This window comes from Pseudoliparis swirei, chromosome 1, assembly GCF_029220125.1.
Source record: "Pseudoliparis swirei isolate HS2019 ecotype Mariana Trench chromosome 1, NWPU_hadal_v1, whole genome shotgun sequence".
Classification (NCBI taxonomy): domain Eukaryota; kingdom Metazoa; phylum Chordata; class Actinopteri; order Perciformes; family Liparidae; genus Pseudoliparis; species Pseudoliparis swirei.
Window position 1 is genome coordinate 17,033,522 of NC_079388.1, and position 71,750 is coordinate 17,105,271.

Here is a 71,750-nt window from a genome sequence, read left to right on the forward strand (position 1 = left end):
ATGTCAGACTCCTTGATTCTGTTTACTGAGGAAAGACATGGCTATTGGGCTTTGGGACTTCCTGTATCCCGTGCACATTGCATCAATCACAGCGTACATTACACACACACTGCGTGGGTTTTGAAGCGTGTGATTTATTATATATTTTTGGAAACAAAATCCGCCCCCTAGGAAATATTCAATTACTTTAGGAATGACCAGTGCTTTACTTCAACAACAAGGCTTTTGTAGTGCGTCGAGTTCAGTTTAAAGCGCATTAAGACCTACAATAATGTCTCTTCTTTGGGTATAAACAATGTTGTTATTGGAGAGGGCAGTCCGGATCCAGTTTTCACCGCCTACTCCGCTCCGGGTTTTCATTTTCTCCCGACATGTCGGTAAGATGGCTGTGTCTCGCGGAGCCTCGTGCTGGTTTGGTTGATTTCTAGCTCGCGCACTCGTTCTGTAACAGAAGCCCCCCCCTCCAACACACACACACACTCACTTGTGTCGGCGAAATTCATTTCCCTGGCTCTGTATTTATATATTTTTTCTTTCACGAAACTTTCCCCTCTCTGTTTTGAGTTTAAACGGAGTCGCGGTGGATTACCGGATACCGGTCCGGGCGGAGGGCAAAGGGGGGAATGAACCGGGACAGCGGGTACGTTGTTATAAGTATAATTGTATTTATATTCAATGGTTATTCGGAGTTTGCTTGTGAGTGAGTCGCCGTGCTGAGAGCGAGGTAGCGAACGAGTGGGGGGAGAGACAGAGAGCGATATCATGGCCGCTCAGGTCGCTAGCGTCGCCACTCGCAACACTAGCCCGCCATCCGAACTCAAAAAGCCGGATCGGGACCCACAGGAGGAGTCGGTACCGGGAGAGAAACAGCATGAAAATAAGGAACCGGGACCTGACGGCGGATCTCCCGGCCAGAAGGAGCTGCAGGACGGGACCGATGCTGGAAACGCTGGGGGAGGAGGGGATCCTGACATGAAGAACGGCAACGGGAATTCGCCGAGGGTAAATAATAATAGCAGTAATCAGAATGATTCAGGCGGGCCCGAGGGGAATAACCATCCCGGAATGGGACACCACCACCCGGGCCCCTTTCCTCCACCTCCTTACGGTTACAACCAGCACTACAGCCGGGCCCCTTTTCATCAACATGGCGGACAACAAAGCCCTGGCATGGCAGCTGCATCGGGGCCGGGCATGATGGACCCGTACCCCCCTAATTCACACGAACACGGCTACCCCAACCATTATAACAACTACAGCCCTTTCCAGAACAGGACTTCTTATCAGGGCCAAGGATACGGGGCCATGAATTCCCCGCGTAACAACCAGCCTCCGGCAGCTGGGGGGCAGCCAGGCAAGCAGCAGCCAGCAGGAGGAACCACCGCTATGGCTGCCTCCTACAATAATCAGAGGTATAACGTGGGAAACCAACAACCTACGTCGTCCACGCCAACTTTAAATCAGCTTTTGACATCCCCCAGCTCCGCCAGGAGCTACCCGAATTACCCCCAAGGAGACTATAACAATCAGGAAGGGGCCAGCAAGGGGCCAGGAGACATGGGCAGCAGTCAGTATGGTGGGGTCCATCCGGGTTGGCAACAAAGGGCCCAACATCAGCCTCCCATGAGCCCGGGAAGCACTGGACAACCTCCCAACAGAAACCAGGTAAACTCCACGTACTGCACGGTCACAGCGCGACTGAGTTAAAGTCACCAAATAGCTCAGAAAAAGCACAGCAGAGTTGCATATTGCATTGGACCAGCCATTGTCTATGTAGCAAGAGCTCTAAAATGGCTGCCTCTCTCTTTCTCCCAATACCACCCCCCTGCAACAGTGTTTAGGCAGAGAAAGAAGCCACATATTCTGCTAGAAACAACTTCCCCGAGTTGTTGGTGTGTGTGTCCCCGCTGGGTACAGGGCAAGAGTTTGACTAAGTAGAGCAGGAGTTTGTCAGGAGAAAGTCTGTCTGTGTGTGTGTGTGCGCGTGCAGAGGGAGATAAGGCGACACGTCTTCGCAGTGCTTCTTCAGCCTCATTGTAGCTTTTTAAGTGCTGTGTAACCTGTTTTATTTCTGCGCGAATCGGCGGTGAAACGGCGCCTTTTTTTTGTTGGTGTTGTGCTCCGATTCGGTGCTATCAAAGTTGTGTCGATAGCTGTCAAGGTGCAAAGAAAAAAGAAGAAGATGCAAATGACTCGCGATAGCAGTTAAGTAGCATTTGCATAATCATTAGGGGAAAAGATCCCTCTCGTCGGTTAAAAAAGAGCCGTGTCTCTCAGTCCGGCCAGTGGCAACAATCGCATCCGCTGTAAAGTGTTTACTCGGATCAAAGTGTGATTGTGGCCGCGATTGATTCGTCTCGACGGAGGTGTGTTTTTTTTGTTTTTTTCCCTTCATTCATTTGGGGCTCGGTTCGGCTCCGTTCGGCTCCGTTTCCTCGCGGCTCTGCTCCATGTGCCGGCTTGTAAACACGGCCCCGCCGGTTTGCAGTTGGCAAAGTGCAGATTGCCTTTGCTTTGGGATTTGAATTATGGAGGTAGAAATCCTGCTGTCAGAGCCAGGAGACAGTTGGTCTTAGGTTGACATGCGAGCCGAGATCTGATTGGCTCTCCCATCCCTCTGCTCTCGGCCATTTATAATTGCATTTAATGGAGGGCTGCAGGAAAAATACAGCCCCCCCTTTCTGCCCGGTTATGTGTTCCTCCACCGTGTTAAGGCAACGTCGCCTCCGTGGATTTTCATCATTAAAAAAATAAAATAGAATTGATGTATTATTATATATTTTTAGCATTTATTTTTGCTGTGTGCATAAATGCATCTGCATGTGCAGTGTTTATTTCAAAATATTAACTGGCTGGTTGTATCTATTTAAAGCATTTTGAGAACACATTTTGTTCAGTTCCACCCACTGCAGTAATTTGCATGATGACTGTACTCACGAAGAGCCACCATTGTTTTTGTATGTTTAAGTGAACCTTCACCTCACTTATATACTGAATCACATCTTTACTGTCATTTTTAGCTGCTGACCTCAGACATACTCGCGTCCCCCCCTTCTCTTTGCTGTTGGGTACACCGTGTGCACTGCTCATTGAAGTTGGCTGACTCTGGTACAGCAGATAGAGTAGGTGTGGCCATGGAGCTTGTTGTACAACTGTGTTCTCCACTGTTTCCAGATCAGGAGTTGAGGAGTCTTGCTCGCTCCAAAGTCTCGTGGCCATGTGAGAGGGTTGGACTGGCTACCGTTGTGTTTACAAGCAACCAAGGTGTCAGCAGAGTGTCACAGCTATTTTTCCCCCCTGCAGGTTACAGTAGCTTAATTTGCTTCCACATGCCGAGAGCGTTACCATGTCAACAGTGCTCTCTCTCTCTCTCTCTCTCTTAGTGTTTTTCCTCTATTTTTAAGTCATTGTCTACGTCACAGGCAACATTTGTTAAGTGTGCAGAGCTACCTTTTCCAGGAAAAGGACTATTTTAATCATCTAGATATATGCAACGTTAAGAGTGACACCATGTTGCACAGCATTGTGCCAAATCCGGAATGCAATCTATTTTGGGTGAAGAAACGTGTAAAATGTTTACTTTGGCCCTTAGACGCTATTTTATTTGCTTCTCTTTATGACACATTTTTCATGCATTCTCTGACTATATGCAAATAATGTTCCCACAATTGTCAAATGTTGCTCAAGGCATCTACAAGTCAAAGATGACAAAACTATCGTGACGCAGGTTGTGCTTAGGCATGGGACGATCTCAAAACTTCGTCACAATTATGGCCAAAAATAATTCTGATTCAGGATATGATTCCAATAAATCCTCAAAATAGGCGTACAACTATCACATGTCATTACAACATACTGTCATCACTCTACTATGTTTAGGAAACACATATTTTCTATTGCATTACATGACACATTTTTCATTAGCGAACAGCCGTTTCAGCGAACAATCATAAAGCCTACCTGCATAAATATATGACGCATACATTCATAAATAGCAGCAGTGTGTCCGTCAGCTCTTTTGGGACATGCAAACTTCTGTATTTTTTTATTTTATTTCTTCACCATGCTGTGTGTGTATTGATTATATTATTTCTTCCTGCACAATGGTAGACATCCAACGCTTTGCTACGTTACTTCCAGCACAAGAGTCGAGGGCAGACTGTTCATCTCCATGTGACACCAGCACGTGTTGCATTTAAACTTGGAGGTGCAAGCGAGTCACACATGTTGATTGCTGCTTCACAACACGGTAAACTGTGAAGCTGCACAACGAGTTCTTTATGCCAGAAAAGGATTGGGTTCTACATGTTTTCACCCAAATGTTCAGATATACTGCGACTTGACAGCAGAATCATATTTAAAAAGGATGAACGATAAAAATAAAAAAAAAGGATAAGAAATGTTATGTCTGGTTCTGTAGCGCTGTTTTGATTGCTTTTTTTATATTAGTCACCTGTCTGCAGAGAAGTGACCGTACTCCGCTTTAATTGAGGTAAACCGGGTAAATTGACAGCATCTCAGTTGGTGACGCTTTTTGTTTAGCTGAAGCTGCTTTTAGGTCATCATCACAGGCACATTTTCTTTTTAAGCCAAGCTTCAAAAATCTATTTTCATGCTGTGAAGTAGATTTCATTCTTTTCTTCTCGCATCATGACCTCAGTCAATATTACCTATGATGCACTTCTTTGAGACCGCAGTTCAAGGCATGCTTTTTGTGACACTACCGAGATGACCACGCGTAGCTCTGTGCATTATATTTGTATTATATTAATATTGTGTTACGAGACTAGATATTGTCTTGGAGTATACATTGTATAATGTGGCACACGTGTTGTCGTTTCCTCGTTTTAAAGATCGCATTACAATGATGTCATTCTCAGACTCTTCTAGCTGTTATATTATTTACCTTTACCCACTTAGTCATTATATCCACTCTACTGATGATTATCAAATGTATCATAGTGTAAATATCTATTGAAAGCACCAATGGTCAACCTACAATACTGTAACAATATCGACTGAGGTATTTGTTAAAAATGATTGTGATATCTATCGCACAGTCCTGATCACAGGCGTTATCGTGTTATTTATTATCACTAATTTACATTTTTAATCATATTTCATTGAATTAATGCGTTTGAGTTAATAAATGCTCATTTGTTATTGCTTATTATATACATTATTTCTAAGTTGCACATATATTATTATTTTGTTTCATTTCTTAACTTTGAACTCTGGCTGTGGACCGCCATTCATCTCATTGGAACAATAGCAAAAGCACTGCAGCCCTTACTTCTGGTTAAATGGGAGACATATTTATTTTCTTTTATATCTTTGCTGGAACATCTAAACGTTGTAGAGAGTAGCATGCAAACAACTCTGCTGTCCCGCTCCCTGAATTTAGGGGTATAAAGCTCGCTGCATGTGAGAGATTGTTAGCGGCAGCCCGGTATTCCCATTAAAGCCCACGTGCGTAAGATGAGGCAAAACAGTGTTGGCGTAGTTTGTCGTAGGCTTTGTCTCCTTGAAGCCATTTACTCCCGCATAGTCTCACCACTAACACTTTTCCACAACTAGATTACCATGCAGTCGTCTTGTTGTGCAAGTAGAAGAGGAGTGCATGGGAAGCTCTTTGAACATCTTGCTTGTTAAGCACACTTAAAGGTGGGAATAAGTGTATTTTTGCAGAAGGCAAAATGTGAATGGGGATGAATTTGAATCCCGTATAAACCAGGGCTTGTGTCTGGTGCAGGTCCAGAAAACACATTACTTTAAATGGACGTGGTCCCGGACGTGGGAGCTGGAGGACGGGACCATCCATGGACAGATGGATGAAGCGAAAACGTTTCCACACCGTTTGTCTCGTGTGTTTGATGTTTGACTGAAGACGTCGGTGAGATTTTCACAGACTACCCTCTGCCCGCCTACGCTTAAGGGCTGCTGGCGATATCTGAGCAGAGTTTATTAAATGCTTCCACTCGACAGTCATTAACAGCAGCGCGATTGGCGTTTTTAATCGGTGGAAATATCGCCAGTAACGATTCGATGGATGTTTTTTATGGAGCCGTTCACCTGCCTGGGGCCACCTGCTGAAGATGAATTAACGGGGTAATTGAGTGACGGGCGATATCGCGGGGTTTTTATTATGCCTCACACACAAACAAATACTCTGACGTAGATTTGTCGTGGGTGTTGTTTTGGATGGTGTACCGCCAGGTGTTTCCTCCGCCGAACACATGGGAGCGAGCCGGTAGGGATGCCCCCCCCCCCCCCCCCCAGCTCTGCAAGGCTGACTTCCCAAATTGAGTTTGAGTTAAATCATACTCTGAGGCACATATTTATTTGAGAAAGTCCCACAGTTGAAAACATAATAGGAAAACACCAAACCCGGGGTGTTAAAGTGGCGTCTGCTGATCGACGCGCAGCTGATGTACAAGGGGAGCCCCGCCGCAAATTAGAAAGTAGCATGTAAATAACCGGCTTCATGAGGGCTTCGCTGTGTCAAAACAAACTGAAGTAATGAAGATGGAATATGTTTAACCGAGCAAACACCTTGCCTGTCTCCGCATTGTTATTCAAAAGTAAAATTAATTACGGCATTAAACAGACCATTATGCTCCCATTTCACACTAAGTTTGTCATTTGATGATGTACTGGAATTTTTATTTGAGATCACACTGGGGATTTGTCCACGGGAAGCAAAGTCCTTCACAAAGTCATCACAAAGACAAAAGTTGATCAAAGATTAACAGAAAATAATAAGTCAACCAGGGCAGCCGTCAATTATTATTTTCAGTATTGATTTATCTAGCAATTATTTTCACAATTATTTGGTCCAAACGCTTTCTCACAATCCCAATTTCTTAAAGCCCAACTATGTAGTTTGCTATCGCACAGGTAAAAAAAAAATCAGAGGCATTATCATGTTCAAGAAACTGGAATTGAAGGTTTCTATAATAAAAAAAATTCTCAAATAATTGGTTATTTAAAAAAAAAAAAAAATTCAGCCTATTGCACATTTTCTGCTTTAAGCTTCTCAAATATGTTGATTTTATAGTTTCCCATGTCATATGTGATGATAATTCACTGATACATTCAACTGTTTATAGTTTGGTTATGGATTCACTCTTTAACTAATTGTTGAGTTCATGTGAAAGCATGTACCGTATTTTCCGCACTATAGGGCGCACTGGATTATAAGGCGCACTGTCAATGAATGGTCTATTTTCGATCTTTTTTCATATATAAAGCGCACCGGACTATAAGGCGCATTACGCGGAAAAAAAAAGTCAGATAAGTCAGTCGATCAAACTTTATTAAACGCGTTCACAATAATTCTCAACATTATTCAAACGTTAATGAGCGTATTCACAATAACTACCAACCTTATTCAGTTGTATTTTGGGATCCTTATACACACACTGTAATATTATGGTGAAGCACAGTATTGTAACGGACTGAGGGAAATGTTATGTCCGGATGTAAGTGAACGTCTCACGAGCTGGTAGCTGTGAGGCGTGTCTGTGATTAGACAGCGAGTGATGTTGTTGTGTGTGTGTTGTTGTGTTCCGCGGGTTCAGAGCGGAGCTATGACCCGGAGCAGACGTGAAGCTGGTTTTGAGGTTTCACGGCCAACAGTAGCTTGTTCTATGTTCCTTGAATAAACACCCTATAAGCCATCTACGTCTCGTAGCGTTCCTGACCCAGGGTCGCTACAGTATGTATTACTCATGACGCTCCTGGCTACGGTAGCCGTAATGCTGCAAGCGGTGCGGCTTTGTAGTTTACCAAAGTCGTACTAAAACATTTTGACTTAGCGCCGTGAGCGCCTTGTACCACACAAAATCGCTTAGAGGTCAGTAAACAAAACCAGAATTAATCCATATATACGGCGCTTCGGATTATAAAGCGCACTGTCGTTTTTTGAGAAAATTAAAGGCGTTTAAGTGCGCCCTATAGTGCAAAAAATACGGTATGCTAAATATGTCTTAGTTTCACATCATCCAATGTGAGCATTTTTTCAGTTTTATATCAAGTTGTGGCGATAACTCCTTTTCTTTCAACATTGTCATTTCATAGATTAAACAATAATTAAATAACAAAAACATTCTGTAGAGCAGGCCTAGTCAATACAATCTTAAATTGCAGCCCTAGTTGTTATTAGTAAAGTTAGCCATCATGAAAAAATGACAAACATCCACCAAATTCAGTTTAAAAAAAAAGACTAATAAATAAAATCTTATTTTGAACAATCATTTAAAGATGGATACAACTTGCGTCACGGGACGAAACGGTATCAATCTTTAACGAGAGTGAAATACTCTTCTTTGATAGCGGGCGCTGCTACTTTCTGCATTGCGCCCACTCAGTAAAAACACAACACGCGTTTCCAAGAGAACAAACTCAACAACTTCCAGCTACTGTTTCTCTGTCTTGTGGGGGTGGGGGGCAAAGGAGGAAGCCCGACCGTTCAAAAAGGAAGTTCACTCGCAGCTCTTTAGTCTGCACTGCTGAGTAATGATTCTCCACAGGCCACATGGACAGCATGCTGCCTGCCGGCAAGTGTGTGTGTGTGTGTGTCTGTGCGTGTGTGTGTATGTGTGTGTGTATGAGGGAGAAACGGTGTCAGTGATACCCAGGGGAGGGAGGAGGAGGAGGGAGGAGGGGGTTGGGTGTTTTTGTGAATGATCTTCGTCTGCCCCTGACAGCTGTGTGTGTATTTGTGTATAAAGTGCAGCAGTTACTTGGTAGTCATTGCGCGCGTGTGTGTGTGTGTGTGTGTGTGCCTCAAAAGTCCCTCTGACCTGCTCTTCCTCCACGTGTCACCAGCAATCCGTCCTTCTTTTGTGACATGGGCCCTTTTCATCCCGCTGATAGCAACAGACAGCGGCTACGTTTCCGCGCACACTAATATTCCACTATTGTTCCACTACATTACATTACATGACATGTCATTTAGCAGACGCTTTTATCCAAAGCGACTTCCAATAAGTGCATTTCAACCTAGAGTACAAACTAAGAACAACAACAATACAGGAAGTAACATTTCCTCAACATAGTCGAACTACAAAAGTACCATAAGTAAGTGCTATTTAAGTGCCACTGAAGTGCAAATCTGTGTTTTAATCCAGATATAGTCGCCTCTATTGTTCCGGATTTGATAACGAGGGTCGCGCACATCGCACTGGGCATTACGGAGTGTCGCATTTTGTAAAACTAAAACGTGAAATATGCCGATGTCATTACATGCATTCTTTGGAGACGTATACAGTATCACAAATATGCGTCTGTTTTTCCCCACAGTTTGGAAAAAAGGAGGGAAATTTGAGTTCAGGATGTGCGGCGCATGGATGTTTCACGTGAATCCGAGTATGCATTTCTGCATGTAAACGGGAATATTGGTGGAATATCCATTTTCATTAGCCATGTTAACGGCTTAGTAGGACCGTTCTCTTTTTTGGAATATGTCGAATACAATTTTTCCAACCCAAGAGTGAACCGTTTCCCCTCCTCTGTCATCATTCATGAGATCCCTTAATTACCCGTGTGGATTTTTGTTACACCGCACAGCAGAAGAAAATGACTGAGCGAGAAGCTGGCCGCCATGCAAATGCTGATAAATTTGATCTAATGCCAAATTGATTGACTTCCATAAACTATAGCAATAGCCTATATTAAGCCAATATTTGGTTTAATGACTGAGAAAGTTGATTTACATCCCTGTCAGCGACAGTTGTTTATCGGAATAATTGTTGCACATTGAAAGAAAATACACGGAGAAAAACAAGTCCCTAGTGGACAAATGTCAAACTTTGGCTATTGCATCAGGGCACGCTGGTATGTAAAGGTAATTCATTTCTTTTGACATTTACCTTCTAAAATGCTCCAGATTAGCATAGTAATATCCTTCTCCCAGCCTGTGTGGGACTACAGACTTAATTCACGTGTGTGTGCGCGTGCATGTGTGTGTGTGTGTGTAATAAAGTACTTAACCTTTAAATTGGTGCAGTTGTTGCTAGTACAGTGTAGAGAATGATGCTCCCTCCCAGCTCCCATACAGCTCTCACCTTTGCTCTCTGGGGGGGGGCTAAAGACATGCACACACATACATATATCATCAGTAAATAAATACAAATGATGATTGTTTGTTTAAGTTGTTTTAGAACACATTAATCCAAATCCCTGTCCAGCGTGACTGTATATTAAAGTAAACTGAATCACAGCTTGAGGAATGCGTTGATCAGGCGACTGACAGGAAATTAATTGCCAACTATTTTGGTAATTTCAACAACAAAATTTTGTTTCTTTAAAAAAAAAAAAAATGCAAACATTCACTGGTTCCTGCGTCTCATATTGGAATATTTTCTGTTTGTATTGGTCTTCAATGATAAACGAAATATCATTCGGTTTTTGACTGTAACGCAACAATGTGTGGTTTTGGTTTTTGGAGAATATTTTAAGACACATCGACTGATCTATGAATTGACAAACTGATGGAATAATGATGAAACGATGAAAATAATCAGTTGCGTCTCGGGACTTCAGAAAATCAATATGCCAGGATGTTTTTAACTTAAGCAAAAATGTCCCCCAAGACGCTGGTCAAACAAGAGAGTTGAACTTGTCACTATACTAATAGGTTATTGACCAAATGACCAATCAAGAAGGTAAAAGGTTCGCTAATCAATAATGAATATAATCCTTAACTGTGGCCCAAATTTAATTTGGGTTTTGGTTAGGGCTGCAACAACGAATCGATAAAAATCGATTATTAAAATAGTTGGCAACGAATTTCATTATCGATTTGTTGTGTCGTGCGATTATTACGGCGCTCAATAAGTCACGGAGTATAAACAAAGTTGAGTTGAGCGCAGAGCGGCGCTGGAGAAACAAGAGCGAGAGGGAGAGGAGAGACGGAACGCTGCGTTGTGAGAGCCAATCAGCGCTGAGCTGCTCCTCTGTTGATGAATCTAATTGGCTGCTGCTGCTCACGTGGCGCTGGATGCGGAAGTCATTCACGTCGTCGGAGACATTCACGGAGCTCAGTGCGCCTCCGGGTGACGTCATGAACCCAGACACCAGGGCGCTACATGTCACGACGTGTGTGGCATTTCCACAAGAGTATAACGTAGAAAACATGGTTATTTATTCCGTGGCGGATAGCGGAAAATATTTTTCCACGGAGAAAGGCAACGGAGATAAGCCACGACGCTGTGAGCGCTGCGCTGCGCGTGCAGACAGCATTTAACAGCGCGTGCTCTGATCGCTCTTTTAATGAAGTATCGATATTAAAAATATGCTAAATCACATCGTTTTTAACGTACGGATACTTTGTTAGTATCGCTACACCGTTCAGCGTGACAGCAGCAGATGTAGCGGGCTAACATTCAAGCTAACCTAACTTCCCAAACGCTGTGGACATCTGAACGCTGATTGGCCGAGACGCGACACGTCCCATCAAAGATGTTCTATTGCGAAGAAGAGCACCACTTCACATTTTTTCCGCGTCTCACTGCAATCTCAAGGGCAGCGGGCCACGTGAAAAAAATAATAACTCGGAACGCGTCTCTGATATTGTTCAGGGGGCCACATGGGGACCACTGCTCAGGAGAGGAGAGCTGTCAGTCTGTTTGTGACGGGTTCATCACCATGGTGACCAGTGGACAGGGTTCATCACCATGCTGACCAGTGAACAGGTTCATCACCATGCTGACCAGTGAACAGGTTCATCACCATGGTGACCAGTGAACAGGTTCATCACCATGGTGACCAGTGGGTCTCCAGGACCTTTCCATGACTTTAAACCAAATGTCCATGATTCAACATTTTGTGAAAACTCTGTCTATACGTGACAAAGTGAGAAGATGTAGTATTTAAACTAACAATGAGAATTCCAAAGCATACCGTATATATACCGTGTAAATTAAACTGTGAATAAAACAAATTTTCATTACTTTTCCAAATATTTTGGGATTTTATTTTTTTCAATTACTTTTCTAGGCCTGCTAATAGCCATTTAAAAATTCCATGACTTTTCCAGGTTTTCCATGACCGTACGGACCCTGTTTTGTATAAAGGGTTGAAAACCGATTAATCGATAAAATAATCAACCGATTAATCGATTATCAAAATAATCGTTAGTTGCAGCCCTAGTTTTGGTATCAAACTGGTTAGGGATATTAAACAAAATAAAGGTTGACAAAGATTAATTGACTTAACTTATAAAAACTACAAAACTATTTGACTAGTTGGAGTGTGACTTGAAACTCGTACAGTCCAAAATGAACTTTTCAGCTCATCAGCTAAAAGTTTACATGCCAGTGCTTATTTTTAACTGACCTAAATAATTAATGCTCATTTTTCATAGAATTAGGCCAATGTTTACACAAGTATAAATGCCACCTCTCTCTGTGGTGCAGTCTACCAGGTTATTAGCCTGATTGATACCATTGTGTTGTTTGGATTTGGTCGGCTCGTGGTTAGAAGAAAAAAAAAAGAGAAAAAGAACAACCAGTGGTTAGCAGAGACAAAGTTACACGGACGGAAGCTACAGCAACACGTCTGTTTAGTGCCATTATTATGCTGTGGCTAGTGTGGCCGGTGACAGTATTTTATGCACCAAAGACGCATTTGAACAGCGTTCGCCGACTGTCTCCTTGGACTCTCGTCGCGGTACTTGAACGTGTGGCATCGTGGTCGTCTTCTCACCCTGACGAAAGAGTGCAAATGGACAAGCCCAGCGAGCTCTCCGGCTCGGTTCAGTCCACCGCTCATTTGTTTTTGAGCAAAGCCTGAATCATGTTGGAGATTAAAAGAGCGCTGAACCGCCGTGATGCGCACGTTCATTATGCCATCTAAAAAGCTAGTCTGTGACTCAGATTATGACCAAGCATGTTTTCCTGTGTGTGTGTGTGTGTGTGTGGAGAGCAGCGTGTCTGACATCAGTGTTAGAGTTTTGACTCAAACCATGAGGCAGGCGGCGACCCAGCCAGGTCCTTAAGTGGCTTCGCCTCATTCAGTAGCCAGGGTGCTTTTGGCATAGCAGTGAGTGACACACTTATTGTAATCGGTCGTCTAGGGTGCCAATGGTCAGCCTGAATAAGCATCCTTCCCCGCCAGCGTGAGCTGATCCTCGGCAACGCGATGTAGCCCCCCCTTATCGCCGAGCGGAGGCCTCTTTTTTTTTTTTTTCTCCCGTGACCGGCGCCCCCCCCCCCCCCCCCGGTGAAGAAGCGCTCGTGTAACCTTAGCGCCGCTGTTGTTCCTGCACCGTACCAACATTGCGGCCGTTAATAAGCCACAGTGCTGTTTATTATGGGATGGCAGCCGACCGTAACTGTAAACACTCTTTGCGAAGGTAAATGCGTTCCAGCAATTAGCTGTGGAGCGATCCAGTGGAAATGGATATTCGGAGTAACTGGAGTTGAAGGATTGGCGGATTACAGAGACATGTCCTTCATTCATGTTTCATTCAACTCATTTTGTTGTTAATACTGAATCAATACTTTTTTTATACATTAATTAACCCTCCTGTTACCTTTCGGGTCAATTTGACCCCATTCAATGTTTAATGTCAGTGTTCCTTGGGGTCAATTTGACCCCAGGCTGTTTTTCACTGTCAAACATATAAGAAATATCAACTTTCTAATTTATTTAAAGGGCTATTTAGGCAGTCAACAAACAAACATAAAGTACCTCACACTTAAACTTGGGAAACAATATTAATTCTAATAATTTTCTGGAGGTTTTAATTGCTGGGGTCAAATTGACCCGAGGGTAAAATATGTTAGTAAATGTGAAGGTAACAGGAGGGTTAAGACAAACCCCTTTTCTTCCTTCTACCAAATAGTCTAAAATGGGCAACATTTTCATACTATTTTTTTGTACCGTGAAGGATCCACACAAGGCCCGAGTTCTTCTAGAAAATGTTTTTCCACCCTCTAAAATTGTGATTATTTCTCACTCCATTGTGAACATTTCTCGCCTTCTTGACAAACGGTGCAGAAGACCCCCTCCAGTCTGCAGGTGACGATACGTCACTGAGTTTACTGCTGAACGAGGAACATCTGGTTCGTCTTCTCCTGCTTCCCAACACAACGTGTGCCCATGGCCACCGGCCCCCGCTCTCGGCCCCTCTCGGAGCTCCCAGTCCAAACGCGCCTTAGCCTCGTCTCACTCCCGGGAATCAGCCACTGTCGCCTGGAAATATAAGTCAGGCCTGACGGGTTGACGGCCGGCAGCCAGGGCGGATGCTCCCTCTCTTGTACCGCCGGCCTGAACATCGCACTGACGGGTCAGGCAGCAGCAGACGGCACTCTTTTACATTTATTTTTATATCGGGCTTATAACTTGACTGTCTCCAGGGTTTTTCCTGCACAGAGAAAATTTGGGCGCGCGCCTAAGCCGTTTTCCCGAATGCCTGACAAATCCCGAGCGCCTAAGGCAAAAGAAAGTCCGCGATGGAAAAAAACAAAAACTGTGTTCATCACGTGCATGTCAGCGAATATGTTCTCAATAGGGATGCACCGATCTGATCACTGCGGTCAAGCCAGCCGCCACTTCGGAAAACACAGTCAAGCCAGCCCGCAGGGTTATGCTTAAAATAAAATTCAAATATTGGCATAATATTTATTTTTCGCTAACTTTAAATTTAATTTATTCAAGATCCACACAGTAATATCTCATGAAAATAATCATGGGCCTAGCTGAGGTCACCACTAACAAGACTGCAGTGTAATTTTTTTCAAGAAAGTTACGGATTTGCTTAAAATAAAATTCAAATATTGCCATAATATTAATAATATTTATTTTTCGCTAACTTTAAATTGAATTTATTCAAAATCCACATAGTAATATCTCATGAAAATAATCATGGGCCTAGCAGAGGTCACCACTAACAAGACTGCAGTGTAATTTTTTTCAAGAAAGTTACAGATTTGCTTAAAATAAAATTCAAATATTGGAAATATATTACTATTTTCTTTATGAAGTGCTTTCATTTAGAAATCAAACGTCAGAATGTCTTGATTATCTCTGGATGACACCTTGAGGTACTCTACCATGAATCAGAAGTGAAACTATTTTATAACTACGCACCATTTTGTTCTAAATCTATTCTGAAATTAGACACATTTGCGCATGAATGTGATTTTCTTTATCTTATATTTTGAAATTCTAAATCAGAATATCCCAATATTGGAATAATTACTTTCTTTCATTTAATGTATTCATCATTAATACCATTCATGATTTTTCATCTTCATTTAGTTTAATCTTTCACTATATCTGTATTTAAAGGCGTGTTTCATCATATCACGTTCACCGGAAGTTCGCTCTTATTTTGAAAACAGTTTTCACACACTCGCACCGTAATGCCTGGTATATACGTGTACTGAAAAAAATTGTGCGGACTGGCTTGACTGTTTTTCGAAGTGGCGGCTGGCTTGACCGCAGTATCTGATCGGCGCCGATCCATATCGGCCGATATTCCCATTATCGGTTTTGATCGGCGTTCTCAAAACGGCCGATCAAACTTGGCCGATCAGATGACGTAACATCTGCGAGAACTATCAGAGACGTTTCAATCGCAGCGAAACCATAGCGGGAGCGCGGCGCCGGGGCCAGCCAAGTGAGAGGTCCACGAGGATCCTCACGCGCGGCGGCGTCCCCCGAGTTGAATCTCTGGGCCAACTCAGCCGACTCTCACATGTCTGCCCTATAGACTGATGCTGACGGTAACGATTCGATCGAGGCAGCGACGGTTTTGATAAAGTTAGCGGAAGGATTTACGTGACACAACATCCGGTTTAGCAAAGTTAGCGGAAAGAACCACGTGAAACAACATCCGTTTTTCAAAATAAGATGTCGACAAATCATGCACTAACATATAAAAGTAAACAATGAACTGATTTTGTATCTTTATAGATCGTTTCTGAGATTTAGCTCAAATTATGCTAACATTAAAACATTTTTACTGTACCAAGGAAGAGTTTATAAAAATAAGTCAGACTTTTGTATGTTAAAAAAAGTCCTGTAAATGGATTTCCCCAAGAGTTCCAGGAAATGAATAATGCAGATGTGTTCCATACATATCTGAAATCCCCTACACTGGCAATCAATCAATTTTAATGTATCAATTAGGACATTTTTCAAAGTAAAAGTCCTAAATGTTTAAAGAAATCGGTAATTTCTTTAATGTTTGAGGTGCTTTATATATGTATTTCCTCATAGTCCTCATAGTAAATAATGCTACACAATAAATAGAATGCTTCAATCGACACCGTGATCGGTGATCGGTATTATCGGATCGGCAGGTACTGATTTCGGTGATCGGTGATCGGCACCAAAAAACCTGATCGGTGCATCTCTAGTTCTCAATACTATGTTTCAAGTAGGCTACAGCCGAACCCTCGTTCTGTTTTGATCAATAGTAATCGAGTTGATAAGCGTGTCTTCTTGTCTGATCAATACGCAACTGTGAGGTGTGAGGTGCGCGAATGGATAGAGAGACACAGACCGTGCGCGCCAAACATTTTTTTTGGGAGCACCGAAGACCCATTTTGACCCAGGAAAAACCCTGGTCTCAGGCAAGTTGCTCTGATTTACCCAACGGGAGATTATGTGTGCGTGTGCTACGTCAGGCTGCATGTAGCTGAGGGAGCTAATGACAAACAGAGAAAGAGAGAGAGAGGGCGGTCAAAATAAAAAACAGTCAAGGTCAAGATATTCTGACATTTGGCCCCCTGGCTCGGGTCAAATCTGTACATGGTGTGAGTATGAAAGTTCATTCCTCACCTTGGAAACGGTAGTTGGGCAAAGAGGTCGTTTTTAAGGGGGAACTTTCACTGTAGCTCTCAATATTCCTCAGAGCATTGAGTTTGCTCCAGTTTATTTCTGCTTTCCAACTGAATCAAAAGTTGTTTCGTAGACGTTGGTATCCGTTTCTGCTCAGATGATTGCTGGAATGTCGGTGACAAAGGAAAGCTATAAACAGAATCCACTTTCCTACGATTCCTCTGCCATCTCACGTACGTGTGACAACCACCTTTTGGGCTGCTTGTCGTCGGGAACAAGGGGCTCAGAAAATGCAAAGCACCATTTCGGCAGCGTTGTTTTCCATCTTTAAATCCTGCAGATGCAGAGGAGTGGTTGTCTTGTTTTTTTTACTCGTCTTTTTGGACGTTGTTGCTTCTGTTCTCATTAACCTCGGCGAGCCTCTGTTTTTTCCCCTCGTCTCTCAAGAGATGTGGAAGACGATTTTGTCATCCGAGTGTGTGTGTGTGTGTGTGAGTTCCCTTCTCCCGCTCCTCCCTGAACATCTTTTGAATTATTTGGAACAGCTGGGCGAACATCTGGGTGAGTAGGGTGCTGCTTCCTCTGCTCAGTGTGGATGATGGCACCAGCAGGCGCAGGATGCCGCTCCACCCCCAACCAAGGCCCTCCTTTCTTTTATCCAGAGTCATGCAGCGGTTGGCTAAAAGTTGTAACTTCTCAGATTGATGCCGTGGGAATGCAGATTAATTGCTTAATTGAGAATATTTTGTCCCCCCCCCCTCATAGCCGTCTTGTTGGCTTCTTGTTGACGTGAGCTCAGATCTCTTGTGCGGTAGTCTCGTACAGATCTTTCCCAAGATGCACCAGTTTGGCCACTTAAAGCTGGATACTTGAGCTTTCTTTAAAAGCACATTTTTATCAAGTCGTCTGTGGATCGTTTTATGGCTGTGAACAGGAGTGCCTACTGGGACTCCACCGTGTGATTTGCTCTGTGCATTATTATGTGGTGGTTATTCATGAAAAAGGGAAATGCTCACTCAATGAGCAATAGGAACAATATGAATGGCTAAAGTAATTGGAATTGGTCATTGGTTGTGACAAAGTTGGTGAAGACCAACTTTATCATAACTAATGAGCTTGTCAGAGCTGAAGTGTAAAATTCACGGGTGGCAGTCAATACCTTTTGCACACAGTTCCCTTAAGTGCTGGTAACAAATCAATACTAGTGCTGCTATAATACCGGAGTTCTGGTATCAAAACAATTCTGTTTTAATGTTGTCTAAACACAAATTAAATTCTGTTCCCACGTAACAGCCATGGAAGAACCCTGGCTTACTCGAATGCAATCTAAACAATATTGTTCAATATTTTTCAATTGAAGTCCGAAGCCATCCGATCAAATAATAAGTAAAGAAGAGCACCAGGACAGTCGACCAACATTCATTTTTCATTTTGATGAAAAAGTAATCGATAGGGTTGTTTTTAAAGCAAAAATATAACGCGTTTGAGAGAATTGCGTCGGCCATCTCCTCTCTGAAAGTTTTGAACTGTCGCGAGACAAAGAAAGTGAATACTCGGCCCGAGTGCTTGTTTTCATCATCGGGTTTACGGTTACTCTACTTTTGAAGTCTCGGAGACGTTCGTACGTGTCGGCGGGACTCTTCGCACAGCTGTGAGACCGTCGGTGGAGAAAGCGGCCGAGGAACAGCGCCGCCCGTCCCATCCCACCCCTTGAGTTGACACCGGCGGTTAATTCAATTCAGTTTTTCAATTCAGTTTATTTGTATAGCCCAATTTCACAAATTACAAATTTGTCTCGGAGTGCTTTACAATCTGTACACATAGACATCCCTGCCCCAAAACCTCACATCGGACCAGGAAAAACTCCCAAATAACCCTTCAGGGGAAAAGGGAAGAAACCTTCAGGAGAGCAACAGAGGAGGATCCCTCTCCAGGATGGACAGGTGCAATAGATGTAATGTGACCAGAAGGACAGATTTAGAGTTAAAATACATTCAATGAATGTGACAGTGTATGAATAGTTCATAGTAGGCATATTCCACGATGGAGACCTCCACGATCCATCAGGCAAATGGCGGTGGGCGGAGTCTCAACAGTGGGCGGAGTCTCAACAGGACAGTGGCGTAGTCAGGAGCAGGAATTCCACGACCCAGACCTCGATGATCCATCAGGCAGATAGGATCTATGCCGTCTCATAGGGTCCGATGACCCCATGAGACGTGAAGTCAAAAGGACTCCGGGGAGAAAGCAGAGTTAGTAACGTGTGATTGAGAGATGAAAATTCATCCTTAAGGAGAGAAAAAAGAGGAGATAGGTACTCAGTGCATCCTAAACGTCCCCCGGCAGCTATAAGCCTATAGCAGCATCTCAAGGGGCTGGACCAGGTGAACCTGATTCAGCCCTAACTATAAGCTCTGTCAAAGAGGAAGGTCTTAAGTCTACTCTTAAACGAGGTGACTGTGTCTGCCTCCCGGACTGAAATTGGAAGCTGGTTCCATAAAAGAGGAGCTTGATAACTAAAGGCTCTGGCTCCCTTTCTACTTTTTAAGACTCTAGGAACTACAAGTAGTCCCGCATTTAGTGAGCGTAGCTTTCTAGTGGGGCAATATGGTACTACAAGCTCCTTAAGATATGATGGTGCATCACCAATCAAGGCTTTGTACGTTAAGAGAAGAATTTTAAAAGTGATTCTTGATTTTATGGGTAGCCAGTGCAGAGCAGCTAGTGCAGGAGTGATGTGATCTCTTTTCTTAGTTTTAGTGAGAACACGAGCTGCAGCATTCTGGATCAACTGGAGGGACCTAAGAGATTTATTAGAGCAGCCTGATAATAAGGAGTTGCAGTAATCCAGTCTCGAAGTAACGAACGTGAACCAATTTTTCTGCATCTTTTGAGACAAGATGTGCCCGATTCTTGAAATATTACGTAGATGAAAGAATGCAGTCCTTGAGATTTGCTTTACGTGGGAGGTAAAGGACAAGTCCCGATCAAAGATAACGCCAAGATTCTTTACAGTGGTGTTGGATGCCAGGGCAATGCCGTCTACAGAAACCACATCACCAGATAATTGATCTCTGAGGTGCTCAGGGCCGATTAAAATTACTTCGGTTTTGTCTGAGTTTAACATCAAGAAGTTGCAGGTCATCCATGTTTTTATGTCTTTAAGACATGCTTGAATTTTACCGAGTTGGTTGCTCTCCTCTGGTTTTATCGATAAATATAGTTGAGTATCATCTGCATAACAATGAAAGTTTATGGAGTGTTTCCTGATAATATTGCCCAAAGGAAGCATGTATAAGGTAAATAAAATTGGTCCAAGCACAGAACCTTGTGGAACTCCGTGATTAACGTTGGTGGTTATCGAGGCGTCATCGTTTACAAATACAAACTGAGATCGATCTGATAAATAGGATTTAAACCAAATTAGTGCCGTGCCTGAAATGCCAATCGACTGCTCCAGTCTCTGTAACAGGATGTCATGGTCAATGGTGTCGAATGCAGCACTAAGGTCTAACAAGACCAGGACAGAGAGGAGTCCTTTATCTGCTGCCATTAAGAGGTCATTTGTAATTTTCACCAGTGCCGTCTCGGTGCTGTGGTGTTTTCTAAATCCTGATTGAAATTTCTCAAATAAACTATTATGATGTAGAAAGTCGCACAACTGATTTGCGACCACTTTCTCAAGGATCTTGGAGAGGAAGGAGAGGTTAGAGATCGGTCTGTAGTTAGCCAACACCTCTGGATCCAGAGTGGGCTTCTTCAGGAGAGGTTTAATAACAGCCACTTTGAAGGAGTGTGGTGCGTGGCCTGTTAGCAGAGACACATTGATAATATCTAATAGAGAGCCGCCAATTAAAGGCAAAACGTCTTTAAGCAGCCTCGTCGGGATGGGGTCCAAGAGACAGGTAGACGTGTTCGAAGTAGAAACCGTTGAAGATAATTGGTCACGGTTGATGGGAGAAAAGCCCTCCAAATATACACCAGGGCATACAGCGGTTTCCAAGGCCATTCCACTTGAGGACAGATTGGCACTGGTTATGGGCAAGAGATTATTAATCTTGTCCCTAATAGTTAAAATCTTTTCATTAAAGAAGTTCATAAAGTCATTACCACTAAGGTTTATAGGAATGCTCGGCTCCACAGAGCTGTGACTCTGTCAGCCTGGCTACAGTGCTGAAGAGAAACCTGGGGTTGTTTTTATTTTTTCTATTACTGATGAGTAATAGGCTGCTCTGGCATTACGGAGGGCCTTCTTATATGTTTTAAGACTATCTCGCCAAACTAAGCGGGATTCTTCGAGATTAGTTGAACGCCATATGCGTTCAAGCTTCGTGACGCTTGCTTCAGTTTGCGGGTCTGAGGGTTATACCAGGAGCAAACCTCCTCTTCCTCACTGTCTTCTTCTTCAGAGGGCTATCGAGTCCAGTGTCATTCTCAGAGAGCCTATGGCACTGTCAACAAGATGATCAATCTGGGACGGACTAAAGTTAGACCAGGAGTCCTCTGTTATATTGAGACGTGGTATCGAATCAAATACAGAAGGAATCGCTTCTTTAAATTTAGCTACAGCACTGTCAGTTAGACATCTGGTGTAGAAACTTTTGACTAACGGAGTACACTCCAGTAGTATAAATTCAAAAGTTATGAGGTTGTGGTCTGACAGAAGAGGATTCTGTGGGAAGACGTTCAAATGCTCAATGTCAACGCCATAAGTAAGAACAAGATCAAGCGTGTGGCCAAAGCTGTGAGTGGGTTTCTGTTCTCTGACAGAAGCCAATCGAGTCCAACAAGGAGATGAATGCAGCACTAAGGCAATCATTATCAACATCCACATGGATATTAAAATCTCCAACAATAATAACTTTATCGGTTTTAAGAACCAAACTTGATATAAATTCTGAGAATTCAGATATAAACTCTGAATATGGACCTGGTGGCGGTACAGAATCACAAATCGAATTGGCTGTAGTGTTTTCCAGGTTGGATGTGAAAGACTAAGAACAAGGCTTTCAAATGAGGTGTAGTGTAATTTTGGTTGAGGATTCATTAATAGGCTCGATTCAAAGATGGCTGCTACTCCACCTCCTCGACCGGTGCCTCGAGGAATGTGAGTATTAATATGACTTGGAGGAGTCGATTCATTCAGGCAGACATATTCTTCATGGCTCAGCCAGGTTTCAGTTAGGCAACATAAATCAATGTGATTATCTGATATTAAATCATTTAGTAACACAGCTTTAGATGACAGAGATCGAATATTTAGGAGACCACATTTAATAGTCCTGTTTTGTTGCACTGCTGAAATAATGGTGTTAACTTGTATAAGGTTATTGTGTACGACTCTTCTGCTTACTTTTGATTTATTTAATTGAAGTGGCCGTGGGACAGACACAGTCTCTACTCTAGAGTCATGGGTGGGTAACTGCTCGAATGGAAGTGTCGGACATCCCGTCCCGCTTCTTCCGCCACCGCGCGAGGGTCGGCCTCCGTCGGCGTGTGTTAGCGCGGGTGTGTTGCGTGTCAAAGGGCTTTAACGCAGAACAATGGCGTGTGCGCGGCGGATTAAATTGGCAGCAGTTGTTTATCGCCCCCCACTCCATCTGCTGCGCTCGGCCCCGTATACTCCAGTTCTGCTCTCAGGCGCTGCTCCAGCCCCCCCACCCCCTCCCCAGACCCTTTACAAATCCCTATCCCCATGTCACACTCACTCACGCACACAAACACAGTTTTGAATAGTTGCACTATCCACCAGCAGTCATGATGACACAATATACTCGGTTCAACCTCTTCTGCCAAGAGTGCTCTGGCTTTCCTCTATGCAGATTAGCCATGTGCTAATTGTGGTTATTTATTTATTTATTTTGATGGCGAAGAGGGAGGGAAAAAAAAGGGGAGGGGTAGAGTTTCCTCCATTGATTAGATGATTGAGCAGGGGAGAAAAAAAAGAGGCGAGTGGCCAAGCAGCGTGCATATCTGAGACGACATCGCTGTCTCTGGAAAGTTTGTTATAAGTCTGTAATAAGCAGTCAACGAATCGACGAAAACACATCTTAAGTTGAGTTAAAGTTTGGTTATCCGTGAATTGATTCACCTGAAGGTTTTCAACAGAAGAGGATGTGTGACTCTAACGACCTTTGCTGAAATTTGTTGCTTAATTCAAATTCTTAAAGGAGTTTTTCATTTTGAATTTGCTAAATTTTTTCACGTACGCGGACAGAAAAGAGGTGGGCTCAAAACATAGTATTGGATATTTAAGTGTAAATGACTTTTGGTGTGTGTGTGCGAGGAATTCTCCCTACACTGTTGTCCCATGCATTGCATAATGATGAACACAATAAGTAATATTCAGATTCTTATTTTATGATTTAGGGCCGATTAGTCTTGACTACAAGAATAATACTGCAACGTTTAAATGTTTCCAATATATTTTGAGAAAAATGTACGAGTGGCTTTTTGATTTCCTTATATTTATTTGTAAAAATCAGGAAATATAGTTGTAACATAGAAGTTACACAGTGTCGCTTTAATGTCGGGGCGGAAAAATTCAGTTTTGTGTGAGACGGTATAACAGACTGAATTGCTTTTTAAAAAATGTATTAGACTCACTGGACTTTCTCCAAATCAAATGTAGTTTAATCATCTGTTGAGAAAACATAAAGTACCATGTTTGGCCGATATTGGCATAACATGCTTTGGACTGACTACATGCATGTAGAAGTTGAGACGTCGACATGAGTGAAACGAGTTACGCGAAAACTACATCCTTACGCTGGTTTCTCGCTGCCGACGGTAACGTTAGCCATCGGTCACCAGAATGCTAACTATATATAAACAAGTGGATCGCTTTACTACAAATGAAAATCAACCGTGAGAAAATATGTAATCATCTCTGCGTTGGGCTTTTATTATCGTTGAATTGGTTGTGAATAAACTCTTAGCTCAAGCTTGTGGGGGAATATATTCAGACGTCCAAGGCCTCCACTTCGAGATGCTAGAGGTTGTTTGTTATGGACCCCCCCCCCCCCCCCCCCACACACACACACACACACACGCCTCTGCGAAAGCTCTCTGGAGGATCTTGGAGGATGTGTAATGGTGTGTCAAGATGTGAACAACGTAAGCAATGAGAGGAAAATGCTGGTAAACAGATCAATGAAGGCCCGAGCAGTCGACCTGCCACGGCTATATCCCAGCCTGCAGCACACGGATGTGTTAACATGATCGAATAAAGTCGATGAGTTAAAAAAAACACACACACACAAAAAACAAGACACTTCATGCAGGTTTAACATCCTGGATTTTTACTGGGCCGCACACTTTTATAGCTATTGGGACGTGTTATGAATGTTATTACACGATACCGAGCGTAATACAGTCGGGCAGGTTTATTGTCGCGGCTACTGGGAGAAGAGTTTAATTATTTAGAATAGGAGTGGCTTAATTCCCCCCCAAATCTGATCACCTTGTCAGATGACTACTGTCTCCATCTCTTGGAGTCACTGCTGAAGTGAGACTCGAGAGAAGTAAGACGCGTGGTTTGTGTTTTTTGGGATCGGCAGCATGGATTGTCCACGTGGCTCGGGGAGCTGGACGCCCTGATTGTAGTCGGGCTGTACTTTCCAGCTCCCCCCCACCGGGCCGGCGCCTGAGCCGTCGGGCTTTCTTAACGGATAAGCGGGTACACAGGCTGGTGAAGACATATCCTCACCGCTGGCGAAGTATCGACTGAAATTGGTGAGAGAGAGGAAAAAAAAGGTTGATTGTTTTATGGCTCGGTCATCGGTGGGAGACTTTCTCTCAATGAGGAATAGATCTGTACCTTTTTAGTGTCGCCGCTCTGTCGTTTGTTCGCACTTTAGTCATTCGTCATGTGGATCGGAGGACGTGAGCGGGCGATTCGGGCCTCAATTGCACACTTTGCGGATGACACGAGAGGCTCCGTCGAACTGCTTAAGCAGCTCGTTAGGAAAGAAGGAAAGAGCTACCGCGTGTCCCCGTGCAGTGAGAAGTTGCGCCGGCGTAGTTTGTGGCAATGGGTCGTTTTTTTAATTGTTATTGCCGTTGTCGGACACGTCCACCTGTTTGGAAACCAGCCCGGTGGCGTCTGCTTCACCAGTCATCTTTAGTCTGAGCGGTGTGCGGACAGGTGGGGTGTGGGGGGGTCCTTCCTTGCAGTCTGGGGTTAAAAGTGCATTAGAGGTCACAGGAGAGTGCCCACTGGGGCCTGTTACCCCCCCCCCCCCCACGGTGCAGTGGGTAATTACCCTGGGGACCGTAGTAACCCCCCCCCCCTCTCTCTCGCTTTCCCTCCTTTCCTACACACACACACATACACACATACTTCCCTGAACCTGGAGGAGCTCAGGAGAGTGTGGCCCGAGGGTGGCTAGAGGGAAAACCCGGAGTGGAATATGTTATCTTGGATAATGTCGGTTGACCGCCTTGACAGTCTGTTGACCCCCCCCTCCACCACCCTAAACACCTTCAGTCTCACCCCAACACACACACACACATAGATATTTTCCCACGAACACAACACTCTCCTGCTGAGCCACCCCCACCTGACCTCGTCTCTCTCATTGCAGCACTGTCATTCATAGAGTGCCAAAGCCTGCTGCTTTATTAAAGCCCAGGAAGAGCACGGCCTGGCCCCGGTTCAAACAGCAGTGCAGCTGGGACCTGTTACATTTTCGGCAGACTGCCCTCTCCGACTCGCCGGCTATAAATAGCCCCGGTGGTTGTCTCCCTTAACCAAGAAAAAAGAGGTTTTTGGGGTGGGCGGGAACACACACACGGATTAATATCCGTGGGAAGCAATGAAAGCTTTGTGTCTGCTGCCCGAGGTCAGCGGGCCAGGAGGTGTTGCTACTTCAAAGACCCCATTGTGGCGCGTACTTTCAGACACCGCTGCGCTGGGTTTTGATGGGAACACACAGGCTGCCAGCGGTGTGATGAGTTGATAGCATCACATTGCGCCAACCAGACACCCACTCCCAGCCCTGGCTTGAATTTTGTATGTATTTATTTTTCTAGCTCCCGACCAGTTCATTATTATTAGTCCAATTTTTTTAATTTGTGTATTCCGTTTATTTTTTGTTACACCGGAGGGGATTCCACCAGGCTCATCTCTTATGTACACACACGCACACACACCATTAGACACCGAATGACCTTGGCTCCAGCTGTTGACAGGCGAGGCTACCTCATTATGAACCCGCCCTGCTCTCGCTCTGCTATCCATTTCCCTCCCTGGCTCTCGAGCAAGAAAGTCCGTCTGGCCCAGTAACATTTCCTGTCCGGACCGTGTGGATCTCCCCTAGTCCAAGCCGGGCCAAGGTCAGCCCCCCCCCCCCACCCCCACCACCACCACCACGCTGGCCTCCAGCTGAGGGGTGGGCGAGCTCCAGCCACCGCAGACACTTCCACTTCCTTAAGCTTATTTTCATAGAAACCCTCCCCGACGTCTCGGCCGTAACACTATCCACCCATTGGCTCCACGATCTGCTGGGCAGGGAAACGCTCCTGGCGGATATATAGTGGGCTCATTCATTCATTCATTCATGGCCAATTTGTTCCCTTTCTAGTAGGAAAGTAAATCCACTACAGTTTTTTTTCTTTCTGTTTTTTAGCTCCAGCTTCTCCGTTTTTGTTCCACATTTGCGTGATTATGCCGTGACTGGTTGACAAGTTTATGCTTCATTCGTGTTCATTGCTGAGTAATGCCTTTTTTAAAGAAAATCCAATGAAAACTAAAGCTTCCAAAAAATGGTCATGTTTTCCTGTCGCATCACTGGAGTCTGAACAGAATATGTTGCATCATTACTGAGTTTTTTTTCTTTCAGCTCACTGAAACATTGCAAATTCTGTCTGTGTCCTCCAGCCTCCAAGCCCAATGGACCAGGTCGGAAAGATGCGCGGGCAGTCATATGGAGGAGGACCCAACCCCTACTCGCAGCAGCAGCAAGGGGCTCCTACAGGGCCCGGACCCCAGCAGGGAGGCTCTTACCCCGGGCAGGGCTACGGACCCCCGGGCCCTCAGAGGTATCCTATGGCGATGCAGAACCGAACACCCGGCGCTATGGGCGGCATGCAGTACGGACAGCAGGTCAGTAGTGATGCACTTAGATGACCGTCCCCGCATTATCATTGTCACCTCGCACAACTTTCACTTTGAAGCTGCAGATTGACTTTAAAAGTCGAAATACGTTCCGTGATGGACGACATTTCACACATAGTGGAACCTATTAAATCACAGTCTCTGAGATAAAAGAGATGAACTTTTGAAAGCTATTTACCACGTCATTGTTTCGATAAGGAGTTCTTCTTTTGGCGACGTCTGTCAATTTCGCTGACATTTATTGAGAAGATTGTCTGTTCTCTTCCCCATCTTCAAGCTTGGGCAGGTAACATTAGAGAAAACGGTACGAGTAAGCTGGCTTTTAAGAATCAAATCAATATTCAAGACATTTAAAATTGCAGTAAAATGTAGAAGAAAAAGAAAAAAGGACAAAATAAAAGCTGCAGCATGTAAAATCTATCTGACGAATCATCATGAGTGATACAATGACTGTTATTACTATTAAGTGACTGCCTTGTGTAATGAGAGTGTGAAATTATAATTCTTCCAGCCCCTTCAATAGAGAAATACTGTTCATTACTGACATGGTGGCACGATTCAGCCCCATTTCTGTTCGTAAAAAGTAAAAGGAGAGGACAGTTAATGGGGCTGCTCTGGTACTTAGTCATGATGCAGGGCATGACTTGAAGTCGGCATGTTAATAATGTTTTATCTTCCTGTTAGTTGAGTCAGCAGAGTGTTTATTTAGTCGGTGACTTGCTGCTTCAGGTGGAAATGGAAGCTTACAGTAAATGAAGTGACGTAATTCAGCAAACGCATCGAAAGTTGCGCACGGGGAAGTTTGCAGGCATCCAAAGCCGGTAAAGAGTACTCAAGATAAGGATGTGTTGAGGTGTAATCTGATTATTGTTATTTAAATGCACATCATGCTTTTAGATAGAGGAGTACTGCCATCTTGGGAAATACGCTTGTTCCTCCTGCCAAGAGTCTGATGAGTAACCCGCTGTAATCGTTCCGTTATCTGTCAAAGAATTTAAAACTACAAGATGTTTAGCTTAGCATAGCGTCGACTGGAAACGGGGGGAACTTCTCACCTGGTTCTCTCCAGAATAATTTATTCTGGCCAAGAAATGGTTCTGTTTTTACACCTTTAAAAAAAACATGATGTTAGTATTTAGCAGACAGGTATGAAAGAGGTATTGATCCTTAACTATCCACAAGAAAAAGGGTATATTTGGCTTGATTAACTATTCTGCTGTAGTCTCTAGTCTAGAGTTGGTAGAGCACCATAGATTTATTTTATTTAGATATTTTATTAATTAATTTCACAGGGACGGTGAACAGCTTCTTGGCTGCACCAGGCTTCGCTGTAAGCTAATTTACATCTGTATTCCCAAAGCAGGAAGCAGCGAACATCTCTGAAACTCATCAGAAAATGTTTTTCTAAAATTAAGGAGCCTGACTATAGTAAACCCCTTCATATTTTTCGATTTAGTGTAAATGTACTAATCGATAATTTAATCGTGACACCAAGAATCGGAATAGAATCAGATCGTAGCATTTCAAAAGAGTCCTTCAACACGATCCAAAACAACAACGTGATTCGGAGAGGATAAAAAAAACCAAAAACCCGGGACCAAAAATCAACTGACGATAAAAATCTCTCGGGAGGAACCGACTCGACGAGAGCGAGCCATCAATCTTTGTCAGGTTTGTTGTTGTTTTTTCCGCTCAAAAGTGAAACTCGTGTGTACGGGCGCAGTGGGCAGCGCTTTCTGACGGCGCCATCCGATCGAACACGGCAAACCTAGTTTGCCATCGCTACCTACTCTTCACTATGAATTAGACCCTTGAACTCTCTCAGCCAGCCACTCCGTCTCTACAGACAAACGCATGCAGGGAATCCCGTAGAGTGAAGCCTTTTCTTCCTCGTTCGCTGTCTGTGGTCTTGTGCCCATTGTGTGGTGTGATTATCTCATACTGACCTGCCTGGTGTCTGACCGTGGACTCGATAAGTGCCCTGCAGAGAAGAAAACGGCTTCCCCTCCTGTTGTCAGACAGATACACAGCCACTCCACGTTGTTTTAAATGTGTGGCGATTCTTTCCCGTCTAGTATTTTCTTTGAATTCTTGAGTAGCTAACACCCTCCTTCTCCTCCCCAAAGAAATAAAAATAACACAGGCTTTCCCCCCCCCTCTCTTCTTCTTTTTGTATTTTTTTTTTTAATACTGCATTTCCTCACAAGGTCAGTGCTTTCTCCTTCCATGCTCCTTGAGGGTAATGAAACAAAATCGCTGTATTGAAAGGCTTTCCACTCGCGGGTTCGGGTAGAATATGAAAAGCCTCATATTGAGGTTCAAGGAGATGAAGTCAAAACTCTATTCTTATTTTCACAGCGGTAATTTGAAGCGACGCACGCCTGAATTCCAACACTTTGACTGATCAGGTTATAGCGAGGGACACACTCGCATCGTACGGACCAAACTGTTGCCTCTCGCTTTTAATCTTTGCGTAAGATGAAGAGATGCTCTGATTACTCCACTTAGAATGAAGGGCAAAAGAAAATCAAAGAAGTTCCTTAGGATATTGGGTTATTTTAATGTATTTTTACATGGTTAAAAGAGATGCCGTCAGTGGACAGACTGTCTTCAGGTAGGGCTTGGTATTCCACAGAGAGCCTCAGGGTAGTAAACCTCTGGTCAAATCTAAATCTCAAACAAGTGTCAGAGGTGTAATTCAACAGTGCTGGCTTATATTTACGTGTATATCTTTTACCCACCTAGTTTAAAGGTGAGCTGGTTTTGACCTTGACCAATCTTTCTGTTTTCACATCTAGATGTCAGCTTATGGACAACAGGGGCCTGGTGGCTACAGCCAGCAGAGCCCGGGCTACTATGGTCAGCATGGCGCTCCCCCTCACCCTGGCCAGCAGCAACAGCAGCCTCCGTACTCTGGTCAACCCCAGGGCAGCTCCGGAGCGCCCTACCCCCAGCAAGGCCACCCTGTGCAGTCTTCTGGCCAACATGGGCAGCCTGGACCCCCCTACCAACAATCCCCAGGTCCACACGGTCCTCCTCCAGGTCAGCCTCCCTATAGCCAGCCCCCACAGTCTCAGCCAGGACAGCCTCCCTACGTCTCCCCTCAGCAGCAGCAGCCTCAACAGCAGCAGGGACCGGGTCCCCAAAGTCAGCAGGGCCCCCAGGGCCAGCCTGGCTATCAACAATCCTCTGGACCGGGGCAGCAACCACAGCAGCAAACCCCGCAGCCGCAGCCACAACCGCAGCCGCAGCAAGGACCTCCACAGCAGCAACAACAACAGCAACAGCAGCAACAACAGCAACAACCAGGGGGCCCATCTCCTCAAGCCCAGCCACCTCCAGGGCACGGACAGCAGGGTCAACCGTCACCGTACTCCCAGACGCCGCCGCTGCAGCAACCGCCACAGCAGCAGCAGCAGTCTCCATATCAGAGGTTCCCGCCTCCTCCACAGGTAACGACGCCACGCACAGCTCTGTAGCTTCAGTGTGAAGCGCCCGTCTGTGTTTCCATCCCTGTTTGCAGCAGGAGGTTCCCGAGCTGCCGCATGCTCCTTTACGTTTGCTGCTCTGCATCAGGACCGTAAGATGCATCCGTGCCGCCGTTCCCATGCAAACCGCAAACGGCCTCCGCCGGCTTCGCAGAGAACACATTCCCGTCTCTCCTCGTTTCATGCCCTTTTGTTTATATTTTACTCTGTTGTCTAATAGACGGTTCAACTCACTATGCACTTAGTTGTCCATAACGTCACGTAAGTTTGAATATGTGGGACGCTTGTTAACTGAGCAGTAAGAACAGTAGGATTATATGGGAGGAGAGCGTTGCTGTTTATTTTAGGTTGTTGTTGATAAAATGAAGTTGAAGCCACTAGTGAGCTACTTAGGCCAATAGCTGTACAGTAAGCGATGACTTCTCCCTTGCCGTGCCTCTCCTATGCTACACAGGAAGTATTCAAATTGCAAATCTGTGGTATTGCTGTACATTGCAAAGATCCAATGAGTAGTAAAGGTTCTTGGCTTCGGGGATCTGTTGTTCATGTTCGATCTACTTCTTGTCTCCGTCATCAGGAACTCTCCCAGGATTCCTTTAGCTCCCAGTCCAGCGCTCCTCCCTCCAACCAGCCCATGGCTTCCAACAAGAGCAGTCAAGAAGACAGCATGCAGGGCCGGCCATCCAGTCTGCCGGTGAGATCTCTTCATCTGACTTCTCATTGCAGCTCATTGTAGCTGGGTCACATGGTCCACCGTCCTCCATGGGCACCAACCACCGTCATGGGCTGCCTAGTTAATATGCGCTTTATGGTTATTCAGACAACGCCTAAGATCCCACTAATATATTACGACCAGTCATTCCGCCATGGCCAGAAAAAAGACAAGAATTGCGATAATTGCTTTTTAAATTTATTTTGTATTATATTGAAGGTGAGCAACAGACTTAAAGCCGTGGTAGGCTGTTTACATTTTTGGATTTATATATAGACAAAAACTGTGCCCCCCCCCCCCCCCCGTCCCAAAAAGAAATAATTGCCGACTTGAATTTCTAAATTTGTAGACCCCTTTGTGTGTCAAGATTTTGACAACCAGCAGTTGATAATCAAGTGCTATCTTAAACCTCTTGTATTAGACTAGGGCAGAACACAACGGTGTTGTGTTTCCATTGGACACACCAGGGCAGAACACGGACGGTTCTCTTTACATAACTCAGATATGCCTCTTTATCCTTCTTCTTAGTGAGATGTACGAAAAAAGAAAAAAAGAAAAGATAAGCATCAGTGCCTTGTTGCAGCTCTCTTCCATCCAGCCACTGGCTGTTTCTCCAAACAGCCGCTGAATAGGCTGAATACTGTTTTCAGAGTCCAACCGTGAATAAACAACACAACATTCAGCCATTTACTGCCATCAGTGAGCGTCATCTTATTTGTCATCAAGGCACATTTGGCTGATACGTCTCTGCATGCCTAAAATACACAGTTCATTGGGTGGGGGTGGGGAGCGGATCGGGTCTCATGGTTCAAGTCCGATCCCTGGTGTCACAAAAGGAAAGAGGAATACATTACTCAGTTAATTTCTCAAAACTGTTGCTCAATAACGACATCACCTGGCATCTGGATTGGTTCTGTCATGCAGCAAGCATCACCCCGCAGCAGTAACATTAACGATAGTTAAACGGAAATGAACCAAAGTGTTCTCGCGTGTCCGGGGGAATCTGAGTGAAGAAGAGAAAACATCTAAATGTCGGGTAAAAAAACCCGTGATTATTGCTGCTGTTCGGCTGCACCGCCTATTTACAACAATGTGATGGACTTTTGAAGAGCGATAACGACAGTGGGTGTTGCATGCTTCACGACAGAACGGTGCATATTCAGTACCTTGGACTGTGGACACTGGTGGATTCACAGCTTTGTTCTCCGTTTCAATGGCCACGCCTCTGAAGCACTGACGTTGGTCCGAGCATACCATTCCAACTCATCCTAAAATACTGTAAACACTTTAAAATCCATGTGTTTTTGACCCAATACTATTCACAGTAATAACTTGACTGTGGACCCCTCCTCTGCTGCCTCTGACTTCAGCATACACGCCACAAGCGGATGCCAAGAGTGAGTAAAGCGCGTTCAGGCAGTGCAGGTTTCTCCTGACTTGAAGAAGAAAAAAAAGCGTTTCTGCCAGGAAAGGGATTGTTAGAAGTGAAGTAAATGTGCCGTCTGATTGCCCTCTGGCTAAGATAAAGGTGAGAGAACCCCCTACCCCTCCAGACTCTCACCCCCCTGTTAAAGAGGTGTCTCGCTATAACACGTTGCAGTTTCCATGGCAGTGTTTATAGGTCAGACTTTGCAGCTAACCTCATTCTGGGCCTCAGGGAAGGAGAGTGAGAAATGAGATCATTAATGAGAGAGAATGAAAGTGAGAGAGCGGAGTCGGGGATGCGGGATTGAGGGAGTGCAAGCAAATAACTTCAAATAGTGTGAGTGATTGGTTGGAGTGGGAGATTCTAAGAGGGAGGGATGAGAGGCCGCGCTGTCTATGCCAGTAGGGGATGCCCTCAGGATGCGTTTCCCTCCATTTATTTATTTCTCTTGTTTATTTATACATCTCTCTGTGGGCTCAGCCATTGGCCGAGCAGGCACTCGGTCCAGGGCTATTTTTATTTATTTCCCTCAGACTTCTCGGGGATTCCCTATTGGAGTCACGTGATTGTCTGAGATTAATCTGGCTGAGGGAGCGATGAACTCCTCCTCCTCCTCCCCTCAGCACCCCTGTGGAGGGCACGTAACACCGTGTTGAGATGAGACCACGCTAGCTGCGAGTGTAACCCTGACAGCCGGTGTCAAAACAGCTGAATTGACTCCCACAGGTGTTCCGAGCAGATATGCATCGGTAGCATCTGTTGTGCCTGGAAATTAAGCTGTTTTGATAGCCCGACTTGCACTGCACAAAATGTAGGAAACATGTTTCTGATGGACTGAGGTGTTGCTCTTTTCCAGTAGAGGATCCATGGCTGAAGAGGATTCATGGCTGTGGAAGCTTCATTAAGCCGTAATCCTGTGACATATCTGACACGGCTCTCTGAATTAGTAGCGGGGCTCGTTATCTGAACCCGGCACCACATACCGTCAAGAGTCATAGTGGCCCCTTGCTTACCCTACATTGGCAATACATGCAAATTCATGTTTTGTCTGCACCGTGTGAACTTTCTTAAGATATGAATTAAAGACGATACTGAGGCAACTCTCCACGTAATACACTTGGCTTTACTTCACGGAGCGTTAACAGACTCTGAGAGGGAAACGCAGAGTTCAACTTGTAAATCCCAAGTGTCTACATTTGTTAAGACGGAAGTGTGTCTGCTCCGTGGAGGATGTCGAACGCGCTCCGCAAACCTTTTTTATTTGGGTGCACCTGCACAGAACTCGAGTGCACCAAAACAAAAATGTTCACCGGGGCCTCTTGCTGCTGCAGCCTGCTGCATCTCCAGTGCCACATTTAGCAAAGAATCATGTTTTCGAAACTACCCGACGGGTTGTGCGAGACAAATCTACGGGTTTAATCGGACGGAGTAAAGGCATTTTATTTGGTCGGCACCTGCAGCGATTTGTGGAGCCGCGTTTGTTTGAATCTGCCTCCGAACATGTTTGAATCCTGATCCGACGGCGGCTGAGAGGTAGGCGCCGTTCAGCTCCCTTTTTAGTAGCGCTTGCACAGAAGCAGCCAGACATCGCCTCATCCAGAGCACAGATGGGTCCGTTGGAGCCAGGTGCTTAAAAGCCCGCGTCTGTTAGGCCGCCGTTCAGGTGGGAATACGGAGTACAGGAGGCTCAGAGCATGCTGGGAGGCGCAGGTAGGAAAGCAACAGTCGGCTCGAGAAAAGAGCTGTGGATATTAGGTGGAGGAAGCAGGACGGAGGGGGAGGGGGAGGGAAGGGAGAGAAACGGGCCGCCATAGTGGAACTAGCTGAGCAGGTTGAGCTGGTTCCTGCCTCCAGGACACAAATGCATTCTGACTGCTGAGTATTTCGCACACTGTTGGTTCCCCGGAGCTGCGGTTGTCTTCATAGAAACCTCGTTGCACTTCAACATTTGTAGCTTTCTAGAGGCAACTTACAGTGAGTACTGCACAATAAACCAAATAATTGCAGAGGACAAGTCTGCGGAGTCTAAAAATAATAACTAGCCACAATAATGTCATTTCTAGAAAAAGGAAATGAATTAAGAGCTAAAGGGAAGGAGAGGGCACTTTTTCTTTTCTTTTTGTGTAGTTTCAAATGTGTCACGCTATTGACTTGAGTCTTTAATGAATAACCAACGTTGCTGATTAAAGGGGCACTCCACCAATTTCACACATGAATGAATTTACTCTTCAGGAGGAGTCCAGATTCTGACAACTTTATTTATTTCAAGAAGGGCAATTAAACGGTAGCTTCAAAACTGACCCGCAGAGAATGTGTCAGAGGCAGCGGATCGACACACGTGTGTCGATGCAACGAGCAGCAGTAAAGTCAATTGACTATCTCGCTGTAGTTTCATATACACAACGTGTAAAAGAAGAGTGCAGCAGCCGCGACAAATATTTGTTTAAAGACTTGACGTGGAGCTTTGCTCTTCTAAATGATGTCACCGGTGAAATCTCCATTTGGGCTTGAGATTTGAATCGTTTGGTACAAAGCGTGCGTTTCTAAACTGGAGGTGTGGCGTTTGTAACGTGAGCGCTGAGGAGTAGGGGGGGGAGGGGGGTGGGGTCTAGTGAAAGAAACGCTAATGTTGCATACTCGGAAATGTAGGATCCTGAGTTGGTGGTGTTTGACACCGCTGATTACAGTTTGACTATTCTTGTTGAAGTGTTCCCCTCACAAGGTTACGGCAGTATAATACGTAATCGTCTGAGTTCCCATTTAATGACCAAACTAGTTAATCCCATCCCGTGTTGCTCGGGGTCATGTTGGCAACGTGGTACTGCTCAATTAATTTAGTGAATCCAGTGTATTTTATTTTGGAAGAGAATCATATTACCCACGGTGTGAAAGCTCCTCGCGGCTTATACACCCGGCCTCCCGCCTCCATTGTGGCTTCAGCGGAGGTAAAGCAGGCGAGAGTCTTTGGCGTCACTGACTGGCTTTCATACTCCCTGGAAGTGACACTTCCTCTCCGTGTCGACCCATGGGAATGGGCCCCTTTTCCCCTTCTCCGTCTCTTTAAAAAAAATAAAAAAACACACCCTCCTTGTCCTTTTTGAGGTCTTTTGTACCCCCGTTTCTCCACCGTGGGGCTAATCCCACTCAGAGCCGCCCACTGGTTGTGACGCTCGTCTTTCCCGATGTGTCTGAATGTGCTCCAGGCCGACTGACGGAGAGAAAAGGTCACATGTTGTCCACACACTCGCGCCCAAGTTTGTTTTTCTGTCTTCCATCCTCATGTTCATCCCATGCCTTTTCAAATACGGGGCTTCATCTGGAGGTTTTTTAATCTTCGAAGGAAAGGGCGGAGGCTATACATTGTGTACTTTATTATCACAAATGTATATCTGCCGTAAAAAATTTTTTTGTAATTGAGTCGACTCGATACCCATTTTGAATTACTTTTAAATCAACCACTTGTGGATAATATGTAGTAGATAAGAGGCTTCTGTTTTTGTTTTTATAAACAATGAAAGGCACACATCCATGCTTTTCTATTGGTTGCCTCGTGTTTTCTTGATTTGACTGGAGGTCCTAGTTATCTCATCTTTCAATGTATCACTAGATCTCTGTCTATCTGGACCCCACCCTCGCATGAATCTAGTCTTATCCAGTGCATTTGCGAAGCTAAAGGACCACCCACATCACAACAACAGGCACCCCCCCCCCTCCTTTTAATGACCTTTAATGTTATGTGCCAAGCCTCCTGATCTGGAACCGAGGGATCTTCCAGTCTTGGTGCTGATCAACTCTGAGCCCCCCCCCCCCCCCCTCCTGCAATCCCCATTCTCAGCCCAGCCCAGCTCTGCTCTCCTGCTGCAGCTAAGCTTGTTTTTGCGACATCGCTCTGGAGCAATCAGCCTGACAAGGCCGGCCCACTTTTTTTTCTTTTCCCACCCTCTCCTCTCCTACACAGCCCAACCCCCTCTGAGCCTTTCTCAATATTACACTGTTTTTGTTGTTGTTGCTGCATTTCTCTCTCTTTTTTCTCTCCTGTTTTTATAAATATATATATGTTTCACACTGCCTCTCTCTCCTCTTTCGGCCCATATTCTCGTTTTCTCTTTCCACCGCCTGCGCCCTCCCCCCTCCTGCTCCTCTTCCCTTCCTCTCTCTCTCTCCTCTCAGTAAATCAGCTTTCATAACGCTGTGCAGCGCAGCCTTGTTTTGCGAGCCTCTGACGCTCACAGTATTCAGAGTCCGGGGCCAGTTTCCTGTTGCTATTCTGGGGCCCTTGCTTCCTGTGTGTACATGTCTTATTCAGATTCCAGGGTGCCTCTCGCTCGCTCGCTCTCACCCACTCCCTCCCTCTTCCCAGCTCGTCTGTTTCTCTCCCCTGCTACTTCTCCGTCTCACCCTTTTCTTTCCTCTCTGTACTTGAATTAATGTACTTGAGAAAATTCAATCTGCTGACAGAGTGTTGTTTTGCATTTGCTTCAGAGAATTGTTTCTCAGCCTTCTAAAACCCAAGCCCCTGTTTCGCACACACACACACATAGAGAGAGAGAACACTCTCCCTCTCCCTTTTGCTCTCTCACTCACTCCACTCTCGCACACACACTCTCGCATGCCCCTCCCCTCTGCCTCCATTTCTGCTGGGCTGAGCTAGTTTTGCGGCACAAAGACTGTGGCTGACTGCAGCACTGTTTGTCCTCTGCTTTCTCTCTCCTGCTCTCGCTGGAACAAGCTGCCGAGCCTGGATGGATGAAACCGGCCCCGCAATTAAATTAACTCTCACTCTATGAAATAACCTCTATTATTCCCTCGCCCCCTTCCCCAGTTAATTCTCTGCTAGTATTGGTTGCTTTGGCTCCCTAGACGTGCTATGTGTGCGCTTGTGTGTGTGTGTGTGTGTGTGACAGTAGGAAGGGAGGGGCGTCGCTGCTCTGGAAAGCAGGCAGACTGGCTGTAGGGGTCTAGAGACCCCCCCTTCCTCCCCCTCACCACCGCTCTTCTCCAGGCCCCCTCGGCCTCCACATCCCCGCACCCCTCACCTCGGGCCGGGCAGCTGCCTGCCTCACTCGGGCATCTGTGCGCTGCCCTGGGACTCCCTGCTACTATTGTGATCTCTACAAAAGGCCCCCCACGCGCACACACACACACACACACACACCATCTCCCCATTATTCACAGCAATCAGACTCTTGCCCCGCTCTCCTCTCCTCCATCACCTCCCTTCATCTCGCGTGTGTGTGTGTGTGTGTTAGCTACACACAGACTTCCGCCGTGTTTGTGTGCCTCGCACCCCCCCTTCTCTTGTCACCCCCACAGAGAAGCTCAATTAGGCAAATGCGGAGCATTTAAAAAAAGGACTCCCGACGTATTGATTAAGATTCATAGTTGGCCTTTATTTTCTTTTTTGGGACTGCGAGCCTGCATCACACAGGAATGTTAAAGCAGAGCAGTATTGATCAGCGTCAAATGAATTGCATCGTCTGTGCATTAGCAGCACGAGACTCGGAATTAGGCCGGTTCGCTCTTTCATCTCGTACTTTTCTTTGTGCGTCTCTGTTATTATCTTCCCCACGTGGCTGCTGGTGGTGAAGTAGCAGTGTAATGCTGATCTCCGGGGCGCTGGAGGGTAGCTCGTCTGGAGCTAGTGGACCTCGTGTCTGTGACGCTGTTACTCCAGACGAGATGTCTCACCCCAACAGGGGGTTCCCAGGCTCTGGCCTGGTCCCTATCCATGTTTGCCGTTTGCCTCCATTTATGGGAAATGAGATAACAGAACTCAAGAGATGTTAATTTCATCGCCCGAGTCGTTGTCGAGCCATCTGCTCAACGTCTCGTGTTTACGCCGCCGCGCGGATCAGTTCAGGGTCGATGGGCGCTCCTACAGGTCGAGTCTTTCGGTGAATCGAGAGTTTCTCGTCAGCTCCGTGTGAAGCCCTGTAATGGCTGCTGCTGCTGTATGAGGTAGGGGCCTGCCTTGCTTCTCCTCCTTTCTCTAGTTCTTCCCTCATAGTGGGATGGGAGTGCCCCCTTATGGTTGAGCTCAGCCCTGCAAACCTCGTGCCGGGGCTGGAGCTGCCTCTCTCCAAGCCATCAGTGGACTTCCCAGAAGCTCCCGGTAGCTCGGTGCGGCCGGCGGGCGCAGGCGGCACCCTCGGGGCCGGCGGCCGAGGCGTCACCCGCCTGTCCGTCTCGTCTTCTCCAGCGTTTCTTGCCGTTTTCCCGAGGCACTGCAGCACGGAGCCATTACAGGTGTTTTCATAGGCTAGACGGCCTTAAATACAATTTAGTCCGCGTGCCGGTGGTTTTTGCCACCTGTGCGTGGAGACGGAAGCCTCCTGATGGCGGTGGTCTGGGGATGATATGCTTCTCAGTTAAGTCAAGTCGGCGTGTTCAGGAGCTGAGCTGGGAGAAAGGGAGGAGAACCCCCTTCAGAAAGTGTGTGCAGAAAATATCACTTGATCTTGGGCTTTAAAAGGGAAGAGATGGCTTTTCCCATGACCCCCGTTTGAATACCAAAAGCCCGCTTTGCCCCGAGTGAGTGGTGGATGTGCAGCGCCGCAGTGTCTTCAGTGTCAAGGCCGTCTGCATGTAAACATAAACATCAGGGACTCGAGTAAGGCGGCGAAGAAGTTCAAGACTCTGCTGGTTTGTGTTTGTCCACTCTCTGTGTGTGTGTGTGTGTGTGTGTGTGTGTGTGTGTGTGTGTGTGTGTGTGTGTGTGTGTGTGTCTCAGGGCCTGGAGGCTGAGTGTGTAATTAAAGCGCTGGTGGAGCTGAAGCATGGGTGGTGGTGGTGGAGGGGGGCGGAGGTTGAACACAGCTTTGGTGCGTCTGCGTTTCCTGTAACAATGACGGGCTGCTTCTTTTGTAGTAGCTGACTGCACCGTGACCCCGCCAGGCACGCAGGGAGGCCGCCGGGAGAGAGAGCGAGAGCGAGAGACTCACAGAGGGATGCCGGCAACAGGGGGGGAGGGACTGTGTCTGCTCTAATGTGTCAACCACGTGGATCACAGTAACCATGGCAGCACTTGAGATGCAGCCATTTCTCTCCCTTCATCTCCCCCTCCCCCTTCTTACTCTCTCTTCCTCAGCTATCGCCTCGCCACAGAGGACATGTGAGCGTGAGTGCAAGCCAGTCGGGAGAGAGCAAGGTTTTTCTTTTCGTTCCTCTTTTTTTCTTTTCTTCCCCATCTCCCCCGCCTGTATATTGTGTTTAGCATCTGGGGGCCTGAGAATAAGGAAACCTGGGGAAACCTTGAGGTCTGAGAATGACAGAGAAGTGTGGGTCAGGGAGAGTGTGTGACTGAGGGATGAACCCCCCCCCCCCCCCCCCCCCCCACACACACACACACACACAAACCTCTCCCTCCTTACCACCACCACCGCCAGATCTAGTTACACTACTGGCCAGGGTCACACATTCCAGATACGTTTCATTATCTCAGGGCTGCTGCGCAACCTCTCTTCTTCCACTTTCTGTTTCTCATAACCTAAAACCTAAATTTAAAAAAAGAAAAGAAAAATCGTCTGGCTCGGCAGACTAATGGCTCTGGTTGGGCTTGATTGATTCAGTGAAGTAATCTGCAAATGGAATACATTAGGACGGCGGAGAGAGCCGAGCAGATGACTCAGAGGAGGAGCAGTGGAGAATATAGGAAACGTAGCAACGGTGGAGACTTTTTGCCTCTTTTTCACATTCATAAACAATAACACGACAATAATTGCATTAGAAGATATGCGTTTTTAAAATGGTAGGATTTTTAAAAAAAAATGCAATTCTGTGACACCGCACTTGTCTTTTTGCCTCTCTCCAACCCTCCGACCCGCCGACCCGACCAACACTGTTCTGCAGTCCTCAGCTCTGAAGTTCCATGTTAGGCAGTGCTGGGAAAAACACAAAATGGCTGCCATAGAGAGGAGCTTGAAGCTCCACAGAAAGAGCTGCATCTCTCTCCTTCTCTCCACAACACAGCTCGCATATCCCCCCCCCCCCCTTTTCTGCATGTCGAAAATGTATGTCTTCTTTTCATATTCTCCCCTCATATCAACTGTAATTGGCATTAATAATAGTTCTGTAGTCTTCCTGCAAGCTCATGAACCATCATCCTTCAACTTAGCAAACCCACGTCCCTCAACTCCTTCTCATGCCTGATCCATGTCCTCTTCATCATCTGCCTTCTAATAATGAGCGTGTTGAATAGCAGAGCCACACAGTATCCGTATCGCCATCCTCCCCTCCCTCCCTCCCTCCCTCCTCCTCCTCCTCCTTCCTCTCTTCTCCTCTCGCTGTCCGGCTTGTGCAGTCAGCAGAACAGGCTGGTGCTGTGCAGTATTGAGCTGGGAAAAATCAATGACTGCAGAGTGGGAGTAGGTATGAGTTGTGTGCGTGTGTGTGCGTGTGTGCGCGAGCGTGCGTGTGTGTGTGTGTGTGTGTGTGTGTGCATGTGTGTGTATGTACAATGCTTCTGCCTGGGCAGGCTAAGAGACCGGAGCTGTCAGTTGTCAGATATTTACAGAATGGTAAAGAGCCTCTTTGCTGCGTGGCAGGTGTATGTATGAATGTTTCTTTAGATTTAAATAATATATACACATACATAATTTTTTTTTTAAATACCTGAAAAACATAGGGAAAACAAACTACCTTTTTCCCTTCAGCTAAATAAACAAGACATCTTTAATAGAGTAAAATAATACTTTTCATGACATGGGCAGGCTCTTAATGTACGGCCAACTGATTCATAATCAATTATCCAACCAAATCCTTTTTAAATCCCGTATTCACTACTTTTAGGTACTCTGAAATCCCTCTGTCTTCGTGGTGATAACGACTTCGATAGCCTCTTCATAGCCGTCTCCCCAGACAGCCACAAAGTATCTTCCCAGATAAAAATACTGTCTACAAATTCACGAAAACAATTTAGATTTTTAGATCAAAAGCCGTCTCTCGTCTTAAGAATAAATAAACAGGATTACAAATTTGAGGAAAGTTTTTATGCCAGTTTTTGATACTTGATGCATCAAAGCGCCCCACATAAAAACAATACATTTGCTGAGGGGCGTGCACGAAGGAGTGAATTTATCTTTTTCCTCTCAACAGATGCCACTGCGATGCAGGGAACCGCACACTTTGAAATATCGCTGCCGAAGTTTCTCCCCTTCTTGACTGGGCAAAGATCTGCCGCGCGCATGAATGCCTTCACCTCCAGTTCATCGTGGATTACTCGATAGACGTTGCCATGTTTGCGGACTTAATGTAGCATCCTCTGTATGTTCGGCCCAGACGTCAAGCAAGCATGTGCAAGACGCTTAACCCCAAGTTGCTCCTGGAGCTGCGCCTGTGGTGTGTGTATGTGTGTGTATGTGTGTGTGAGTTTTAGTTCTTCCTGACGGGCACACATCAGTGTGTGAGTGGGTGAATGCTGACGTGTAGTGTTGAAGTGCTTTGAGTGGTTTGAGAACCAGAAAGCGCTTTACAAATCCATTTACCATCGGGATTAAAACAGAATAAATGAAAGCGGCCGTGTTCATACTTCCCTTGTGTCTCTGTTTCGGCTATTAAGCGAAGTGTGTGTGTGTGTGTGTGTGTGTGTGTCTTGTGCGGCCGTCCGCAGTGACCTCCTGCCGAGGTGGAACTCCCAGGCCTAACTCCGGGGAATTGACCCCCTGACCCTGCGGTCTGGGTCAGGGAGGCACGGCTCTGTGCAGTGATCACAGAGCTCTGAGTATGGCAGTGTCAGCCGAGGTGGTCATTGTGGCGGCTGGCGTCCTGAGAACCGTGTCAGATGACCGGTCTTGTGATATCTGAGCAGCGGTGGGGTTGGTGCTGGAGAGGAGGAGGAGGAGGAGGAGAGGGGGTGCAGGTCATCTGGCGACGCTTGCTGCTGGAAAAAGGATCCCGCCATGGTTGTTTAAGCAAGGAATGTCACGCCGTTTGATCCCTGCTCTCCGCTCCCAGGGCTTTACGGTTTCTCTGGCCCCCGTGTCGCTCCCTCGGAGCGGCTCTCCGCCTCGTTTCCGAAACCGTTTGAACATTTGCGAAGAAATAATTTGTCCAAATAAAACGCCCGAGGGGGCGACTCTTGTACACAAAGCCCTCGCGGAGAGTTTCGCCGGGATTTTCTATGCAGGTCAGAAAGGCCGTTGTTTGTGCAGTCGCCAACAACTGAGGAAGAGACGGAGGGAGGGCAGAGGGAACTAGGTGTGGGGGTGAGGCGGGGGGATTCTGAATCGGCGTTCTCCTCCTGTCACTCCCTCTGGGGTTCCTCCGTCAGGTCACGTCCCAAAAATAGCAACGAGCGCCGTTTCAAGTGCAAAACCGCCGGCTTCGGGGCTGCAGCCAGCCTGTGTGTGAGATTTATATGGGACTAGTTGGCCACCTTCCAATGAGTGCTTTTTTTCTTCTTTCCCCCCTCCTCCTCCTCCTCCCTCCCATTTTTTTTTCTCCCTTCTCCGCTGTGACTGGCAGATGAGCTTGCATTTCTGAGCGAGCACATGGGCTCCACGTGAGCGGCCAGTGTGTAAACATTCACCTTCCCACAAACGTAATCGTCGCCGGCTGCCTTCCTACCTTGCCGCCTGCCTGGCTGTCTTTGCGTCACCGCCAGCGAGGAGGCTCAATAACAACACCGCATGGCACTCGAGCCCCGTGCCCAGCACCAATTATTTCGACTGCCTCCCGAGATGACTCGTCTCAAATATTTATTTATTTTTCTCCCCCACTTTGTCTTTGCAAGCAAAACACAAACACAGCTCCTCGTGCCAAGATGGATCATTAGCAGCATTATGGGATTGATGTAGTGTATGTTTTTAAAAAATGCGGTTGGGAGGGGCGAGACGTCATTGTACCTGCTGGCAGTCCTGAGAGATTAAAAGACGCAGCCCGGCGAAGGTAAAGATTGCTGTGACGCATCACTGGCCATGTGGATTTCCACTCACTTAATTTGACTTCGCTTGACTTTGACATGACTGAAGTAAAACGCTCTCAGCTCCTTCGTTCAAGTAGGCCGCCGTGCAGGAACAACTGATTCCCATTCCCTCAAATGCATCACTTTTCCTCTTAAAGAGTCGAGCCGGGCTGCATTTACATCCCGACTGACGCATGCGCACCTCTCACATTGTGTATTTAGTTGTTTCCACTAATCTAGTTTATTTAGAATATTACTCCATCATATTCTGGGTTTCTTTAAAGCTCGATATTTGTTTGGTTTGTTTGATCGTTTTTGTAACGCGATGGATCAGAGGGGGTCGGTTTCTAAGAATGAACGCTTCCAAGACGACCCCATTGCACACTTGGATGCCATGAGTTGATTTACAGTGAATGTATTTGGTTGTTAAAAACAGATGATTAATAATCAAAGGAAAGTCTTCTGCTTCAGCTCATTTTAGGCATATTTAATGTCTTTTATGTACCAGCTCAGTCTGAGAATGCCAAATCTGTTGTTTTGATTAAACAACAGGTTGGACTGGAACTTTAATTAAGCCTGCATGTGGGGGGCTTTTCACACTAAATTTGTATTTGTTTATTAGACAAAATAAATGTCTTCAGCTTAACTCAGCCTTATTTTTTCTGAAATGCATAAAAATATCAAACTATCCCACTTCCATGTTCTTTCTTTTAATGTCCACTAAAAGATGTGATTTCATCGTCCGGTAAAAGTCCTTCACTAACCCGCCGTGTCCCTCTCGTCTCAGGATCTGTCGGGCTCCATCGACGACCTGCCCACCGGTGCCGAGGGGGCCCTGAGCCCCGGCGTCAGCACCTCGGGGGTCTCCAGCAGTCAGGGCGAGCAGAGCAATCCCGCCCAGTCGCCCTTCTCGCCGCACACGTCGCCCCACTTGCCGGGCATACGCGGGCCCTCGCCATCGCCCGTGGGTTCCCCCGCCAGCGTCACCACCTCCCGCACCGGCCCCCTGTCCCCTGCTGCTGTGCCAGGTAAAGATGGAACTAAGGGAACACGGTACACGTGAACCTTCTGAAACCTCTTCCTGAATGCAACATCACTGACGGAGAGAAGGGACATTATACTCATGCAGGAACAAATGTGTTTTTATGTATTGCGTGTAATGTTTCATTCTATAATGAAATGTAACCGCCAAAACACCCGTAACATGACCAATGACATAGAAAAGGGGGTCTGACAGGAGAATTTCACTTTGTTTGGTTTTAAATGAGCAGGACTTGCTGTTAAAGCACACATGTAGATTATCTAAGACAATGTACAGAAAGTAAGCAACATGCATCATGAAATAATGGAATACAATAATATTGGTTCAGGGTGACATCAGACCTGCAAAAAAAACTAGCCAGTAGTGTTCATTTCATGAAGGACAATGACAAAATATGTTTGTCAACAACCTTCCCCCAACAAAGTTGAGACTGAAATGTGGCTTGAAAAACAAAATCTCTCTTTGTCTGCTCATCGTCTCAACGGCTCTTCCCGTGTATCTGTCTCTCTCACTGACACACACACACACACACACACACTCACAGGTGTGTGCACACGTGGGTTGTATTGTGTTCAGTTGGTTGATGAACACATTTTTACATGTTGGGCGGATCAGCGCTCAAAACGGGACGGGTGGGTGCGACAGGTCGAGAGGACTCGGAGTTCTTCATCACTCACTCTGTATTTTTCATCAGATAATAACGAGATAAATGTGTCTGATGTGAAATCGGTTAGAGTGAAACAACAGCAGTAAGTATTGGTTTGGGTTAGAGGAGATTGCCTGAAATGTTCGATAAACTGATGACAACAAAAAGAACATTTGACAAAAGACTGAATTATGAAATGTCGGACAAAATAATGAGTAAAAGAAAAATAAATTCAAATGTTCCGACCTTTCATCGACTAAAACCGAATGGAACCTTTTGGAGTGGTCGACGAAAACCATGGGGGGTGAAAATGACTCGATGCGACTGAACACTAATAAGCATTTTCATCTAAAGAGTAGGACTACATCTGAAATGGGCCCTGCTAACCAGAAAAACATGAAATACATTTTTCATATATAGCGAGTTGGGTGCTGTCACGAACAGCTGACAGATTTAGAGATTTAATTCAACACTTGCTCACTCACAAATACATCGAATCCCATTTGAAATTCATGAAGTGACTTGCCAGATGGGAACATTTTCTCCTAACATGATGCCCGTAAACCATCCAGACGGCACAGAAACGGAAGTTACGACGCCACCAACAACTCATGGTGGAGAGCAATATAACAGCAGCCAACAGGACACTGTCATTGTCTTTCTTTTTTATTGTATTGCATTTTATTTGCTTTGTGGTCCTTTTGATGGCCAATATTGTGAGGTTTAAACTGATAACTAAAGCAATCGGATTTCTCAAGTCCTTTTTTCCCCCAAGCGAGTTGCTGAGCCCCTTTTTGTGTCGTTGCTGTCCTGCAGGTAATCAGATGCCTCCGCGGCCGCCCAGCGTCCAGTCAGACACCATCATGCACTCTTCCATGAACCAGTCCGCCATGGGCCAGGAACGGGGTGAGTGTTGAGACGCGCGCTTCACGATGTTGTTGGGATCAAATGCCCGGCTCAAAACGCCGAATGAGAAGCCTTTTTAAAAATAGCAACCAACCACTGATCGGAGGCCAAGAAAAAAAAAGTGCAAGAATGTGTGCCCAGCATGCTGCTGGGCACACATTCTTGCACTTTTTTTTTGTCTGTTTGCATTTGGGCCTCGCCCCCCCAGGCTGTATTTTTAAATAAGAATGTGCTTATAGGCTACTTGCCAGGTCAAATCAGAGTTACTGGAGTCAGACACACTCAGTGCGTTTACATGCAATCGAATTATTGGCTTAGTCGGACTGAAATCGAATTATCCGTTTCATGTAAACACCTTAGTCGGACTATGTGCGGTCTGACTTCGGTCCGATTAACACCCCTGGATAGCTCGGTCCGATCCAGTTGATAATTCGACTCTCGCGGCATGTAACTCTGAATTCGATTCGGAACTGGACTTTGCGTCTTTGCGCATGCTCGAGATCCGCCGCCTCCTCCTCCCATCCTCCCATGTCGTGACCCGGAAGTCGAAAGAGACGATAAATTAAATTCTCCGTGTACCTTCCGCGACGGCGTCTTCTCTCCGTTATCAACTCAGCCAATAGCGCCATTTGCATTCGCTGTACTCCTATTAACACCATGGAAGAATAGTAGAGGGATGTAGCTTCGCCTTGCTCTCTGTTCGCCATCTTTCTCCAAATGTTGTTGTTGGTGGTGGTGAAGAGGTCAAGCGGAAATGGCTGTATCACCACGAGTTGTAATGAAAACAGCGCCACCTATCGTATCGGATATGACATGCTTTCGGCCAATGATTCGAATTACTCACTGCCATGTATATTGGGATAACAGCTGATCCCCCAAAAGATAGCATAGTCCGACTAAAGCAAGATTAGAATTATACCATCATGTAAACGCACTGACTGAACCTCTGTGTCATTGTGATGGAGCAAAGAGCGGGGTTCTTCACATTACATTACATTTCATTTAGCTGACACTTTTATCCAAAGCGACTTACAAGCATGTTACATTCATACACCGTCAACACAACTACGTGGAGCAACTCGGGGCGAAGTGTCTCGCTCAAGGACACATCGACTAGGGCGGGGATTAAACCGCCAACCCACTGATTGAAAGACAAACCCGCTAACCACTGACCCACAGTCGCTCCTTCGCACAGATCCACGACCTTTTTTGTTGATGGTAAATATTTAATGACCGAGACAGCTGATCTCTCCACCTCCCATGGGAGACATGCTTGCACTACCTGGATGTACCAGATGGGGCGAGGCCCTTCTTCCTCGTGTCTTTATTTTTCATACAAAGTAGATTTCAACCCATGGCTGACTGCGGACGCCTCGGTGAAACAATCCATTTAGCGTCATTTGAGGCTGAGGCTAAAGTAACTTTCACTTCTGTCTCGCCTCCACTTGCATTAATGTCGTGTCAACAACCGATCTTGCCACAAAAATGTAGCTTTCAGCCTCAAGGTAACACGCAACAAAGAATGTGTTGCTTCAGTCGGCTACATTCACCATCAGCACTGGTTGTACACGTGAAGAGCGCTCGCCAGTGACGTGTCGTGCAAGTGATGGATTGTGTATCTGATGATGCTTTCTCCCGATCCCCCCCCAGTGTACATGCGAAACCCTCAGATGCCTCCCTACGGGTCCCCTGGTCAACCTGGCTCCGCCTTATCTCCACGCCAGTCCTCGGGAGGCCAGATGCATGCTGGGATGGGACCATATCCTCAGAACAACTCGATGGGCAACTATGGGCCTCAGGGGGGGCAGTATGGTCCACAAGGTGAGGCCTCAGGGTAGAAGTGTTAGCACGGGTTGCTTTACTTTCTTATTTTTTAAAAATCCTAAATCTATTATGGATGAGTTTACAGTTGTCTCTTGCAGCCATACCAGTTTTGTAGATAGCCCAGGTAAAAGTAACAACATATTTTTTTTAAAGCTTTGAAGATTCCTCTCACTTCATATACTTATGAAATTCTATCACTTAACTTTGAAGTCTCGGATGGCTTCCGCGAGCTTTGAAGAAGTTCTTCTATAAGTCATAGCGGCGATAAACGACAGCCAGAAAAAGGTCTGCTTCATCAGGCTGCTTGTCAGAACAGGCAGTGCGGAGGTAAATTTAGAGCTGGCTAAAAACTCTTTATCTCGTCAGAGAGAGATGAATCGAAGTCCTCATACAGTTTCTAAACGCAGTCGGATGACACGGATTGATGGTTGTGAGAACCAGGCTAAAGTCTGCATGGCTGTCTATTTGTCACCCTTCCAGGTTACCCCAGGCAGCCCGGCTACACAGGGATGCCCAACGCCAACTACCCCACCGGCCCCGGCATGAGCGGCTCCATGAACCCCATGCCTGGTCAGGGCAGCGGCGCTCCGTATGGCAACGTCCCGCCTGGCAACATCCCGCCTGGCAACGTCCCGCCTGGCAACGTCCCGCCTGGCAACGTCCCGCCTGGCAACGTCCCGCCTGGCAACGTCCCGCCTGGCAACGTCCCGCCTGGCAACGTCCCGCCTGGCAACGTCCCGCCTGGCAACATCCCGCCTGGCAACGTCCCGCCTGGCAACGTCCCGCCTGGCAGAATAGGGCCGGGGCAGATGGGCGCTCGGCCCTTGGGTCCCGCAATGGCGTCAAACATGGCCGGCATGCCTCCTCAGGTGGCGTCCGGGATGTGTCCCCCTCCGGCCATGAACAGGAAGGACGGCGGCCCCTCCATGCACCACGGGCCCACAAACTCCGTACACAACAGGTGGGTGATTCCCGCTACCGGCTGCATTAGTGTCTCGGCGAAACACGAGGGAGCAGTTAAATGTCAAGGGTCGGACTGATGCGTTAAGACACTCCACTCGGGAGAGATTTTTTTGTTTGTTGGTTTGCTGAATTTGAGTGTGTGCCTTCTTGTATGTGCGACCAAGACAAATGATTGGCTCTTCCCACGTGCAAGCCGGTCTGCTGCGTGTTGTGGTTCCCGAGTGTGCCGCAGAGTTGATGGCAGTGGACCAAACACTTATCCATGAGAGAAATGGAAAAAAAACGTGGCTAGAGAGAGAGAGAAAGAGAGAAAGCATTCTCTGAGAACAGTGAATCACATCTTTCCCCTGCGAAGACGCCAGCTCAGCCTACAGAGAGAGACACTCGTGGGCTCGGCAATCGCTGGCGTCATATGACGTAAATTGATGTTTCCTACAGAATAAGCTAAACTCGGCAAACGCACAGACGCGTGAAATGCGTAGAGTTGTTGCAGAATCACAGAGACGACGAAGTTTCTTTGGGTTTCTTTGGATTTTGTCTGTTTTCTTTCTTAACAAGCATTTTCTTCCCTAGGCCTCCTGGCTACCCTAACATGGCCCAGGGCATGATGGGAACAGGCTCTCCGTACGGCCCTGGAATGAACAGCATGCAGGGTATGATGAACCAGGCAGGGCCTGGGCCGTACCCGACGGGGGCAAACACGGCCAACAACACTCCTGGTGAGTAAAAGCTACACTGAGCAGCGATCGAGCGGTAGACTGTGGCCATGGTAGCTGGTGTAGACTGGAAATCATTTGTCCCCCCCCCCACCCCCACCCCCTCCTTTTATTACCGTTTTATTAGGAATGGCTCCCAGTGCGGAGTTTGGCGTGGAGAAAATGAACCCTACCCAGAAGATAAACAACAAAGTGGAGGGGACTCCCAAGCCTGAAACCAAAAAGGTAAAGTTCTTAATCCATGAGAGGATTACTTTTGATGGTCATCAGAGCGTCTTTTTCTTCTTCTTGAAATCTCACGATATCCTCCCGTCGTCTGTCCCGTAGAAGTCGAGCTCTTCCACCATCACGAACGAAAAGATCACTCGTCTGTACGAGCTCGGTGCAGAGCCGGAGAGGAAGATGTGGGTGGATCGATTTCTGGCCTTCGCCGATGAGAAGGCCATGGGCATGAGCAACCTGCCCGCCGTCGGACGCAAGCCCCTCGATCTCTACCGGCTCTACGTGTGCGTCAAAGAGATCGGCGGCCTGACCCAGGTAGGCCTGGATTTTGCCTGAATTTGTTGGGGGGGTCCTGCAGATTACAGCAGACGGCATCGTCCTCCCTATACGGCCGTTGTGTGCAGCGTTCTGAGCCCGCTCCTTCCTCTTATCGCCCCCCCCCCCCCCCCGCCAGGTGAACAAGAACAAGAAGTGGAGGGAGCTGGCCACCAACCTGAACGTGGGCACGTCGAGCAGCGCGGCCAGTTCACTCAAGAAACAGTACATCCAGTGTTTGTTCGCCTTCGAGTGCAAGATCGAGCGCGGCGAGGACCCGCCCGCAGAATTCTTCAACACGGACACCAAAAAGAGCCAGCCGAAGGTCCAGCCTCCCAGCCCAGGTGAGCTCCCCCCCCCCCCCCCGCCTCTCTTGAGTTCAATCACGCTGATGAATAAACGTGTCTTTAATTTTTCCATCTCCCTTGAGTGCAGTGTGGTTTCCATGCAATTCGTCACATCCTCTTTGCTCTGTTTGCCTCGCATCATCTGCCCTATGAACGAGTGTATTTTATTGTATCTGTATGATTATATTAATGGCGGTGTTGAAAGCCGCTCTTATGCCGTGGTTTTGTCATCTTCTGCACGGGGCCTGCCGTCCGTCTTCCGTGAATCGATGCCAATTTTTGCCACATGTGTGCTGCAAGTCACAGAAGTGCTCCGCGTCCTCTGGACGGTTCCACGAACACGTCTCTTGAGAGAAGACTCTGTGGCATTTGCACAGGGCATGAGGAAGAGACGCGTCCTTTCAGACTCGCCCCGCTGTCTTTTTGTTGTCGTCCCACCAGCATGCCACATCTTTCAATGCACTCTGAATGGCGGGTAAAAGTCAGTGTGTATACTGGCAGTCAGTCAGAGGTTAGGGGGTAGGGGGGTGTAGTGGGGGGGGGGGGGGTCACGTGACAATGTGTCGCCTGGAAGCTGTTTGTTTTGGAGGGACTCCGGTTTTTTTCCCGCTGCCAGGAGCAACCACACCAGGAGCGACCACGTGCTGCTTCGGTCTGGCCCCGACCCATGCTGTCAGACACGGGGCACTGAGTCAGCGCCGGGGTGTTGTTACAGGAGACGTCAGGGTGCTCGTCTGCTGGCATCGGCCCCTCTGGTCGGTACGAAGGAAGAGCTGAGGAAGAGGCGTCGAGGGGCGGGAGGTGATTTGGCGATAGCGGCGCCCCGGCAGCGCCGTGCCCTCGCTGCCTGTTGCCCGGCCCAGGGCGACGCTCCCCGGAGATTAGTGCTCAGCCAGAAATGATGAATGGGGGGGGAAGAGGCTTTAATGTGTGTGTGTGTGCGTGCGTGTGAAAGTCATGCAACTCTCTCTCTCTCTCTCTGTTTCTACCATGCTATGATTTTCCTCCTCATGAGATCCTCCCCCTCCCCTTTCCTCCCTTCATCTTTAGTAGAGGGAAATCCCTGCCCAGAGGGAGGAGGGGGAGGGGGAGCCGGTTAGTGTGTGTGTGTACGTGTGTGTGTGTGTGTGTGTGTACGTGTGAGAGCTTGAGGGGTGATGTGAATAAATGTGACCTGCCAGTGACTCCGGTGTTGTGTGTTAGTTTAGTGAATGGGAACCTGTGAGTCATCAGACCGGCGTGCTAATAGTGAGAAGTCCCGAGCTGAAGTTAAGGATGAGCGCCGCTATGTCACACACGGACACGATGCCAAACAACCGCTCACCCTCATGCCCACTTACACGACGCGCCGTCTCCTGTCCCCACAGGTCAGGGAGTAATCTGTCACAGTCGGAGGGTTCAGATCATTGTTTCCTGGAGTCTCTGAGGCCCGGTGGTGGGTGGGTGAGGAGGAGGAGGGCGGCGGAAGCGGTGATGCGGGGGTGTTGTGATGAGCTGGAAAATTCAACATTTTCGCTGGCTGTGCACTCAAAAGCTAGTCGGCTTGACACAAACCGTTTTCCTCTGTGCCGCGCTTAGGAATTTCTTAATGGGATTTAGGATTGCCAAAAGCAGCATGTGTTCCTGAAAGCCCCTAGCAGTGCTCGGGCTCTCCACAGCACTATCCCGCCTCACTATCAACTCTCAACTCTCGCTTTTCTTCCTGCAGTGAAGGCACGAAGAGGGCATGCTCTTTGAATTATCTAGACTCTGGGATTTTCAACCCAGAGGATTTTTGTCGTTTACAAGCACTCAGTGTGTGTGTGTGTGTATCGTTGTTTTGCAGCTGGCTCCGGATCCCTGCAAGGACCCCAGACTCCTCAGTCCACCAGTAGTTCGATGGCAGAAGGTGGAGACCTGAAGCCCCCAACCCCCGCCTCCACCCCGCAGACACAAATTCCTCCAATACCTGGCGTCAGGTACGAGTTAGAAGCAACGATATCAAGTTTTCCGATGATGTCAGCAATGTCAGGAATCATCACAATAAAGTGAAAGTGGTCCCTGTGGCAGAATTGGATCATTGCAGCAGAAAATGGAGAACAAAAAACAGGAACAAGTTATGTAATGTGAGGTCATGTTAAGATATACACTCACCCAACCAGCCTGTGGGGTAAAGACATTATTATTATTTTATCGATGGATGTGTTTGGTTAAAATCTGATATCGATATTGCAACACAGTTTAGATGGTTATAGAATCCTGGTATCTTATCATTTCATGAACTCGAAATTAATAATAATCCCAAAATTCAAAAAAAATCTAAAAGAAATTACCAATAATTTTGAAAAACGTATACAAAGCAAAACAAATTCCAACATATTAGACATTTCAATAACACGCCTCCTTCCCTCTTGTAGGAGTAGCGTGAATCTGCAGGACCCCTTTGCGGATGGCGGAGACCCAGCGTTCTCCAGAAGGAACGCATTGACTCCTAATTCACAGGGGTACCAGCCTGGGATGGGGGGCCCGGAGATAACAGCTCGAATGGGGCCCTACGAGTCCAACAAGGACCCCTTCGGTGGCATGAGGAAAGGTGAGCGACAGCCAGACCAGCGACTCCGTTGCTGCAGGTGAGCTGCAGCGCTCCAAAGCTAACAGCCGCCTTTTTGTTTTCTCTTTTCGTAAGCTGGAGAGCAGTTCATGCAACCGGGCCCCAACAGTGGGATGGCAGAACAGTACAACCGGGGCCCGCCAGGCCCGATGGGTAACATGCAGATGGGCCAGAGGCAACAGTACCCTTACGGATACGACAGGAGGTAAACACACGGCATCATTGTTGTACTTGTATAGATCTGGACCGCATGTACGGGTTCGACGAGATTTGGATCGGGCCCTTTTAACGCAAGTCAGATTAACTGCTGAGTGTTGTTTGTGTTCACAGACAAGAGCCGGGCATGGGCCCCGACGGCAGCATGGGACCAGGAGCTCCTCAGCCCAACATGATGCCTTCTGGTGCCGACACCGGGATGTACTCGCCCAGCCGCCCTCCGCCACAGCAACGGTCAGTACCCACACAGAGTGCTACGATCGGTCGGTACTGAAGGAGAAGTCTGAATTACTGAAGGATTCCCCGTGTTGACATTTCAAACAAAAGCTCTCTTTGGATTCACCGTGAAGAAGGAGCATTTGAATTGTAATGGTGGGACCGTTTGTTATTGTTTTCAGGCAAGAATCCTATACCAATCAGTACCCTGGCCAAGGAGCGCCCCCTGGTGGCCCATACCCGAATCAGCAGCCAGGAATGTATCCACAGCAGCAACCGGTAAGAACATTTTGTTCGGCAATTGCGTTGCTCTTAATGCAACTCGTTTCCGCTCCTTTTTTTTTTCCTATATATGTGTGAAAGGAAGAATTATCCATATGTGCCGGTGTTCTATGGAAGAGGGGCACGTTATCATTCTGCTCTAACTGTGATGGATTCTCATTTGTTAAGTATAAAATCTGACTCTTGTGTTCTGGCAGAACTACAAGCGTCCCGTGGATGGAGGCTACGGTCCTCCTGCCAAGCGCCACGAGGGAGAAATGTACAATGTCCCCTACAGTGGTCAGCAGCAGCCAGGGCCCCAGCCCTCGGGGCCCCAGGGCCAACAAGACATGTATAACCAGTATAATGCATATCCTGGAGGGGACCGCAGACCACCAGGCCCACAGAACCAGTTCCCTTTCCCTTTTGGCCGGGACCGGGTGCCGTCGTCCGCAGGCCCGAACTCCCAGTCCCCAATGCCTCCCCAGATAATGTCGAGCCCCATGCCTTCGGGTCCCGACGGCCCCCAGGGCCCGATGTGGCAGGGTCGCAATGAGATGGGCTACCCCAACTATCCCAACAGACAGGGACCTCCTGTACCGGGCCAGGTCCCTGGCTACCACGGCATGAACCGCTCCGAGGAGGTGATGCCCTCAGACCAACGCATGAACCACGAGGGCCAGTGGCCCGGCCACGTCAACCAGCGGCCGCCGCCGTTTGGCCCCGGCGGTTCTGGACCTCCCATGACCAGACCCTTGCCATCCACCTACCAGACTTCGCAGAATCACATTCCTCAGGTGTCGAGCCCGACACCGATGCCCCGGCCCATGGAAAGCAGGACGTCGCCCAGCAAGTCCCCCTACATGCATCCGGGGATCAAAGTGCAGAAAGCTGGACCCCCGGTACCCGCCTCCCACATTGGTCAGGCTCCAGTGCAGCAACCCATGATCAGGCGAGATGTGACCTTCCCGCCTGGCTCCGTGGAGGCCTCCCCGCCCCATCTGAAGCCCCGCAAACGGCTCACCATGAAAGAAATCGGTGCAGAACCTTTATTTCACGCCTCTCCGTGTATCTAGAGAAGCTAGACAAAGTGCAATGAGACAGTTCATTGTATGTAGTATACGTCCTCAAATGTTTTAAACTTAAACACAGATTATTTAGAACAGTGGGACTGATAAAGTCCATTTCTTTAAAGTACTGATCACCACCAAATATCTGATGAATGACGCCTGCGTATCTGACTTGGATTAATAACCATGTGAGGCTCCTCCCTGGCACTGGGAGAGCGAATTTTGAATTGTTGAACAGATAAAAGCTGCTTATTTGGTGAAATTAGTAATGGTTAAAGTAGAAAAGTAATTGGTAAGGGTTCACAGATCCGTGAACCCCTTCCCCTCACAGCTGTAGTATCGGATCATGATCCAGTTTGCTTGTATTCATTCAGTTTTTGTGTTTTCACAGGCACTCCGGAGGCTTGGAGAGTGATGATGTCACTAAAGTCAGGCTTACTAGCGGAGAGCACCTGGGCCTTGGACACCATTAACATTTTACTGTATGATGATAATAGCATTACTACTTTTAACTTATGCCAGGTAAGCTCAACAAACCGAACCGTGAAACGTGCATGCACAGAACACGATGAGTTTTACGGGATCGTTGTGAGATCACCATCTTCTTTGGCTTCTCAGCTGCCGGGGTTCCTGGAGCTGGTGGTGGAGTACTTCAGACGCTGCCTCATCGAGATCTTTGGCATCTTAAAGGAGTACGAAGTCGGAGACCCCGGCCAGCGCACCCTCATCGACCCCGACGCGGCCGAGGATCCCGACGACGACATCCTCATGCCCGAGGGCGAGGGCATGGACGTGGACGAAGAGGACGAAGAGGACGAAGAGGACGAGGAGGCGGAGGAAACCAAGGCCGCTCCCGACGCCCCGGCACTGGTCCAGGTGAAACTGGAGGAGGAGGGCTCACACAAACACGCGTCTTCAGAGGACGAGGACGAGGAGAAGGAGAAGGAGTCTTCTATCAAGGCCCCCGATACCTCGACCTCGGGGTCCTCCCAGGATCCCAACCTGCACTCGGAGAAGCCCCGGCAGGCCAGCAAGTTTGATAAGCTGCCCATCAAGGTGGTGCGGAAGAAGAACCCCTTCCTGGCGAACCGCCCGTCCAAGCTCGGCCAGCGGCAGAGCTTCGACAGCGGCCTGACCCACTGGAGCATCGGCGGCGGCGACACCACCGAACACATCCAGACCCACTTCGAGAGCCGGCTGGACCTCAAGCAGCGCCAACGCAAGCCGGCGGCCGCGGAGGGCCGCAAGAAGGCCCGGCCGACCGCGACGGAGAACCCCGAGAAGTCCGAGTCCAACGGGGAGAGTCGACCTCGGCAGCAGCCGCTGCCCGAGTCGTCCGAACCGCAGAAGTCGGAGACTCCTCCTTCTCCTCCTCTTCTTCTTCTTCCGATCGGTGCGCCGGTCACGGCCACGATCGGCGACGTCCTCTCCGCCCGCCCGGGCTCGGTCACCGAGGAGGGCGCCGAAGAGCAGAAGGAGAACGGCAAGTACCTGTTCAGCATCGACCCGGACCTGCAGAGCCGCCGCAACATCAAGATCCTGGAGGACGAGCCGCACAGCAAGGACGAGACGCCGCTCAGCACGCTGTCGGACTGGCAGGACTCGCTGGCCCGGCGCTGCATCTGCGTCTCCAACATCGTGCGCAGCCTCTCGTTCGTCCCCGACAACGACCTGGAGATGTCGAAACACCCGGGCCTCCTGCTGCTGCTGGGCCGCCTGGTGCTGCTCCACCACCGGCACCCCGAGCGCAAGCAGCCGCCCGTCACCTACGAGAAGGAGGAGGAGGCCGAGGGCGTGAGCTGCGAGCGCGACGAGTGGTGGTGGGACTGCCTGGAGGCGCTGCGGGAGAACTGCCTGGTCACCCTGGCCAACATCTCGGGCCAGCTGGACCTCTCCGTCTACCCGGAGAGCATTTGCCTGCCGCTGCTGGACGGCCTGCTCCACTGGGCCGTGTGCCCCTCGGCGGAGGCCCTGGACCCCTTCCCCACGCTGGGGCCCCACGGCTCGCTGTCGCCCCAGAGACTGGTCCTCGAGACCCTCAGCAAGCTCAGCATCCAGGACAACAACGTCGACCTCATCCTGGCCACGCCGCCGTTCAGCCGCCTGGAGAAGCTGTACGGCTCGCTGGTGCGCATGGTCGGCGAGCGCAAGGTGGCGGTGTGCCGCGAGATGGCGGTCGTCCTGCTGGCCAACTTGGCGCAGGGCGACAGCCTGGCGGCGCGCTCCATCGCCGCGCAGAAGGGCAGCGTGGGCAACCTGCTGGGCTTCCTGGAGGACAGCCTCGCCGCCACGCAGTACCAGCAGAGCCAGCAGAGCCAGCAGAGCCAGCAGAGCCAGAGCGCCGTGCTGCAGATGCAGGGAGGACCTCAGTTCGAGCCCACGAGCGTGGACATGATGCGGCGGGCGGCCCGCGCCCTGCACGCCCTCGCCAAGTTGGAGGAGAACCACTCGGAGTTCACGTTGTACGAGTCGCGGCTCCTGGACATCTCCGTGTCCCCGCTCATGAACTCTCTGGTGTCCCAGGTGATCTGCGACGTACTGTTTCTGATCGGCCAGTCATGACGGCCGTGGGGAGGTCTCCGCTCTGCCTCTTTCCGTTGCCCCGCCCCCCTTTTCTTTGTGTGCGTGCGTGTGTCTGTCGCGTGTGAGTGAGAAGAGCAAAGCTGACTGTGTCCTTTTTATTTTTCTTTGTTTTTTATTTATGCAAAATCACCTCGGATTCCACTGTCTTTTCGGCCACCTCCCCCCTGCTTCTCACTAAAGGAAGGAATACCATGAAGTAGCTGTGGATTTTTAAAAAGAAACGTCTCAAAACGGAAAGATACTGACACGGAAGAGCGGATCGGAACCCCGGGCGCCCGGACGGAGCGCGGCGCCCCGCGGCAAAAAAGAGGACTTGTTTTTTAATGAAAAGAAGAAAATCTCCAGGGAAAAAAAAAAGAAATAAGAAACTGTAACCAAAGTTGCTGTCTCGTTTACAGTGAGTTTTGGGGGATGCATGCTCGCCTTTCTCCCTCGGGGGAGGGGTCGGCAGGGGGAAGAGGGCACGGACGAAACAATCCACGGACACCCGGACCGCGGTGTGGTGGACTTGCTGTAACTTTGGATGCGATGGACTCCGCCCCACGGGAACCGCGTCGGCGGCTGTGAACGGACACTCGTCATGGGAGGCCTGTGCAGTAGATTGTAGGACTTTTTTTCTGTACTGTACACCTTAAAAAACTGTAAACATACTGTAATAATACTGTTTCACACTGAGATACGCTGGCTTGGCAGCAAACTGTAGTTTTTGAAAACAGTTTTAGTTAATGTCGAAAGAGAAAACGGCTTTCCCCCCAAAGTATGGTGAACCTACAACACCCCGACCTCTTCTCTTTGTCCCTTGATTGTATGACTTGACCCTTATATTAAAAAGTCACCTCTTTAGGACTGGTCCTCAACTCTAGATGCAGTCCAAGCTGCAGTGTATATATGATGTTGTACATTACACCTCTATCTCTATCTCTCTCAACTTCTGTTGCTCTTCACCATTTTTAATCTTTGACGATTACAAGTCTCCTCGCCCCCCCGCCCCCTTCCCCCCTGCATCAAGTACGCCAACGTGATTACTTGACGCCCACCCTCTCCGTTACCGAGGCGCCTCACCCCGCTCGTGTCGCTCTCCGGGGGCGTTCAGCTGCTGTCCAACGCCACCCCCCCCAACAAACAACTTCAAAGTTTCAAGTTTGTCTCCGGTCCGGGTGTAGAGAATATAACAAAGATCATGTCTGTGGTTCCATCTGAGCTCCTTCATAAATGACAAACTAAGACCGTGATGAAGAAAACCATTTTTTATTTGTTTTGTTTATTTTTTTGTTTTTGTTTTTTTCAGTGATGCGGATTCTGCATATTTGTATTTCAGATGATGTAGCTAAAAACTTGATGTAAATTCCTCTTTTTTTCCTTTTTTGGCTTAATGAATATCATTTATTCAGTATGAAATCTTTATACTATATGTTCCACGTGTTAAGAATAAATGTACATTAAATCTTCGTATGACGTTTGCTGTGGATTTTTAAAATATATATTTATACATATATATATATATTACCCTCATACATGGTGGCGGCAGCGGTAAATAAAATCCTGAATTTTTCATTGGGCTCGCACCTCATCTGCACAGAGACGCGTCTGAGAGCGCCGCGTCGCGCGTTGTGCTGACGCGGCTGATATTTACCCGTGTAGACGGACGGCGTTTCTCAATTCAAAGTACACGAGTACAGACTTGTGTTCTTTTGGAGTCTGGTCTTGGGAGTCCAGACTCCGGAGGACGGGAGGACGGTCTTTCTGCGATTGGAACAGCAGCTGACTTGATGACGTCACCACATCAGCTGTTCTTGCTCCTGGGTTTACTTAATTATTCACTGTAAATTATTTTTTGCAGTCAAATAAACAAAACATCCTAAAATTACATTACGTGACTCAACAACAGGAGTATTTATAAAAAGTCATCTGTCTAGTTTATTTTCTCCTCCGCTACTGTTTCCGGTTACTGGTGAAATGCATTCTGGGATATATGCTGGCCAGAGTACGCACAAGTCTCCTCTGATGCATCCTCCGGAAAGTGGGAGGATCAAGTCACATCCGGGCATTTTGACCGTGCTTTGCGAGAAGCGAACTTTGAATTGGAACATGTACCCGGGCTGCGACTGATGACGTTTCACGAGTCACGAGGACCCAAGTAGAGGAAAGTACGCACAAGTACGCTGATTGAGAAACGCCGGGAGACGTGGCGGCTCTTTGGAGGACGCCGCTCATCAAATGCACGGCCGTGGTTTACGGCCACGCATCGATCCCCGGCTCACCCAGACCGCGTCTCTTTCCCCCGGGTCACCCATGCCGCCGCTGATCATTACATGTATTTATTTACAGATCCTGGGGCTGTGAGCAGGCCGAGTGTTGGGCGCACACGGATCGCGTGGCGCCGTGGATCTCGACCTCATCCTGTAGCGACCCGCCAGATTAACGATGATCCGTTTGGAGTTCGTAGCGATGCTCGCGGTGCCTCGTTTGCGCAGCTCGCTCCTCGCCGTGGTCTAAAGGCGCTGCTGGCGCTACGGAAACCGGCCTTCGGAGAGCAAACTTTGACGATCCACTCCAAATATATTCTGAGGCAAATTATATCAAAGTGATGTAATGTAAAAATTAAAAAAAATCCTCTACGAAATATGTTATTTCATCATGACTGGAATTTCTTCAAATTTCACGAGTCGAACATCCACTTGTCTGTTTATACTTTGGAGGTCAAAGGTCAAGATCGGTGACCTCACGCCCGGTTCGCTCTTGTGATATCTCAGGAACGACATCAGTGAGTTTTAGGGACAAACGTCCACTCACACTGGAGGATGAACTGGTTATAATCTTGCAGGTCAAAGGTCATTGCGACCTCACAACACACGTCCGGCCATAATTAAGAAGTCGGATGCTGATTGTGACCGTCTCACACTAACCGGATGTGAGATTCTTCTCTGTCTCACTCTTAATACCCAGAATCCTGCAGCAGCACGCGCAACACGCCGCCAGTGAAGCGATGTTAATTTGGGAGGCACGAAACACGCATTTCACGCCAGAAGATTGCATAATGAAGTTTAAAAAAATATATGTATTCCCATTGTAGTCCCTAAATAGCGAGACAAAACAGCATCCGTAAGAACTAAACGGCCAGCGACGGCTAAATGTTCAGAGACCACGGCCGCCTCTCGATGTGGTTTCACTTGGCGGAGCTTTTATTTATTCAGGAAGTCTCCCTGAGATTAAGATCTCTTTAGTAAATGAGACATGAAAACAAAGTAATCCAAAACTGAGTCCTCGTTTCCTCTTCACAACATTGCCTCGGTTATTGAGGCACGCGGATCTCTTGATAAATCCTTAATTATAATTAGGAATATACATTCATATGGCAAATTTCATGTTGACAATTACATAGCATAAAGATAATAATGATGTTTAAACATGTTTTTTTTCTTTTTTAATGCATTCATTCTCTTCTTTGAGCTCTATGACAACATGAAGATGTTCAGCAGTTCACACACTGAGTGTATCGGTTGGCACGGTTACAGTAACTAATGGCACAACACACAAAGTGCAGCATCAAGGGGAAAAGATTGGGAGGGAGGGGGGGGGGGCAATACAAAGATACTTAACGCCAGTGGCACAAATGAGGTCTTTGCACTGTTCAACTCCAGATTAATAATTTATTTCGATTCCATCAATGTGGTATAATTGGCACGAAAGTTTCAGAAAACAAAACGAATTTGCCGAGATATCCAAATAATTTTTATGGGAAAACTTTTAGATGTGTGTGTATATATATAAATATAAATATATATATATATACACATATATATATTGTATATGTGTATAATATATATATGTGTATATGTGTATATATACATTATGTGTATATATATATGTGTGTATATATATATATATGTATACACATATATATGTGTATATATATATTATATATATACATATTTATACACACACACATATATCTATATTTATACACACACATATATATTTGTACTCATATATATACATACACACACAATCTTTATTGGAGCCTGACGGTTTGCTGACCTGGCATGTGCCAATGTCATTAATTTCCTTTTTATTAGTCATATTAAAATGTTGACCGTAGAGCAGCATAAGTTTGGATGTTGGCCATTTATCCTCAGGGGAACTTAAACGTCTGGACTCCATTTGATGTGAATCCATCCCATAGTTGTTGAGATCTTTCAGTCCGGACCAACGGACGGTCATTGTTGCATTAAAGGTCTGCTGCCAGTGTGGCTAGAACAAAAAGAAAAATGTATTTAACAAAATGCTTGTGGAGCGGTAACAACAGATTCCATAAGTAGGAGTTGAGGCTCTGTTGGAATCCGGGTCCAAAATTGCAGAAACATTTGATAGTTTTAGAGAGTCACAGAATATGGGAGGTGGGGACTTTCCCCCGGCCTGGTTTCCATGTACACATTGTAAATAAAACCCTGGCTTTATGATCATATATGCCTCTCCATAGTGGTGTTTCCACCGGCTGCCCCATCGCGCCCTCTACTGGACATGTGGTGGTAATGCCATCACGATACAGGCTTGTTGTCACACCGTGATACAGAGATACTGTATTTGTTTTCATGACGCAGGGAGGCACGCAATATGGAAAAATGTAAACAAGTGAAGAATTATCCTCACGACAGGCACTCAAATGATACTCTGATCAATTTGAAATTGTCCTCTGATTGTGCAGGAAACTGATCATTGTGACTGAAGTGACAAAGCATCTGCAGCTGCATCCTAAAATTATTAGTGGAATCCCCCCCCCCCCTCTCTCTCTTCTGGAGATTTGTTTCCAATACACTGTAACACTGACAGCGTTGACTACAGTGCGTTCACTGGAACGTCGTTCAATATCTGTCGGCTCAAATATTGATTTCTGCTCAGGCTCAGTCAGTGATCACTAAGATGAGCCTTAATAGGTTGTAAAATGAGTCATACATCACAGGATGTTATAGGTCCACGAGCAGCATATTAAATAAACTCTAGGATCAACGTTTCTTAGATGTGTTCGTGTATCAACTGACCACGTGAGCCGAGAGGACATGCACTGCTCTGTCATTCAATACTAATTGTATTAACAGACACATGGTATTTAATTTGTAGCTGATATACTGAGTAAAGTGTCTCATAGTGTGTCATAGGAGCACTCTGTCTACTCTGGACGCGTGGCGCCCTCTAGCGGTCAGAACAGCGCGGTGCACGGTGTCCATGCAAGGTAGCAACGTTTCTCTTCAGTCGCGTGTCTGCAGTATTGTGTGTTGACATTTTGGTTTCAGATTATTTAGTCTTATTTTGCATCTGTAAATAGACTTCATTTGTGTACACGTGGCAGATATTTGAAGGGATATATTATTAGGCTTTGTTTTAAATTGTTATTTAGTGGTCGTCATTGCATTTCCATTAAGTCAGGATAAGAATAATTTCTTAACCCTCCTGTTATGTTGCGGGTCAAATTGACCCGTTTCAAAGTTTGACAGAACAAACAATGTTTCTCATCTTCTCACTTTCCCCCTAAATAAACCTTTATTGGACATGGCACACTAAAGTAAGGGTTTCTTTCATGTCTCTCCTAATAAATATGGTAGGCCTACTCTAGTACTTCTAATAGACTGTCTGACTGGGAGAGACACACCCTGTTTCACCCCAATCTCAGACGCACACACATTCCCTTTCTAACGACCCCACCTGTGCGAGAAATACAGATACTACTTTGACAGGAACCTTTATTTTTGCCTGCGGGAAAACTTCACCCACATTTATCAGTGGAGGGGCCAAGCATACAAAATGGTTGCTGAGAAGTCCTACAACATTACACTCTACAGATACCTGCTTTGGTCATTTTTTATAACATAATGTATGCATCTTAACACTAAAAATAAACATAACTAAAGTTTACTTTCAATACAAAACTTGTATGACTCATTTGGCTTGATTTTAAGCGGGCGGGTCATTATGACCCTGAACAGTACAGGTGTCTCATCTCTATTTATCTACATCACCCCATGAAAAAAAAAAACTTACAAAATGCAAATACAATTTAGGAGAAAATACATGTTATGGTAGACTAATGCAATTTAGATTTTGATTTTTTCAATGTACCTGAAAAATAGTTTGAACATGTATTTTTCATTAAAACGAGTGAGTTCTCCTGATTGAACTCTGCTCTATGAAGGGATGAATAACTCAATTCTACTAAAGACTGATTGAATTGTTAGTAATGTTGTTGGTGATGAGGTAACAAACTATAGTTTTTAGGATTTTTTGTTTTCTGACCACTTCTGGGTGATTCAACATTAACCGGGTCAAATTGACCCAGGAACATCACGGCTGTTTGTAAGAAGCTTGATAACTAGAACATTCCTTCCTGTGAAACGCCCACGTCTTTTCTGATGAAGGACTTTAGTCTCCAAGAACGAGCTGACATAAAAATGAAACAAAAAGAACAAATCTGACGAGATTCAAAGTTTGATTATGAGGCCCCACAAAAAGTGTAGTAAAAGATTTACAGTCAAATCAAAAATATAACTGAGTTTATTGGTAAATAATATTGTTAGAAAAATAGAAAATAGTGTATTAAATGCATAAATAGTGTATTAAATGCACGAAAATTACGTAATAAAGACACAAAGTTATAACAAAGAAATCATAATAAAGTATAAAAATAAAAAAATCATAGTACAGGATATAAAAAAAATATAATTAAAAAAGCAATAAAACGCCCCATTATATTATGTCATTATAAAATCAAATAAAATCCTAAAAGCTTGAGGATAGTATAATATAAAGTGGCATAAAAGTCATGGTATAGTCTATCATAAGAAGTTATATTATGTCATAAAAAAAGGTTTGATATGCAATGTCATACAAAAGCATTCTACAATATATTAAATATATCATGTCATTTTTTTCATGAAAGTAAAAAACAATTCAAAAATAATAAACCTTAAAAATGCATAGTATAGTAAAAGACTAAAAATAAATTGTGTCGTATGTCATTTTTTATGACTTTATGCCCTTCCACATCCTATACTGTAATCTTTTCTGGCATACTAAATGTTTTACTTTTGTTGACATACTATACTATGACGCACTATTTTATGATGTTTCTCATTACTATATTACCATATTAGATACTATGTTATGACTTGTATAAAAATATATATATGAATACATACAATTATATCAGTAAGTTGCTTATCTGTTGACCTGGACCCTGGAACCTGGAGCTACAGCAGAACTCTGTGCATCAGGTGAGGTCAGACGTGTGTGAGCTGCCTGCGGGTCACTTAACTTAGAGTCGGTGGCTTTCTGTCCAGATGTGGCCTCATGTGAAGAGGTCCGGTATGTTCTTCAGGGTTAGATTCTAGTCACATGTACAGGGATCAATAAACAAGAAATTACATTTAAAAACAATGTTTTAAACCATAATCTATTACAATTGTAAATAAATGTTAAGCACACAAACATTTCAGAAATATTTTATATGTAAATGTTATCAAAGCTCATGGGGTGGAGTGGTCGTCCTGTAAGTAGCTGGTTCGGTCCCCCAGTCGCTCCCCGGGCCCTTTAAGGAAGAGTTAAATGCAAAGACTTAATTTAATGTATATGTCAAATGACGAGTGTGATAGAGTTTAGTTTCGTGCTGCCCGCTCCTCTTCCTGTGGACTACTGGACACACTCATCTGACAGCTATATTCTAGGTGAAGCTTCCAGTCAGTTGTTTATCTGTAAAAATGTTGCCTACTTGCATAAGTTACGGGACTTTTGACACTCTTTATAGTTTCTTATAAGCTGTGTGAAAACCCTGCATCCCGTACTTTGTACTTCCTTCTAAAAGTTGGCGAAAACACCCAGTCTAGAGTGGATGATTAACAGTGTGGCATAGAACACACTATATAGCCAAGTGACTACTTGTAATATATTAATTTTTTGCAGGATTGCAGATATGATTATTTTAAACTTGTGTGTGTTTTCCGCCTCATATTCCATCTCTCACAGCGGACCTTATGATGCCTTCACTGAACCGGATCAACTAATCTGTCAATCATTTCACAACAATGTGAGAAATTAGAAGCAGTTAACTCTCAATCGAAGCATTACACATACCAGCACTAGGTGGTTAACTCAATCCAGAGGGGCAAGCCCATAATTGGAGAAGTTGCCTTCAGGTTTTTTGCCAGAAAAGGGATTATTTGAACCCAAAGCATAATATTAGCCTAACATTAATAAAATAGATTTAAAGTAGATTTCTGGCGGAAACTGTCCAGCTGTGACCCAGTTAAGGCCCCGCCTCCTTCAGAGGACTTCTTGACCCTGATCTTCCTTACGGACAATGCAGTCTGGCCATTTATTAAGTTATTCTCAAATAGCAACTTAAACTCATCAAGTTCCCCGATAACTGAGTCATTGTGAGGTTTCACTTCACCACATAACGGACAAATCATCTGACTGAATAAGTCCAGGACATTTAGTTAAACGGATCAGGAGACAGAAAACACAACTGATACTTACGGCCTCACGGAAAATCGAAGGCAGGTTGCATCAAGTTCAGTACGTTGTATATATTTATATATTTTTAACTTTTATTTTTGCGCTGATCATATAACAGCTTTTCCACAATTAATTTAATGTATTGTGCAAGAACACCTCCAAGCTGGTGCTATGCAGGTAAAGACAGGGACCTTACTTTTGTCTCTTTTTCCAATCCTAAATGAAATCTTAACTGTATACTGCAATTTTTACTGTTGCCACCTAGTATGCTAGGATACCACCGTCTATTATCTACAGTAGATTCAATAACGGCAGTGGGCGATGGAAACTATGTCTTCACATTACTCTCCTGAAATGTTGAAAATTCAGTTCTAAAAAACATAAATCTTCACACACGACAGTGACTTCCCCTCTCGTAAAATATTCAATTCAATTCAATACAGTTTATTTGTATAGCCCAATTTCACAAATTACAAATTTGTCTCGGAGTGCTTTACAATCTGTACACATAGACATCCCTGCCCCAAAACCTCACATCGGACCAGGAAAAACTCCCAAATAACCCTTCAGGGGGAAAAAAGGGAAGAAACCTTCAGGAGAGCAACAGAGGAGGATCCCTCTCCAGGATGGACAGAACAATAGATGTCATGTGACCAGAAGGACAGATTTAGAGTTTAAATACATTCAATGAATGTGACAGAGTGTATGAATAGTTCATAGTAGGCTTATTCCACGATGGAGACCTCCACGATCCATCAGGCAGATGGCGGTGGGGAGGAGGAGTGGGCGAGGTCTCAACAGGACAGTGGCGTGGTTGGTAGCAGGAATTCCACGACCCAGACCTCGATGATCCATCAGCAGATAGGATCTATGCCGTCTCATAGGGTCCGATGACCCCATGAGACGTGAAGTCAAAAGGACTCCGGGGAGAAAGCAGAGTGAGTAACGTGTGATTGAGAGATGAAAATTCATCCTTAAGGAGAGAAAAAAGTGGAGATAGGTACTCAGTGCATCCTAAAACGTCCCCCGGCAGCTATAAGCCTATAGCAGCATATCAAGGGGCTGGACCAGGTGAACCTGATTCAGCCCTAACTATAAGCTCTGTCAAAGAGGAAGGTCTTAAGTCTACTCTTAAACGAGGTGACTGTGTCTGCCTCCCGGACTGAAGGTGGAAGCTGGTTCCATAGAAGAGGAGCTTGATAACTAAAGGCTCTGGCTCCCATTCTACTTTTTAAGACTCTAGGAACTACAAGTAGTCCCGCATTTAGTGAGCGTAGCTCTCTAGTGGGGCAATATGGTACTACAAGCTCCTTTAGATATGACGGTGCATCACCAATCAAGGCTTTGTACGTTAAGAGAAGAATTTTAAAAGTGATTCTTGATTTTACTGGGAGCCAGTGCAGAGCAGCTAGTGCAGGAGTGATGTGATCTCTTTTCTTAGTTTTAGTGAGAACACGAGCTGCAGCATTCTGGATCAACTGGAGGGACCTAAGAGACTTATTAGAGCAGCCTGATAATAAGGAGTTTCAGTAATCCAGTCTCGAAGTAACGAACGCGTGAACCAATTTTTCTGCATCTTTTTGAGACAAGATGTGCCTGATTTTTGAAATATTACGTAGAGGAAAGAATGCAGTCCTTGAGATTTGCTTTACGTGGGAGTTAAAGGACAAGTCCCGAACAATATGTGCTCAGGCCTTGATACTGCTATAAAAGTAATACGCACATGGAGAGAACTAATAAGACGGTTCAAATGGAGATACACCAGAATCTCACATGGACACAAGTCAGTTAATTAACACTTTTAATTCGATTTTACAGGTTCTGGAAATAGTTCAGGTGGGTGGATTTTACAGTTTACCATCGTCATCTTCTTGACAGGAACGCACAGCAGGGGGATCCTAAGCTGAACAGGTATATAATATATATATTATATACAACAAAATGAATGAAAACAAGGTTTGTGATCCGAGTATATATATATATATATTTATATATACAGTATATATAAATAAATATATAAACTGTATATATACACACATATATATATGTCCAAAAAAATTATGAAAACAAGGTTTGTGATATATATTATATATATAAATACATATATATATATATACTGTATATATACTGTATATATATATTTATATATATATACAAAACATTAATGAAAACAGGGTTTGTGATATATATATACATATATACATATATATATATAAACATACATATATCACAAACCTTGTTTTTATATATATACATATGTGTCTGGGAATTCTTGATGGCGAAACAGTGATAAACCTCAGTCATAAACATTCTCTATAAAACAAAGCACCAACCACGAGCTCAATAAAGATGGATAATTAAAATTCATCCACATACTTTAGTAGAGCCTACCTCATCAAACAGCCGTTTGTCTCTCTGGACTTTGATTTACACAAAGGGGACATGATGTCACTCGGAAGATCATTTCTATGTAAATAAGTTCACATAAATATTGTCAGCCATCACACGAATAAGTCAAATTATGAGTTTTTTTACACTACTCCCACAAATCAAAGTCTCTCTATGAATAGCAGGAAGCTGAAGATGGAGTCATTTTCACCGGATGCTTTTCTGTGCAGTGACATTGTTACCTGCAATATTGCTTAAGCTCTGTTCCTATTTTTCCACCTCAAAGCCGTCGTTGTAGTTGGGATGTAGGTCAAGGTGTGCAGAGGATTTCTTGATCCTCCAGCAGATCAGTTTGTAGAGCGCCACCAGAGGGATGGAGATCACAGGTAGCACACAGAGCAGGATGATTATGGCAAACACCCATTCGGGATACAGCTTATCTTCAGTGTCTGGGAATTTCGCCTGAAGAAAAAGACAAAAGCATAACATATAATATATAGTTAATTGTAACATTATTCGTAATGTTGTGAAATTTGCTGATTCTCGCTTTAAAGAAGTTATAGTATATATATATATATATAAATATATATATGTATATATATTAAACATTTATTAATATATATATATATATTTATATATATATCTATATATAGATCTATCTATATATATCTGTGCACTAAATATGAAGCTTCACCTAGCAAGTGGTTACTTAAAGTCACTTTGCTCAAAACATAACTGTAGTTTATTCCAATACAAAAAAAATATTCTTCTAGAACACATTAAAGATGGGCTCAGTACGACAACATTAACATCTCCATGTTAGCACAGCTTACGTAGGCCGGGTTCCATGTGGGATAAGAGGGGTACTTCTGTGCCTGGATGACCACGTAGGCAACCAACACCACCAGAAGCATGACAGGACTGATCACCATCCAGCAGGCCTTCCAAAAAATGTTGGGCCTCTTCCCAGTCATGAAATAGATGTCTTCACTGAAACTGTCAGAGGATACGGGAACCAGAGAACATGTTTAACGCACTTGGATCTCAATCGTCATAAGGCTGCAGAGTCGCACTACAGGGTATCAAAGAGCGAGAGAAGAGGGTTACGTTTTCATTCCACGGCCGTAAGCGACTGCTGTCAGCTCAAAGAAGGCGATGATGAGCAGAGGCAGAGAGCCCACGTAGGTGTTAAACACCTCCACCCAGTAGTTCCCCGAACCCAAGGTGAAGATGAGAGCCGTTAAGAAGGATATCAAGCAGACGACCCCTGAGGAAGTGAGGAAAGGTTATCCGTGTGGGAATTTAAAGGGGACAACACGTATAACTTTAACTTCATCTTCAGCTGATTTGCAAGTACCGGCTATGAGTTCATGAGGGATCCACTTGGGCAGTAGTTTCAGGTCCTTGATGGGCGTGAGGACACCCTCTATTTGACCAAACATGGAGGACAGACCCAAGCTGAAGAGCATGATGAAGAACAGTATGGCCCATATCTGCGAGCCTGGCATCTCTATCACTGCTTCGGTGAACACGATAAACGCCAGGCCGGTACCAGAAGCGCTCTGAGGGAGGAAGGTCGAAGAGAGGCAACGAAGTAATGAGGAAGCTTATACACACTCTACATGATAGATAGACATGCTGCATGCCAGGGAGAGTACGGGGATGGGAGAGCAGACAACCACCAGTATTGAAAGGGGAGAGGGAAATGAAACAATTGAAGTGAGAATACCTGATCAAGGAATGTTTGCAGGTCACAGGGACTCAGCTCCACACCAGCCAACACATCTGGAGACGTCCGATTCAGATACTCCAACCAGGAATTATAGTTATCGGCTGTTATGTTTTGCTCTGAAAACTCAAATTGGTTGGTCAGAGCCAAGAAGTTTCTGTGGACGGAGAACAAAAAAAACAAAAAGTCTCCTCATGAGCATCAGCGAGCCCAAACGATTGATTAGAATTGCATAGAATATGTGTGCGCACGTACTTCTCCATGCAGGAGTTGAAGGCGTTGTTAGCTTTAAATCCCAGAATGGAGAAGATGGGAATGGCGGCGTAAATAGACGTGGCACTATTTATTACTCCGACTAGAACAGCATCCCTCTCGCAGTTGTTTCTAATCGACAACGGAGCAGAGAAAAAACCAGTCGCACACGATTCATCCACATGCTTGAGCGAGGCAGTTGAGGAGCGCGAGTCTTTACTTCTCTGCGTTATAGCTGGAGAAAGCTATGAGACCTCCAAAGGCCAAGGAGAGAGAGAAGAAGATCTGGGTGGCGGCGTCCAGCCACACCTGAGGGCTCTTCAGCACCTCCAACTGCAGTGTGGGAAACACAGAGCGTCAGGTCATCGTTACCGGCCTAGAGTCCAGCATACAGTAGCAGCCAGGGGTCAAACTCACATCAGGGGTGAAGAGGTACAATAGTCCATCGATTGCTCCCGGCAGAGTGAGGGCACGGATCAGGAAAATGGTCAGCACCAGGTATGGGAATGTGGCGGTCACATACACAGCCTGAAGCATACAATACAGCCCTTGTTAGCTCTTTATTTTTACATCTTACTTGTATGTTAAGGTCATTTTGAAATGGGTCTTTTTCGCCAGGTGCACAGACCTTTCCAATGGAAGAAATGCCTTTGATTAAGCAGATGTAGACCACACTCCAAGCGCCGGCCAGACAGATGACCAGCCGCCAGTTCAGGGAGCCGCTGATCTCGATGTCCGGTGTGATGTTCAGGGTCTCGCGGTACCAGAAGTAGTTCGATGGAGTGCTCTTCACACACTCCACATTGTAGCCTATGTGGATGCGTACGAAACAAAAGCAAAAAAACAATGACAGCATCTATGGATTTCCACACGGTCTTAATTATGACGTTTGTTTTGGTTGAAACATGCATCGAGCGGAAGCAAGCTCTTTTTATTTGATATCGTGCTGCTGGATCCCTTTGTGCCATAAAACGATAACAATCCAGAAATTGTCCTATTAAATGTGACCTGGAGGGCCACCGAGAGCCTGCTAGTTTAACCCTTGTGTTGCCTTAGGGTCATTTTGACCCGAATCAATATTACACCCTCCTGTTACCTTTATATTTACTAACATATTTTACCCTTTGGGTTCAATTTGACGCCAGCAATTAAAACCTCCAGAAAATTATTAGAATTAATATTGTTTTCCAAGTTTAAGTGTGAGGCACTTTATGTTTGTTTGTTGACTACCGAAAGAACACCGACATTAAACATTGAATGGGGTCAAATTAATCCTAAAGCGGGGGGAGGGTGTAATATTGATTCGGGTCAAAATGACCCTAAGGCAACACAAGGGTTAAAGTCCTCTTGCCTCTTTATTGCAATTAAATCAGATTCTCAAACCAAGTTTCATGCATGATAATCTTACATCATACTATTGAATGCAATATCTCAGTTTTAGGATACACTGAGCACCTATCTCCTCTTCTCTCTCTCCGTATGGAGGAATTTTCAACTATCCATTGCACATTTCTCCGGAGCA

At 46.1% G+C, this 71,750-nt stretch overlaps 2 protein-coding genes across 4 annotated transcripts in view; one reads left to right on the plus strand and one right to left on the minus strand.

Moving 5' to 3' along the window:
- Positions 1-410: 410 nt before the first annotated feature.
- Positions 411-58,802, plus strand: arid1ab (AT rich interactive domain 1Ab (SWI-like)). Of its 3 annotated transcripts, none has more exons than XM_056418266.1 (21): positions 411-1,665; positions 26,675-26,899; positions 29,710-30,363; positions 30,977-31,093; positions 39,625-39,684; positions 44,225-44,465; positions 45,942-46,031; positions 47,682-47,852; positions 48,336-48,816; positions 49,392-49,537; positions 49,662-49,759; positions 49,862-50,071; positions 50,211-50,415; positions 52,244-52,376; positions 52,815-52,990; positions 53,084-53,213; positions 53,339-53,458; positions 53,623-53,719; positions 53,920-54,739; positions 55,163-55,293; positions 55,390-58,802. In XM_056418266.1, the coding sequence occupies exons 1-21, from the start codon at positions 763-765 to the stop codon at positions 57,331-57,333; spliced, it is 7,152 nt and encodes a 2,383-aa protein (XP_056274241.1). In that variant the 5' UTR covers positions 411-762; the 3' UTR covers positions 57,334-58,802. The 3 variants fall into 3 exon arrangements, with proteins under 3 accessions (XP_056274241.1, XP_056274403.1, XP_056274325.1); XM_056418428.1 differs by having other exon boundaries at positions 411-640; XM_056418350.1 differs by lacking the exon at positions 39,625-39,684.
- A 9,712-nt stretch (positions 58,803-68,514) lies between these two features.
- LOC130198198 (sodium-dependent neutral amino acid transporter B(0)AT3-like) overlaps positions 68,515-71,750 on the minus strand; it is a 4,644-nt gene continuing 1,408 nt past the window's right edge. Inside the window, exons 4-12 of the mRNA XM_056421344.1 lie at positions 70,857-71,038; positions 70,646-70,756; positions 70,449-70,561; positions 70,232-70,360; positions 69,977-70,133; positions 69,605-69,809; positions 69,355-69,514; positions 69,081-69,243; positions 68,515-68,709 (exon numbers count right to left, since the gene is read on the minus strand). Of these exons, the coding sequence (XP_056277319.1) occupies positions 68,515-68,709; positions 69,081-69,243; positions 69,355-69,514; positions 69,605-69,809; positions 69,977-70,133; positions 70,232-70,360; positions 70,449-70,561; positions 70,646-70,756; positions 70,857-71,038 (1,415 nt within the window). The remainder of the gene's footprint in view (positions 68,710-69,080; positions 69,244-69,354; positions 69,515-69,604; positions 69,810-69,976; positions 70,134-70,231; positions 70,361-70,448; positions 70,562-70,645; positions 70,757-70,856; positions 71,039-71,750) is intronic.

Excerpts from the sequence above, each read along its gene's own strand:
- arid1ab (XM_056418266.1), top strand. The coding sequence starts at position 763 with ATGGCCGCTCAGGTCGCTAGCGTCGCCACTCGCAACACTAGCCCGCCA. Across the intron at positions 47,853-48,335 it reads GGGGCAGTATGGTCCACAAG|GTTACCCCAGGCAGCCCGGC; the intron begins GTGAGGCCTCAG and ends TCACCCTTCCAG. Across the intron at positions 53,459-53,622 it reads CGCCCTCCGCCACAGCAACG|GCAAGAATCCTATACCAATC; the intron begins GTCAGTACCCAC and ends TATTGTTTTCAG.